General features: G+C 38.2%; 4 protein-coding genes across 7 annotated transcripts; 2 read left to right on the top strand and 2 right to left on the bottom strand.

Annotated features, from left to right (window-relative positions):
* Positions 1-18,591: 18,591 nt before the first annotated feature.
* Positions 18,592-32,840, top strand: LOC110724610 (two-component response regulator ORR9-like). Of its 3 annotated transcripts, none has more exons than XM_021904031.1 (5): positions 18,592-18,936; positions 19,068-19,288; positions 20,604-20,690; positions 21,186-21,253; positions 32,678-32,840. In XM_021904031.1, the coding sequence occupies exons 1-5, from the start codon at positions 18,807-18,809 to the stop codon at positions 32,820-32,822; spliced, it is 651 nt and encodes a 216-aa protein (XP_021759723.1). In that variant the 5' UTR covers positions 18,592-18,806; the 3' UTR covers positions 32,823-32,840. The 3 variants fall into 3 exon arrangements, with proteins under 3 accessions (XP_021759723.1, XP_021759720.1, XP_021759722.1); XM_021904028.1 differs by lacking the exon at positions 32,678-32,840 and adding an exon at positions 23,365-24,090 and having other exon boundaries at positions 18,611-18,936; XM_021904030.1 differs by lacking the exon at positions 32,678-32,840 and adding an exon at positions 23,365-24,090 and having other exon boundaries at positions 18,617-18,936; positions 20,607-20,690.
* Positions 25,125-30,097, bottom strand: LOC110724609 (protein disulfide-isomerase-like). 2 transcript variants are annotated; one of them, XM_021904026.1, is made up of 11 exons: positions 29,775-30,091; positions 28,882-28,912; positions 28,437-28,721; positions 28,169-28,357; positions 27,952-28,077; positions 27,082-27,216; positions 26,871-26,990; positions 26,621-26,738; positions 26,425-26,537; positions 25,876-26,099; positions 25,125-25,476 (listed from the first exon to the last, which is right to left on the bottom strand). In XM_021904026.1, exons 1-10 carry the CDS (start codon positions 29,963-29,965, stop codon positions 25,881-25,883), a joined length of 1,527 nt encoding a protein of 508 aa, XP_021759718.1. In that variant the 5' UTR covers positions 29,966-30,091; the 3' UTR covers positions 25,125-25,476; positions 25,876-25,880. The 2 variants fall into 2 exon arrangements, with proteins under 2 accessions (XP_021759718.1, XP_021759719.1); XM_021904027.1 differs by lacking the exon at positions 25,125-25,476 and having other exon boundaries at positions 25,875-26,099; positions 29,775-30,097.
* Positions 32,841-32,872: 32 nt separating the features above from the next.
* On the bottom strand, positions 32,873-38,612 carry LOC110724608. Its single transcript, XM_021904025.1, has 4 exons — positions 36,019-38,612; positions 35,381-35,547; positions 34,631-34,854; positions 32,873-34,003 (listed from the first exon to the last, which is right to left on the bottom strand). The coding sequence occupies exons 1-4, from the start codon at positions 37,964-37,966 to the stop codon at positions 33,205-33,207; spliced, it is 3,138 nt and encodes a 1,045-aa protein (XP_021759717.1). The 5' UTR covers positions 37,967-38,612; the 3' UTR covers positions 32,873-33,204.
* Positions 38,613-53,222: 14,610 nt separating this feature from the next.
* Positions 53,223-54,623, top strand: LOC110724487. Its single transcript, XM_021903908.1, has one exon. It carries the CDS (start codon positions 53,223-53,225, stop codon positions 54,621-54,623), a length of 1,401 nt encoding a protein of 466 aa, XP_021759600.1.
* The last annotated feature ends 15,955 nt before the right edge of the window (positions 54,624-70,578 follow it).

Below are 70,578 nucleotides of genomic sequence, written 5' to 3'. Positions count from 1 at the left end.
GCCCATAGAAGTTTGATTTACCTCTACTGGCACGTCTTACAGGAAGCTAGTCCAGCTCCGCAGGCCAAGGCTTGAGAATAGAGGGGGGAAGTAATAAGAGAATCCCCTCACTACCAAGCAGATGTAGTTGATGGCCTGATGGGGCTCGAACTTGGTGAGTTCTCCACCAAGCTTTGCTTACGTAGATAAATTATGTGACTATACATTTATACAAGCATGTCACGTGTACAGTATATGTTATTAATTAGATTGCACAAGACAAGGTATTAATATATAGAACTAGAGTGGATATGTTGGAACGTCAACAATCGGAGAGATTGAATAAACCAATTAAGCATTACATGTTATGATTTGTGATATAATAATCCGTATGTCTTTAATTTCAACATAATCACCCATGCATGCATTGGCATGCTCTTGTCACCCAAGATATGAATGTTTTGCACGTCATGTTAACAGATCAGACTATCAGAGCAAGGTGAATCGATTATTCAATTCGTTTATAAGTTTAGAGTCCTTAATTTCCAATTCATAATGAAGAAAAAAAAAAGATTTCCTACACTTCATGTAAGAATGAATTGATAAGTTGCATCACCTAACTAATATGAACTACCGATTTACCAACCTCTGTTTGTGACGATATAACAATTATTTAATATGCACGTACTAATCTAAAATTTAATAAAATAATACACAACTTATTTATTTATTTATTTTGAAAGAAACTAAATACTTGTATAACCAATCATCTATCATGTCTTAAAAGTCTAAGTAAAAAATTAAAAAAAAAAATCCCTCTTACTTAGGCTTTTAAGACATAATAGACGAGACATTGGTGAAACATACCGAAGTATATGATATGAGATGGTGCAATATCTTATTGTACACTAATTCTCGTACACATGCATGACATAGCCGTACATTGAAACTTTTATAATTTCATGTGTCATATTTTTGAATTGGACCTTGGTCTAAGACCTCTAGGCTAGGCAACATGTCTAAGATCCTCTTAGCCTTTCTGGTCTTGGAGATAAGGTGATTGCAATTTACACGACTACACGAGGGTTAGATTTACATGTAGATGTAACACTGTACATATTGTTTGGCTTGTACGGACTACTCCCTATGCACGGATTTTTTTTATAAAATTATCCTATAATTTATTATATTAAGGCGTTCAGAAAAAGAATCACGATTTATACTTATAATATTCACTCTCTATGCAGGTGCGGAGTATCTTTTTGTTTTATAGCTACTATCTTATTCGTTTCAGCTCGTTATCAATTTAAGCTTCATTTCGGCTAGTGTTGTCAAATGACATTGCCTATAAAACATAAGTCTACCAAAAATTCAATTGTCTCACCATTAATTAAATTGATGACTGATTGACACCATACAAATATGAATTCTTGAGTTTTTATCACCTATTATTAACAAATATTAGTCATATCTAAATGATACCAACATGGCAACATATATATATATTAAAGCTTAGTTATTTCATAATTATAGTACTAGTTTGAAGACTTTAATATGATCACATGCATATGAATCAATTAGGAAAAGTGTAACAATCATTTAACCAAAACCAATTAATAAATCTTGGACTACTTGAGCTAGGTAGGTTATCTATCAAATGACAAAAATAACTACATAATGAAGTTCTAATTAATTAAAGACATTTATTAATCCTAGTATAGTATGGTCCCTCCATGAACAAGACACATTTTAGATTGTCCTAATCCTTAATTTGGTAATTGTAATCTTTTTGGTTTTATTCATGGGTCAATTCATAATCTTGATCAATTATTATCCAATCCCTAATTACTAACTCTAACTAATACTTCATATAATCTTGGCCAAATATATTTAATAAATCGTGCACTCAGCTTGTGCACAAACGTTTAGTCGAAGCAATAATGTCAGTATATCAAAAATAAAATAAAATAAAATTTATATACAAAGTACTTATAATACATAGTTTGATTTTGTTTTTGATTTTAATTTTAATTTGTTGTATGTAAAATTGAATATATGTCGGCTGAGTTACGGCATTCAAATTAATATTTGGGTAATTTATACATCCCCAGCTTTTGGCAGAAATGCATGTGATTTTGATAAATGTTAACTTCACTTCTTTACTGCATTTACATAGATTTGACATTACACACATTTAATTTATTTATTACTTGACTGATACAAAATCTTAAATTGGGTTGGAGTATGTAGCAACTACGGAGTATTGTTTAGTGATTTCAAGTTTGATTGTTGTCTAGGGGTACAAATGTTGTACGTATAGTATATTCAAATCAGATATCTGAGGACATCAATTACTTCAATTGATTGTGTATCAAGGTACTTGATCCAAGATCTGTTAACCTAGGACCTTTATATCACGCTGGCTCTTGAAACCATGTAATGAATCAATTCAACCAAAAGTTTTACATGGTGGTTAAAGCTCGTGATCAATTTATATACTTTATCACATCTTGTCAGCATTACATACTATTGGAAGTTGGAACATGACCTCTCATGGTAAATCAAGCCTTTAGTGAATTGGTACGTATTGAGGAAATTCCCAAGACCTTAGTCTCAATGGCAGTTCAATGTTTCCAAGTCACCAAAAACATTGATAGATCCAAATCAAGATGACCTATATATGTATCATGCATGAAATGACATATATTGTCAAGATAATCTCCCAGTGTTCCTCTTCTCATTCAGCCTCAATCAAATATATATACAATCATATAGAAAGCTACTCAACGTAGGATTCTAATATATCTAGCTTAGGGAAAGATCTATCCTACTAAAAGATAATATACTAAAAGATAATTTATTCCCTAAATATACTATCTTATCTCAACATCCCCCCTCAAGTTGGAGCATAAAGATCTCGAATGCCCAACTTGGCAAGTAGTGTCTCGAACTGAGCCTTCCCCAAGGCTTTGGTAAAAATGTCTGCTAGCTGCTCCTTCGTAGGCACATACGAAGGTGAAATCAGTCCCTCCTGAATTGCATCTCTTACAAAATGCAAACCAATTTCAATATGTTTCGTCCTCTCATGGAAAACTGGATTTTTAGCAATGTACAAAGCTGACTGACTATCACAATATAATTTCATACCCTGCGGATGTAGTACACCCAAAGCTCTTAGTAGTTGTTTCAATCACTTTAATTCACATGTCGCAGCCGCCATCGACTTGTATTCCGCATCCGCAGATGATGTAGCAACAGTGGGTTGTTTCTTGGTTTTCCAAGACACCGAGGAAAAACCAAGCAACACAAACCAACCTGTCAAAGACCTCCTAGACAAAGGGCAACTAGCCCAATCAGAGTCACACCAACCTTCAAGTTGCAATTCACTATCCGAGCGAAGAAGTATCCCTTGTCCTGGATTTTTCTTCAAATAACGCACCACTCGAAGTGCGGCCTCCCAATGTGCCTCCTTCGGACTCTGCATAAACTGAGATAAAATATGAACAAAATATGCTAGATCCGGTCTAGTTACAGACAAGTAAATTAGACGTCCAACAAGTCGTCTATATTTTTCCACATCTTCCAACACTCTGCCTTCTGCAAGAGCTAACTTATGATTTTGTTGCATCGGGAAATCTGCAGGCTTAGCTCTTAACAAACCAGTTTCAAAAATAATATCTAATGCATATTTTTGTTGGCAAATATAAATTCCTTGCTTACTTCTCGCAACCTCAAGTCCAAGGAAGTATTTTAATACTCCCAAATCCTTCATTTTGAAACAATCTCCTAAGTATGCCTTAAATTTTGATAAGGCTACTTTATTGTTCCCTGCAACAATCAAGTCATCAACATATATCAACGCATTCAACTGCAATTGTCCTTTGGTCAATGTGAACAAAGAATAATCTGAGTAGGATTGCTTAAACCCATATTTCTTCAAAGCTGCAGTCAATTTTGCAAACCAACATCTTGGAGCCTGTTTTAGACCATATAATGATTTTTTCATCCTGCACACATAATCAGAGTTATTTTTATTGAAACCCGGAGGAATTTTCATGTAAATTTTCTCCTCCAAGTCTCCATGTAAAAATGCATTATGCACATCCATCTGGTGTACCTCCTAATTTTTCACTGCTGCTACTGCCAGAAAAGTCCGAACTGTAGTCATCTTTGCAACCGGCGCAAATGTTTCATTGAAATCTAGTCCTTCAACTTGATGGTTACCCAGTATCACTAACCGGGCTTTCAATCTCAACAAATTCCCGTGCTCATCACGTTTCTCTGTAAAGACCCACTTACTACCCAAGGCTTTCTTCCCTGGCGGAAGTTTCTGAAGAACCCAAGTACCTTGCTCTTCTAAAGCTCTAATCTCTGCGGCCATTGCATCTCGCCAACCTGCATGTTTCATGGCCTCTTTGAAAGATCTAGGCTCATTCCCTGCTGTTATAGCTGCAATATACTTTTTTTGTTTCTCAGAGAAACGAGAACAATCAACAAAATATGTGAGAGGATAAGGAGTACCTGAGGGAGGTGATGTAGGAGTCGATGTACTTGAAGATGAATTGTATTTTCGTATTGTATGAGTCACAAAATCACGATATTTAACATTTGGAATTTTCGGCCTTTGTCCTCTCCCCAAGGTCTCGGCATTCCCCACTTCCTCTCGCTGTTCTTCACGCACATGAGCAGCACAATGTTGTTGCTCATCACGCACACCGCAACCAGCATCGTGCTGCTGGTCGTCTCCCCCACTGCTCCCCCCAACACCCGCTGGTATACACTTGGGCTGGGCAGATTGGTGCTGGGGGTTTGTGGCGCCACCTGCACCCACTGGCTGGGTCGTGGGTGGCTGTTGCTCCTGCCTTTGTGGCTCGGAAAATACTGCCAGCCACTCATCATCATCACTATAGCACACACTCCCACCTAATTGCTCGTGCCTCTCCATATTTTCCCTTACTGAATCCGTATTAAATGGAAAAATATTCTCAAAAAAACACACATCACATGACACAAATATTTCTTCGGTTTCTAAATCAAAGACTCTCCAACCCTTTTTCCCAAAGGGATATCCCAAAAAAATGCACCTTCTACTACGACTCGCAAATTTATCCCCCTTACTTCTTTGTTTGTGAGCATAACATAGGCAACCAAACACCTTAATATATTCATATGAAGGAGGTTTATTAAATAATATGTCGAAAGGTGTTTTGTTTTCAAGTAACGGAGTTGGAGTTCTATTTATTAAATGACATGCCGCTAAAACACACTCTCCCCAAAATTTTAACGGCAAATTCCCTTGAAACCTCAAAGCTCGTGCAACGTTTAAAATATGTTGATGTTTTCTCTCTACCCTTCCATTTTGTTGAGGTGTTCCCACACACGATGTTTCAAAAATTATGCCATTAGTATTAAAATAATCTTTCAAGGAATTAAATTCCGTGCCATTATCACTTCTAACAATTTTAATATCATGATTAAATTGTCGTTTCACCATAGCCACAAAATTTAAAAACATCAATTCAACATCGGTTTTATTTTGCAACAAATAAACCCAAACACCTCTAGAAAAATCATCAACAATTGTTAAAAAATAACGAGCACCACATGAAGAAGGTATTCGATATGGACCCCACAAATCTATATGCACATGTTCAAATATACGACTTGCTTTATTCTCACTTATAGGAAAACTAGACCTGGATTGTTTTGCACGAGGACAAACATCACAGACTTTAATAGTTCTTCTAAAATTACTACTCACAACTGGAATTAATCTCAAAACTGACTCTAAAGGATGCCCTAACCGTTGATGCCACAAGTCGAACGAAGAATCACCATCTACTGCTAGAATCTTCACTTGAGGGACTCCTCGGAAAAAATACAATCCATCCTCACGTTCACCCACACCAATCACCTTCCTCGTCTGCTGGTCCTGTATAACACATATTTTGTTAGTAAATTGTAAAATACAATGAGATTCATCACTTAACTGAGTGACAGAAATCAAATTGCAAGTCAACTGAGGTACATAAAGCACATTATCAAGTTGTAACCCTCCTGGCAAAATCACTGTGCCTAATTGATCCGCATTAGCCGACTTTCCGTCTGGCAAACCTACGGGACAATTTTGTATTCTCTTCACATTTTTGAGCAAGTTAAATTCACATGTAACATGGTTTGACGCTCCGGTATCTACAATCCAAGGAATTGTATTTGTCTTACCATGCAAGTGCCTGTTTTTGGGATTTAAAATCTCCAAAATTTGTTGAACTTGGGTAGCACTCACGCCTGCCAAGCTCGCTGCTGCATCTTCATTGGAGGTGGTGGCCTTTGCTTGCGACTGTGTAGCACCAGCAACCTTATTAGCTCTCACGGTTTGCTGTTGGGTTGAGGAATTTGCCGAGTTGCTGCCAGAATTGCGAGCCCCTCCACGGCCTGCTCCACGTCCTCCTCCACCTCGACCTCGTCCTCGTCCACCACGACCACGTTCCCCCCACCCCTCGGGGTAACCAATGATCTGATAGCACCCACTTTCGTCATGGCCTACTCGATTACAATGATTGCAAAACTTGTCACTATTATCCTCATATTTCTGTTTTGCCCGAGAATCCACCTTAAAAGCCACTGCATTCTCCACCTTTAATTGAGTCCTTATTGCAGCATAATGAGCATCTAACCCAATTAAAAAATAGTGTAAGTAATCTTCTTCTCTAATCTGCTCCACCTGTGTAACTATATTGCAGTCACACTTCCCGCACTTACACTTAGGGACCCTCGTATAATTGAGAAGCTCCTTCCAAATCTTCGATAGCCGACCAAAGTAATCAGCTATGGACTCCGTAGACGCCTGATGGCACGCACCCAACGCAGTCTTTAATTGGCACACACGCGTACCACTTACAACACAAAACCGATTCTTGAGATTCGTCCACAAAATACTCACATCATCATAGTCTCCAATCGTCGATCGTAATTTCTGATCAAGTGTATTGGATATCCACGAGACCAACATGGATTGTACAGCAATCCAATCTTCTAACTTCTTTTCATCCGTCGGCATCTTGATTGATCCATCTACGAAGCCAAATTTTCGTTTGGCCATTAACGAGCTTCGAATCGCTTGAGCCCACTCATCATAATTCTCACCACGCAATTGAATAGGCGTGATTAAATTTCCCGGAGCATCACTGGAACCAAGATAGTAAGTTAAATCTACTGGAGTTTTGTCACCCATCCCTCACAGTAAAGGTATGCTCTGTTTCACTTTGTGTTGTTTAGTTTTTGGAGTTTTTTTTTTTTTTTTTTTTTTTTTTTTTTTTTTTTAAAAAAAAAAAAATTCTCAGAGAAAAAAAATTAGAATGGAACCTTGGCTCATGATACGATGTCAAGATAATCTCCCAGTGTTCCTCTTCTCATTCAGCCTCAATCAAATATATATACAATCATATAGAAAGCTACTCAACGTAGGATTCTAATATATCTAGCTTAGGGAAAGATCTAGGGATTTGTTAAACATCGCCCACAAATTACTACATAAAGCCCACAAAATTCACTTGGTTTCCCAAAATTGCCCTTGACCTTGAAAAAAAAAAAACACTCACACTCTCATCACTCACACTCTCATCACTCACACTCTCATTGCTCATCTTCTTTCAACCTCTCTAAAAAAAAAAAAATTCAAAATAACGGCAATGTCGAGGCGGCAAGGCAAGGAAGTGGCGGCGGCGGCGGAGGGAAGGATGTCCCAAGGTGGAAAGGTATATTTTATTTAAAAAAAAAAAGGGGAAAACCGCCGTGAACGCGGTGGGGCGCCCTGGCTGGACGCCCAGCCGGCGGTGGTGGCGCCAGATGCAGACGCCGCCACCAGTTGGCTGGCGCCTGGGCTGGACGCCACCGCCACGGTTGTGGCGTTTAGTCTAAGCGCCGCAGCCGTAGCAGTGGCGTCCAGCCCAAACGCCAGCCAACTGGTGGCGGCGTCTGCATCTGGCGCCACCACCGCCGGCTGGGCGTCCAGCCAGGGCGCCCCCCCCATTTTTTTTTTTTTTATTTTTTTTTTTAATTTTTTTAAAAAATTGTTTTTAAATTTTTTTTTTTTTTTTTTTTTTTTTGTAATATAATTTTGAATTGTTTTTATATTTTGTTGTTTATTTTTATAAATTTTTTCAATTTCGTTGTATTTTTTCTACGTTTATATTTTGTTTACTATTATTTGTTTGTTTTTAGTGTATTTGATTTGCGATGATGATTATTTATCGTATAAATTTTTGTATGTTTATATATTTTAAAATTTTGTGTAGGGTGGTCATGGTGGGGGGAAGAATATAGAGCTTCTTAGTAGAAGTTATTCAGTGGAGAGGTCGGGGCATAGACATGTCAGATCCCGTGGTATTTCGGCCTCAGTTCGTAGAGAACGGATCCACCGTCGGGATGAGGATGACGATGACGATGATGATGCTGAGGAGGGTGACCAGGAGGAGGAGCAGGAGGAGGGCGCAGATGAGGATGAGGATGTGGACGATGGCAGTGGACCGTATGATGATTACGATCCATTCAGTCAGAGGGTTGATGACATGTACGAGACGCATATGGTGGAGGTGCGTAAGGGTAGGGGTGGTAGGTTTGTTAGTAGATCTGGCACATCATCTGCGTCCACTGTCTCTGGGGCAAGCAGGAAACGGTCGAGGGCGGGTAATGATTCTTGGGTTGTTAGGAGTGAGGTGCCCGGTGGGCCTGTTGACGGGAGTGTGATTCCTAGCTTTCTAGGACACATAGCTGCCCGTATTTGGGAGGACCAGGAGAGGCCTTCAGTTACGGGGTTGTTGAAATGTCATACCCGGGAAAAGACTTGTAGTTTTTTGCGTACATGGGCTGAGGCCTGGCCGGCGGAGAGCGAGATGTTCGAGCGACTGGAGGGCACTGGGGTGAAGCACGTTCCTGCCACCATGCACGATAAGATTGACAGTACGCTGATCACGGCTTTCATTGAGCGATGGCAGCCGGATACAAACTCTTTTCACCTTCCGTTCGGTGAGATGACGATCATGTTACATGACGTCGAGGCCATTCTGGGGATTCGTGTTGAGGGTAAACGACTTTGTGCTGTGGCTGATGCGGATCAGGCAGATTCGCTGGCGGAGTTGTTGGCGGTGGACAGGGCTGCACTGTACACCGAGGCGCTAGGTGTTTGGGAACACGGAGGTGTGAAGATCGCATCTGTGTTGCAGCGGTGTTTGTACCCGAGTGCACGTAAGAAAAACTAAAATGCAGCTAGGGTGTTCCATTCGTGGATCCGGTCATTATATAGCGCATCCCAACCCTCTACGCTCGCTGTGCGAATGTTGTACCACCGAGGTATAATCGGTGGCACCGGAAAATCGGTTGACATGTATAGTCGGATGAAATGTCTGTATGACGACCCAAGAAACGCAATAGCTAGCTCTCTGACCGGTGTGGTGACAGTCTCACGCGACCGCCAAGGGAGAACCGTGGTACAAGGATAATAAGCTTGACTATGCACTCCCAGGCCGAAATGCATGACTGCGCATTTGTAAATGTTTGCAACGGCAAACAGATCTAGGGGCGCGTCAAAATAATGATTTTCGCCGCAAGGTCCACCTCCCCACCGGATACGTCGGAGAGCGCCATCCAAGTCATCCTGGTACACATGACGATAAACATTTCGGTTAGAGGCAATTTCGCTGTACATCAACTCACGCACCAAACCGTAGTTGTCTTCGCCCATTTGAAAAACATCAGCCACGACCCGGAATCCGCAGTTACCATCTCCGATTACATCATTCCACCCTTCCACGTACGACATGATGATCGCAGGTATCCTTTCCTTGTACGGAAACTGATCAACATCGTTTCTTCCTATTCACCAAATAATTAATTATAGACAGTTAAGAAGACAGGAGTAACACTTTAAAACTATGTGCAATAAAAACAACCAAAACGTACCAGTTCTCAGGGGCATATTCACAGACGATGAAGATTGACTACGACTAGATGACGATGTCCGACCACGAGAACGACCACGACCATGACCACGGATATACTCAAACGCACTCCTGTTCCGCCGCTGTCGACCTCGAGGACGGTCAACTCCTTCGGGTTCCTCATAATCTAAGTTAGACGGGTGGAACATGTCATGAAGCACATGAGTAGCGTCACGAATAATAGAAGGATGGCTGGAGGACACTCGGTCGTACATCGAACGGAACTGCTCCAACTCTTCCTGTTCACGGTCGGCCGTTTGATTGTCTGCATGCTCACCAATAACAAGCGTCCTCCAGAATGAATGGACCTGATCAACATGTAACGACGCCCTTTCTTCTGTAATAACGCGATGAATGGTGCATGCGCAAGGTAATCCATGAGTTACTGAAATAGTACACCCACACCGAGTATACACTTCGTCAGCCAAGTCCCTCACCCTGTTCAGCTCAGTGAGAATCAACCCCAAGCAGTAGTGCGACACACGACCATGGAGAATCTTAAATATAAAATGGCTATACATCGTACCATGTCGTCGTCTGGAGTCCTCTAAAGAGTTCCTGATGTCGTTCTTCTGAGTTTCAATTGACTTGTTCAGTCTAGCGAATAGTGTATCCAAAGCAGCGGTCGATGAATCAATCCAGTCCTTGGTAGCTCTATGAGCGCTCTCAACTCTACATGTTGTAGTGTTCCCAAAATGAAGTACCTGGTTTGTCCAATATTTGACAAACTTTTCCCTATGAGGGACCCATTGATGCATCACATAGTCCACCAGTGCCGGACACCACTGGTACGAATCCCTGAAGTTAGCCAATGCTCGCTCATACGCTTCCTCTGTGGTAGCCTGTAGGATCTTCCGCCACTTACCATTCACCAATCTCTCTGCCATTTCCAAATTCTTGTTGAAAAGGTTGTAGGCTTTCACTTTCACGCAGTTGTTGATGTGCCATGTGCACAATAAGTGGTTCGATTCGGGAAACAGCTCTGCTATGGGGGCAAAGAGACCTCCCTCACAGTCGCTGACGATGGCTGCTGGATGAACATTAGGCCCGATGTAGTTTCTCAGCTTCTCCAAAACCCAATAATAACTTGGAGCCGTCTCATCCCTGATGATTGCATGACCAATCAGAAAGTTCTGGTTCGTTGGAGCCATCCCAACCATCTCAACCAGAGGGAACTTGTACTTGTTTGTCTTGTACGTTGAGTCGATCAAAATCACAAATGGCCAAGACTTGATCATATCAGCACAATCAGGATGCACAAGGAAAAGATGAGTCACCTCCGCTGTATCTTCATCAGAATCAAACCAGAACAGGTAACCACGTGATTGTGCCTGGTGTAGCAGCTGCTGTATAGGGTTCCTTCCCTCTGACCGTTCAAACCTGAGTTGCTGTCTGACGTTGTAGATGTGTCTTCGGTTTGGATGGTCTTCTGGAAATTTCTCTAACACAGATGCTAATATTTTAGCAGGCTTCACTTGAGCATCACTCATTTCTTTCACAACTAGTTTCGCAGCAGGACTTAAGCCGCTCAGTTGTCGATGACCCTCTTCATATACTATCATCTCATGGTTGTGATACCCCCATTTAGAGTAACCTATCACTTCCCAACCGTCACGACTCCGTAGTTGTCGAACCTTTACTCTGAACTCACACCCACAACCTTTCCGCTTTGTGTCAAACCGAGTGGCTGTACGAAAATCTCTTTCTTCTCTTTTGCGATAACGGTCACATCTCAAAATGCGATCCATTCTACCATCCCGTTGAGATTTATGAGTTGCTACTACCAAGCAAAATCCAGCTGCAATTGCAACCTGTTTTGCCCAATCAATCGCCTGTTGAGCTTCTTCGAATGGACCATCATGTCCAAATATCTCACTGTAATCATTTCCGTCTCCACCATATTCCTGCATCAATTATATATTACAATAAATACATTTAACGGATAATACATTTAATTTCTATATTTCCACATAATTAACACAAAAAAAACATAATTATATATAATCAAACTTAATTTTTATAAAAACCCAATTCGAATTTTCAAACTAAATTTAAAAATATACCATTTCGAATTTTCAAATTTAATTTTAAAAAAACCTATTTCGAATTTTCAAATTTAATTTACAAAAAACCCATTTCGAATTTTTTTAAAAAATCATTTTCGATTTTTTATTTTCACAAAAAAATTAAATAAAAAACAACAACAAAATCAAAAAGGAAAAAATAAAATTTAATTATTAAAGGTGGCGTCTGCCAGGGCTGCCACACCCACTGGACTGGCGCCTGGCAGGGCCGCCTCACCCAGTGGAGTGGCGTCTGCCCAGGACGCCAGTCTGGTGGTCTGGGCGTCTGGGCTGGACGCCACTCTGGTGGTCTGGGCGTCTAGCCTGGACGCCACTCTGGTGGTTCTGGCGTCCGGCTTGGACGTCTAGGCTACGGTTTGGGCGTCCACCCTAGGCGCCGTAGCCACTACGACGGTAAACCGTGAATTTTAGCGGTCACTTACCTCGTTTTCCGTCGACGACGACGTACCTCCGGCGTCCCCCGCATCTCCGGCCTGCCATCCGGTCTCCCCCGACGAGCCAATACGGCTCCACATTTTTTACACCGAGATTATCTCAATTTTAGCAAAAGGGCATAATGGTCAAATCATAAAATATTTGTGGGCTTTATATGGTAATTTGTGGGCGATGTTTAGCGTTTCACAAGATCTATCCTACTAAAAGATAATATACTAAAAGATAATTTATTCCCTAAATATACTATCTTATCTCAACATATATTGATATATACATAGCGGAGCATAGTGATAGTCCTATCGGTAACATCAATATTTTTATTAAAGGAGATAAATTACTTATTGTTAATGTATGCGAAAATTTTATATTATCTGCTTATGGACAAGCAATTGCTAGGGAACGGAACATGAGATAGGAGGTTGGAGTAGTTGGTTAAATTCTCTCACTTCCTAGTGTGAGGTTAGGAGTTGAAAATCATCAAACACGTTCTAGGAGAGATTTTTTTTTAATTTACATCTTCCCCTTTTTAAAATGGGTATTCTCCTTACCAAAAAAAAAAAAAAACATGGTCGGACAGTGGGTAATCTCACAAAGATTGATTCTTGTCATATTTTCTAATTTATTACACAAAAATATGTTACAAAGTAATTACATCATCATATAAATCAAGTCCATCAAGATATTGATGATCCATTATTTATATAGAAAGATTTCTAATCTTCTTTCTTCAAACAAAAACTAGGGTTTAATCTCTTTGTGAAGCTTTAAAAAAAAATACATTATGAAATACATATTATGAAATTTCTTTATCCAACATACTTTGTGAAAAATAGACACCCTGAAAGGAGACAGATAGATTAACCGTAGTGTTGTCGAAATATGATCGAGTAAGGTCACATAATTTTCAAAATATTTTGAGTGGGTCCTTTTTTTACCAATCTTTACTCATTTCATGTCTCCTTCACAGTTGCTAGCTAAATTGCAAATTGTTCGATTCCCTGAATATTTCATTTTCTTTTTACGTGGTCCCAAATTACCTTTCTTTCTATAAAGCCCTTAATTTCGAGTGTTATTATTCTGCCTCTCAACGTGTGAACCTTGTCTCAAGTACATTTTTTATTCTTGTTTTTATAGAACCAAATTAATAATATTTGCTCTTTTTTTTTAGATTAGTGGTGGTGTAATTTGTTGTAATTAATTTAATTAATTTTATAAGGCTAATAATAATTATAAAGCAATATATCTATAACTAACATGAAGGGACTTGACAATTTTAAGACTTGACCATTTAATACCTTGTACAACGTATTTATAATTTTTATATTTAAGAATTTCATAGTTCATATCCATGTTTAAGTGTTGATGAGTATATATAAAACACACAATCGAGTATAAAAATTAAGACTGAAAGTCTGAAATGATGAGTCGAAGTACAATAGCACGCAAAACCAATTAATTAAGGGTCTGTTCTGATTGATCGACTAAACTCAGTTGAACTAAACTTAACTTATTGAAGCTGAACTGAACTGGACTTATTGGAGCTGAACTGCACTGAATATTTTATGAGAGAAGAAGATTAAGAAATGAAGTGAAAATAATCTGAAGAAAACAAACCCTAATGTTATGTGAACGTGTGATAGAGAGTAGATAATATGCATGTCGTAGTTATAGACTTCTAGGCTTCTAGCTATATGACTTAGCTAGCTTGCTAGTGGACATGATACGATATACTTTGCAAGTGATACACTAGTAATAACGTACACTACGTACTTATTTTCCACCCTGTAGAATGTAGATTAACAATCAAATTAGGACTTTACAACTTGAGCAACCATCTCCTATATATCCCTTAAAACAATAGAAAAAGTCTTATGTTGGAGTAAGAATGAAAAAGAAGATAAGAATTTTCTTATTCATGTGACACGCCAAATCTAAGTGGACCCTTGCAATTGAAAATTATGTTTAAGAGAAGTACGAACAACAAAATAAAATAAATAAAAAGATAATATACTCGTACCAAATCTCAAGTCTCAAGATATATGGTTCATTTACATTCCAAAAAAAACAATAATAGGAGTAAAACTAAACATTTAATTTATCAAAATAAATAAAAATAAACAAATAAAGACATTCAACTTTTTTTTTTTCTTTTTTTTTTTGACGATATAAAGACATACAAATAAAAAATAAAAAATAAATAAAAAATAAATAAAAAGAAAGTAGAGTATTACAAATGGCTAGGAATGTTAGGTCGGTTAGAGATAGGTCACAAAAATAAAATTCATACCATCATGCAATTTAAATTATACTTCGTACTTTACTATACATTTGGGTGCACCATGTAAAAACTTTTGTGTTCTTTCAACTTTTGTATTGTGCAATGTTCTTTTAAATTTCTACTTTAAATTTATTTTGTGTTCTATCTACTTATTCGTAGTATTCCATTTATTACTTATACTTCCTCTATTTCTACTTAAGTGATCTATTTTAACTAGACACATATATACCAATTATCAATAAAGTATAAATGATAAGAATTGAATATTACGGAGTAATAAATTATCCATTGAGACGATTTCAACAAATACTCACAAGATTATATTTTATTTATGTATAAATCAAAATATTGGTTAAAATGGGTCAGATGAATAGTGCAAAAAGTCATAATAAAACACTTTAAAAACGGAGTGGTATGTATGTATGCAATATTTGATCTTTTTTACGTGTCTGCAATGTCATTTTAATTATTACAAACATTGTAATTGTTTTATTTATTAATTTTGAATATCATATCATTTAGTAACTATTCGAAAGCAAAATCATGAAGGTTAATGACAATGTTCTTTTGGGAACTCCTCTATTGATGTTTAATTTGATATCCATATCTAAATAACATTCATAATATTAGTGTAGAATATAAAGTAATTTGAATTTATTTAAACTCATTTAAGTTGCACTTTGAATTTGAATAGTCTTAATTATCAACCCTTATTAGAACTTATCTTTCCAGAAATTATCTTATATGAACTTACTTATATATTCTAAAAGAAGAAAAATAAGCCGAGTAGAATAGCCTTATTCAACATCATTGCATTTATGATTTTATACTTAAATTTGAACCTTGTTTGCATCAACACGACAACACCACATCTATTAAATAATGTACACTTAATAACACCTCCGTCTCATACTAGTTGCAATGATTTAAACATAGAGTGTATAGTACGTGAGTAAAAAAATGTATAATCGTGCAAAAAAATGAAAATATATAAAATGAAGGTACAGTAGTATAAAGGATGCGAGCGAATTTTTAGGGTAACACTCTTAAGTCTTAACTTAAAATTTAAATCTTTTATCTACATCATTCCATGTATAGCCTTCTTTATTTTAAAATATCTTCAAATTTTATGCGATTTTATATATCTTTATTGATTCCTCAAAAATCAATTATATATATGAATACATCTCTATCAAAAATAATTTATTTATTTGTTTCATTTTTAATGTAACCTTAAATTTTATCGACCATTAGAAAATGAGAATAAAACTAAAAATCAACTTGCATCATTGTTTGACATGCACTCCTTCGATCTATAAGGGTAAAAACAATTACCATGATTTGAAATCGACTTCCACGATCAAATTTACCATATAAAGACCAACACTTAGTAGTGGCTACTATGCATAGGATCCATTAATTATGATTTTTTTTTCCCTTAGTATAGAAGTATGTAACATGCATATATTATCTCGAATCTCTTTCAAAATTAAAATTGATGTTGGACTGTTCATCTTTAGATTGTACAACTAATTAATTGCATGTTAATAGTTAGATTTATCTTAATTACACCATGTTATATCTCACCAAAAATAAACACAAAATATGGATAAATATGGCTAAAATAGATATGGGGCTAATAATAAAATGAAATGAATGTATGTATTAGTAGGCCTCAACTACCCAAGATTTTATATCTTTAAGATATACATATCCTTTGACGAAACATTTGTGGTCCTTCAAAATCTTGGACGCATGATATGATATCCATTTGGAATGGCACGCAATATCTCAATCTTCATTGCATCTTTTTTTTCCCCCTCTAATTATATGTACACATCTCTATCCATTTTATTGATAATATATTATTTGTATGCTATAGGAGATTGAGATCGAAATGGGATATGTACATCCGATCTTAAGGATCTTCGCATAGCTGTATTGGTGAAACTTGATTTACATTAATAAAATTTACAGCTCGACTTTAACCTTCATAAATTGATGGTGTGAGAAACATCTAGATGAAACTAGTGCATGTTAACCTTTTATTCACCATACAACTGGTTGTACTTGATGCAAAACAATTACCCAATTTGCTCATTTTTGTATGAATGACTGAATGAACAAAGCGGCTAACTATATATTTAATATTATTTTACTTTACCATTTATGCTTCTATACATCTATAATTTTTTTTTACTTGATCATCAATTATTGTTTAATAAATTAAATTATAATTACCGTTAAATTTTACTATGATAATGGATAAATCTAAGCATCTAGCCATTAATACAAAAATGAAAATAAATTTATAATTTCTTTTTAAAAAAGAAGAATAATTAAGAAGCAATAGGATACATGAAAGCATTTGTGTTGATTAGCTCGGATACTACTGCAAAGGAGAAAGGGTAAAAATAAAGCACATGTGAAGAAAATCTAGACAAACAGTAAAAATAAAAAAGATAAAGAAGGGTGATATAGCACGAGTAACATGATTACACTTTGATACCATACTACTATCTTTCTTTGACTTGAAGATCTTCTTTACAATTTTTACTGTTCATTTTAATCTATACTTTACTATAAGTCATCAACGTAATCCTACCCTAAATCAACTCTGGGATCCTTAATGATCAACATTAATTATATTATATTGTCTCTAGAATCTATTATTCTCACGATTTTTACAAGGTGTAATATTTTATTCATGTATCCCAAATCAACTTTACCATATATATGTACATAACCTAATGTTTAACCACAAAAGATTTTTTGTGTACATATGTGTATTTTATAAATGATATGATATAGTGATGCGTCTATTGGTTATTACATTGCTGAAATTCTGGACGTTGAATTATATATACATAGGGCTTGTTCACATTTAATGAACTAAACTGATTGTAGTTAAACTGAACTGATTAGAGCTGAACTGAGTAGAAATCGAGCTGAAATGAATAGTTTAATTATGAGAGAAGGAAAGTAGGAGCTGAACTGATTGGAGATGAACTGAACTGAATAGAGCTGAAATGAATAGTTTATGAGAGAAGGAAATTAAGAGTTGAACTGAACTGAACTGATTAGACATAAACTGAAATTAAGCTGAAGTGAACAAGCCCATAGTCAATCTGTTAAGAAAGACTAATTTACATACTTTTTTTATGCTCGGATCTTGACTATTAGATATAACCTATTGGGTTATTTTACATTGATGTGTCAACAAAAGCTAATCTTTACATTGTTATCTACAGTCCAACCCACATACTTTACGAGTTGAGTTCGCGCCATTTAAGTATCTAACTAGTTGTTATTTGTATAATTAGGTAGCTTTCTTCAAACGTCAAGTCTCTACCTCAGCAACCACTTCGACACATCTTCCCGTCTCGCCATCAAACATACACACACAAGTACACAACCCCTCCATTCTCATACCTCATGCCCAACCCTACCTCAATCATACTATGTTGCATCATGTCATACCTCACCCCCATTCTACGATCCAATTCACCCGATCCATTGCCATCTCTACCCAAACACGAAACAAACATTTACTACTAGGTTAATCAAAAGTAATTGTGTATAGTAAAAGAAAGTTAAAAAAATTGCATGCCACTGCACACATATAATTAGAAAATGGTAATGAGAGAGAGACAATATGAAAGTGGACCCAATTGACCCCACTAAACTCAGTGAGTTGTACCGACGTGTGAACGGCAGAATCTATTCACAGATCTTCCCAACTCTTTCTCTTACTCCCTTTAGTATCACCTACGGCAAACATTTTTCTTTTTTTTTTTTTAAATTTTCTATAGTAATTTAAACTTAATTTAAATTTTTTTTTTTTTTTTTACCTTCCTTTTTTTTGTTTCTCTTTGTACTATATATATACAAGTGGACAAACCCGAGTTTTACAATTCTCATTCTTCATTACAACATTATATATTTTGGATCTCTATATTATCATTTCAATATTTCTCTACCTAAAAAATTTATTCTATTGTTCCTTTATTTTTCCCATTTTTATTAAGAAAAATGGAAGCAAAAACCCAAATTATAATTCCGAAAAATGAAGAAAATAAGCATTTTCATGTATTAGCCGTTGATGATAGTATCATCGAACGTAAAATGTTAGAAAAGCTCCTTACCATCTCTTCCTACCATGGTATGTATTAATATCCTTTTTTCTCATAAACCTCGTTCTGTCTGGAATTAGTTGTCATATTTCGAATTACTCTATCAACGTGACTATTAATTTCGGGATTCTGAATGATTATTATTTTGTTAAATGGGTAGTGACTTGCGTTGAATCTGGGGATAAGGCTTTGGAGTATTTGGGCTTAGTGAATTGTCATAATCCAGTTATTAATGATGATGGTCATGTTCTTCATGATGATGATGATCATCATGATCATGTTAATGATGATCATGATGATGGTAATGATGATGATGATGTTGAAGTTTCCATGATTTGTCCTTCTCTTCCATTACCTGATAATGTTCATCACCACCACCAAGTGAGTTTTCTCTTCCTCATAGTTTTCCTTTTTTTTTTCGAGGCCGGCCGGCCATAGTGTGTACCGCCGTACAGGGCGGAACACAAGGCCAGCCAGAGTCTCATATTATATCGTATCATATCATATCATACAGTATCATATTATTTATTTAGTGACTGAAATATAGAGGGCAAGAATATATTTTCTTACAAAAGTGTTTATTTGGATTGCTTTTGATTTTAAACAAAGATCTGTTAAGTGATTTTATATTATTTTGATTCTAAAGAATTAAAAAAAAAAGGAGAGAAAGTTGGCACCAAAAGCTTCTTGTACTACTAGATCTGAACAACTTCAATTTGGTTTCAAAAGTGATAATAATGCATGCACCTAATTCACTAATTATAAATTAAAACTAAAGAGATCATTAATGTTACTCGTCGGTGATTAATTTCTACATACTAGTCCGGAGTTGATATATACGAAATTTATAGTCATGTTGATAATTCTATAATTTAAACTAATAGTAATATTGTAATTTAAACTAATAATCGATTTGATTAGCCTTTTATATACTCCGTATTACTTAAATGTATTGGTAAAAATATTTATTTCCAAGTTAATAAATCGTGAAGGTAGAACAATTAATTTGAGTGCATTTATATAAGCACATAACTGCAAGCTATCACCAATTATACTTTCATAAATTAAGGTACTATGTCAACTGTTGTTCTAACTTACGAAGTAATTTATTTCTCATATTTTGGACCTCATTAACTTATACGAGTAAATATTTAGTAAAAATAATTTGGAAGGAAGATTATGGTTAACCAAAGATTTAAGCATCTTTGTGTTGTGTTTATCTCCTTAATTATTACGAATGTAATGTCATAATAATATATGATGAAGACTTCATTATCAAGTTTCTAATTGTAGTAATAACACATTTTGACGTAGTGAGATGCTATTTCCTTAAATGAACAAGTTTATACTTCTATATGGTTACTAATTGTTTGAAAAAAGATCATTAGTAGGGTAAGAATCTATAATATACATTTTATGAAACTTCTAATACATGAAAAATAAGTTTTACTTGGGTAGTAATTGACTGTATATATATCTAACCTAAAATCGAGAAAAAACATTGTAAGTTAATGTTGTTAGACTTAATGAACTGTTTGTACCTTGTGCATGATCGTACTAAAGCTTTTTGTTTATGTATTTGGTTATTTGGGGAAGCTTCATTACCTAAGATATCCTATTTTCGAAGATTACTACATGTTTAACAAATTCGTCAAATTAATTGCTTGTTTTAATATGATATCCTCAATTTCTTAAGCAGGGACAAGGAACAAGAGTGAACTTGATAATGACAGACTATTCCATGCCAGGAATAGCTGGTTATGATCTACTAAAAAGAGTCAAGGTTTTACTCTAAACTCAATATATATTTCCCTAGCAACTTTGTGTTTTTTTATTTTTTTTTTATTTTTTTAACTATAAAATATCACTGATTTGTTAGTACTATTATTATGGCTCATTTGTTAAGTAGTACTGGTAACAATTACTACAAGAATATAAACTTGTTAAAAAGAAATCATTGATCATTCACATGAAAATGTTAGTTCACCTCAAATTATCTCTTTTTCTTCCACAATTTGTCATTACCATTTATTACCGCTTAAGGGGTTTGGATGGTAATGAATATTTATGAAGAAAACAAAAGGATTTGTTGATGCGTGACTATTTACTTTATACCTTACTTTTACTGTCAGATTACATTTAAATTTATTACCATCGGGCAATACCACGTTTTATAACCAGCTACTCGTACCAATTTGGTTGTCATTACTACCTTACCATTTTAATAAAAACAAAAAAAAAGGCTAATAATTCCGGGAAATTTCATTCAAATTGGCAGGAATCCTCCTGGAAAGATGTACCAGTGGTTGTGATGTCTTCTGAGAATGTTCCTTCAAGAATTCACATGTAAGCTCATCTCCTTTTCTCACCTTTTTCTAAAAATGGACTATTCTCTTTTTCTTTTTTTAGAAAAATATATTATTCTTTCTAAAATAACTTAATTAAAGTAAATATTTTTATAATTTTGCGTTGAAAATTAATACTTAGACGTTAACTAAATAACATAATTGAGATCCCAAGTTATCTTTATATGATATGAGAAAATCTTAAAGAATCTTGGTGCATATTTTGTCCCCCTTGAAAATATTAAGTCAAAATGTGATGCTACATTATTATTATTGGTTTGATTGAAAAGATGCAATTCGTGTGAGCTGTAGGATCTTTGATTATTATCTAATGGCCCAACCTTGTTCCCATTTATTTGTATATTGCAATCTCATAAACTATATTATTTTATTCACTTCATTAGATTTACTTTTTTTTGGGGTGAATCTACCTAATAACAACTTTTAAATTTTCAATGTAATGATACAAGTATGTGATATGAAGTCTTAAAAGTGTGCCCGAGATTTCGGAATTAAATATGGTCTACATTATTGTTGTACGTGATTGTAAATTACACAATTTGTTTTGTAAAAAATTTTAAGGTATATGTCTTAAGAAATAGACCATTTAAAATGTCATAATAGTAGTAGTATGATACTATATCTAATGTGTATTCCATTCCAATCTATACCGACCATTGTATATTTAGTTATGTTAAGTAATCCCTTTTAAAAATTGCATTTGATATAAAAAAATAATAAATAAAAAAAGTAGCAACACAATTATTCCTAATATCCAAATATAATACGACTAGATATATGTAATTAGATATCAAGGATTCATTCGAAAATGATGCTTTACCAAGAATTTTATATTTAATAGCATTATAGAGTATATAAAAATTAAAGATATCTTTATAGTACTACTCTAGTGATTTAGACTTTTCTTAGTATCTAGGTGATGCTTATTTGATTGCTACAATTAGTATTCGTTTTACATGGTGTCCTTGGTAGTATTTCATTATGACTTTTCTTATACTAAAAATAGCCTAATTAATGACTTAATTTTGTTTAATTAATCTCTTTTCGTCTATATCAAGTTTCGTTTCTCAAAGTTCGTTAGTTATCTTTCAAAACAATGTACATTTGAACATTTCATTATTGATGATCATAGTGGCTATTAAAAATTGTAACAAAATCTAGAGGATTACAAGGGAAAGATTAGAAAGTAATAGTTATATTTGATTTATAAAGATATGTCAAAATTAAAAAAATTAAAATTAGCAAAAGATTCCCATCCACATGGATGGTGATTAATATATCCCCCGTAGTATAAGGGCACCGTATGATCTGAATTTGTAAGAAAATCTTGTCCACTATACAAATAATTCACTTACTCTTAGTCATTGATTAATGAATAAGGGCCCACTTAGAGTCTGTTCACATTTACTGTACTGAATTGATTGAAGCTAAACTGAACTGAACAATAGAGCTGAAATGAATTTTATAAGAGAACGAAAGAAATTAGGAGTTGAACTGAACTGAAACTGAAATTAAGCTGAATTGAACAAACCTTTAGCTTCATAATTATCTCAAGTGGCTAGAGCTTTCCTCCCGATTTCAGGAAATCCTGAGGTTGATTCTCACCCGCCCTTATGGCTCTCTAAAATAAATAAAATAAAAAATAAAAAAATCAGCTTAAATTAATACGGAGTATAAAATAAAAATCGAAATAGGGCCTAACATGGTTTAATTAGACTCCGAGAGGGTAAGGATTTTTGTTTTTAATCTCTTCTGCGTAGTAATAAAATAGGTAAAAAGTAGGTTATATTGGGAAGACCAGGAGAAAAAAAAAATTAGTGAAATTTAGTGAAATTTTGAATAAATAAAAAATTACTTGTATAGAAGGATTCTTGTTACTTAATCAAGTATTCCTATAAATGAAACTTATAAAATTCAATATAATATTTTTATAATTACTCATATCATACATCATTGACGTTGTGCAACATATTAATTTTAACTATTCCGTATTTAATTAGTTTTGCGAAATAGAGACCATTTGTCTATGTGTCACATGTACGAACAAAGTACTCCGTAATAATTAAAATTGTTGCAATGAACTTTGAATAGGTGTCTAGAAGGAGCAGAGGAATTCTTGCTAAAACCAGTAAGATTATCGGATTTGAAGAAGTTGCAACCACGTGTCTTCAAAGCTACACCAAGTACAAGTTCTGAAAATGAAGAAAATAATAAAAAGACCAACTTTTTAGCACCAAATGACAATAAAATTTCCAAGGAAGAAATTATAAAAATTATTGCTGATCATCGTGAAGATTACACCACCAATTCCATTGAAGATGAAACCAATAAAATTAGCTATGAAATAGAGAAATTTGTTGAAATATCCAAGATGAACTTGTAATGTGAATAAATCTATCTTAATTTAGGCATAGTTTATGAAATTAAAGAAATGTTGCACCCTCTTAGCCAGTTTGATATAGATGAACCTAACGAAAACTTTGTTTAAATAGATGATTTCGAATCTTCTTACCCTCTTTTTTGATTAGCAATCTTATACTTGACAATATGAATTGAATAGCGAGATCAGTCATTGGCTACATTTTCTGTAAAGTCGAGTCATAAATCCTTAATTCCCTATGGTACAAGTGCACGAATTAGAGTTAGATGATTTTTTTCCCCTCGAATATATGCTTGTATGAGCCTTGGACCTCTAGAGATTGTCTTCTTGTTGTAGCTTGTAAGTAGTTTGGAGTGTTAAAATCATGCTGTTAAGAATTCAAGCAATGTAGTGTATATTTCTAAGAAATTTTGACTTACATATTTTGATGGATCTTAGTAATGGACTAATGGTACATGCATATGACCAAATGTAAAGTTTTAAGCTTTTTAGCCATCATATCCATCAACATTTACATCAAATAAATTAGATGACAAGTGATATATTCTGTTATTTTGATGTAAACAATCAACCATTATGTATCAGACTCTCATGGCAAAATGTTTTTTCAAAGATTTAGTTCAAAATTCAAATCAGGATCAATTTCCATCATACGTGTATAATCCCATGTATATACTACAGTACTTTATATATACTCTTGAGTCATGTTCACCAAAAACAAATTCTTTGAGTCATTGGCAATTTTTGTGAATTTAAAATATTCATTTGTGAACTAATAAGAAAAAGTGAATATATACGAAATACTAGATAAATGGTACACCTGAGTGTAAAGTGAACACAAAACCCACAAGACGATAAGTCGAGAAAAGAATAGCTAGAAAATTGTCGCAAGGAGTTAAAGGACCTCAAATGAGCATAAATCAAGGAACTCAAAACTTTGTACTCAGTTGATCAGTTTCAGTTTAAGTCTCGTACATTTGTAGTTTTGTACTATAAGCTGATTTCATTATTTCAAGACTATTTCAAGCAGGTTTTAATTTTGAAGTCGATTATACAAGTCAGTCTTTTAACCCAAACCCATTTATGCTGAATGGTTTGATTAGGCGTCGTTTATAAATATGGTCACTCTTTTACATTGGTTCTTGGGTGTTGGGAACACATCACCTCAAGTTCATTCTACAATTGTTCTTTGGTATTGGAAAAAGGATATGGGTTCGGACACATGACCTCAAAATCACAAGGTAAAGCCCCTAATTGTAACTATAACGCTGCAAATTATGGTCTGTGACAGCAATGTTAACTCTTGAGCTAATGTTTCTCTACTAAAAGAGAAGCATAAACATTCTATTCTTCCTTCAACAAGCCTTGAGATATTGAAAATCCACAATTAGACTTGTTAAAAGCAAGGCTAGAATCTTTAGCAGAACATGTTAATCAAGTGACTTAAGATCGAGAACTCTCGGAGTGAGAATGGGCCAGCAAAATGAAGTTAACTAACATAACATAAACATTCTTCCAATCAAAAATCCATGGCAACTTTAGATCTCGACGATACACCTTGACTAATTAAACTACCTCCAAAATCGTAAGATCTAAAAAGCCACAAAGCAAGGCCTTAAATTTATTACAGAAAAGAGAGAGAGAAAGAGAGTGCATGATACAAAGTAACGAGAAAGACAAGGATAATCAGGAAGATGGCAAAAGCCGGGGCAGACCACCATGCTAGCTTATGTCGCGAATCTAACATATAGCTAATCAATGGACGTCCTGTGGTATAAATTAAGTTCCTGTCCATGAATTCCACCATCTTAAGATCCTTTTTCCTGTAGAAAAGAAATCCAAAAGCTTCTTAGTATCTGGCGGTTTACCATGTCCATAAAAATGCATATGGAAACAATGTATATACAAAAAATCATTCTGATGCAAAATTAACCTCAAAACTTTAAAGGAGTACTGTCGTAAAATAATTTGACTTTTGAGGTTAAAAAGCTCATTCCACATAATAATATTTGCCAAAATGAGTTTCAACTACTAAATATATGAAAACATTCCTATTAAATCAATTTTTATAGTGATACACAAATTTTCTATCCTTAATAAAATTAAAAAGGCGATTATCTTTGAATATAGTGGAAGTTGATAGCATAACTAGTGTCTCTGCATTCATTTGTAAACTTTTCCCACCATTTATTGAAATCAAAATGAGACAGTAAAATTTTTACCTAAATTACAACTCGTCCTTAGATGTAGTTTGCTCAGATGAAGTTTCCTCAATAGAAGATTGCTTAGCAGCTGGGTCCCTGTTCTTTTGAATAAAATCAATGATTTCTTCCTTGGTTCTGTCTCCATCATATGATAGAACATTCCCGCTTGCTGTTCTAAAATACAAAGTTGGGTAACCTTTGACATCAAAGGTGTCATCTGGGAGATCATTTGCAGTTGCATCCTGCATTCATCAGGCTCGAATTAGCTTGAACTACTCTAAGATATTCTCTAAGACTCGTAAATATGACAACACTTGCCAATTACAAAGTAGATTATTGTAAAATCAAAAGTTTAGGAGGCACAAAAATGGCTCATGTCAAACTAGAATAAGCCATCATCTGGTAGTGATTAGTGAATAAAGCCTTATTACTAGAATGTATATGCAAATTACACATTCAAAACACCATAGACATGAATTTAATAATGATTGTAAAGTTTAGAACAGAAATAAGTTTTCCGAAAACGCAACAGGGAAAGTTCTTTAAGTGACAAGGAGAGATTCTTACAAGCTTGGCAATGACAATATCTTTATCATTTTCAAAAGAAACAGCAACTTCATCCAAGATCGGAGCCAACTTTTGGCAATGTCCACACCAGGGTGCATAGAACTCCAAAAAAACTGTAGTAATTAAAAAATGATAAATACATGTAAGAATGAATATGGGCCTCAATAAGATAACAAAGGACACCAAATATCCTTACCATTTTTGCCGGAGTTGAAAACTATATCTTGAAGAGTGTCAGCAACAACCACCTTAACAGGTTCATCGTTGCTTTCAGGGATGGGTTCTGACTTCCTGTGTGCAGCCACCTTGCCTTCCTGAAATATCACACAATTGTCCAGTTAATTAGCTTATTCAGGCATATATAACTTTTACTAGTAAAACCTCAACTATGGCAAAAAAAAAAGAAAAAAAAAAGAAATTGAAAATGCTAATAAAAAATAAATTACACTGTAATCCTGGATCCATGATGCAATTTGATCAGCCTCCACTTTATCTTTAACATATTTCTTCCCATCGTTGGTCTGGACAATAATGAGAGGTACTTGGTCCTCTTTAAGTCCAAAATACTGAACAAAAACATTGATACCAGTTAATTCATAGTGTTAATGACAATGACAGCACAAAATTAGCTAGAATATACAGAAAAAATTAATCTACCTGTAGTGCTCCAGAACTCGCTTCAAGGTCTCCCAACAAAAAGCTAATACCCTTTGATTTGTATTCTTTGGCAACTTGTTCATACTTTGACTTGTATGTATCGTAATCAATGCTGAAGTTCATGAACAACAAGGCCTGATACAATTGAAAACAACCTTGTTAAGCCATAGAACAATGAGGAGAATCAACAGAAGGTGAAGTCGTGAAAATAACAGGATAACAGTAGCATAGAAGAAAAATTAGTCAGAATTTCAACATGGTAAACATTTAGTCTGCATGCACAAATCAAGTGCACTTGCGGCACTGACCATGAGGAGACGAGTGGTGATGGAAAAGATACCCCCAGTTAGACTACAATTCTGGTAGAGAGATTATACATAAGCAAAACTAAAATGTCATTCAGTAAGCAATTAAATGACGAATCTGACACTAGAATGACATAAACAACTACTAAGAAACCTCAATTACATGATATCTCCACACAGCTTAAGACGAGAATTAAAAATAAAGCAACAGAAAATCCAGACATACAATACATAAGCATCAAGTTTAAACAGAGGAGACAGTGCCTAACAGCAGATAAAGATCCAACTCGGTGCATACTTTATATATTTAACTTTAAAAAAAAAAAAAGGGTTTCCTACTTAAATTTTCTGTTGTTAGCCAAATTACTGGTGTTTAAATGCAATCAGGTATTTATGCAAAATTGCACACTCCACATGTGCATATTAGAATCAAAATGTTCTATGTGCTACTTAAAATGGTCACAGCCATCAGAAAGTTTAGTTATGACCAAACATGTGGTGACTCATTACCAAACTAGTCAAGGACAACTCCATCAAGTTTGTACAGAAGATAAAACATATATACCTTGGCATTGGGAGAGTTAAAAAACTTAATAACATAGGGATGGTGTGCTGGGTCCTTGCTGAAGAGAGTCACAGTAGGAATACTGGATTCTTCAACAAACTTCTCCAGAGCTTCCTCATTAAAATCCTACATATTATCACAAAGTTACATCAGCTCACGAAACTACTGTAAAAAACTGCTATGTTGCAAGAAATTTGAAATGAGTAACTTGCTATACCTGAGAGTCAACCACAAGCTCGTCAAAAGGCTTGAACAACCTAAGGGTGGGCTTCTTCACAGATGACTCACCCCTTGGTAGGAGCTTTGCATCAGTAGTGTGACCAAACTCATAGTCAGAGCGCAACTTCTCAGCCAAGGCTTGGAAGCTTTTGTACTCCTCACCAGAGAGTTCTGGGAATATCCCAACCTGAAGTAGACGATATATATGAATAGCTAAACGCAAAAACAAAATCAGAAATTAGAACATAAGGGGAAGAACGACTCACAATAACAACTTTTTCCCCAATGAGAGTGGTAGCATCATCAGCAGATTTAATCTCAACAGATGCAGGACCGCTTTGTTTTTTCAAATACTCAACAATTCCTTCAGCTTCCCTTGGACCCTTGTACTCCTGAATGTGTTTCCCACCATTCCTCACAATCTTCAATGTAGGGTAACCCTTAACATCATATTCAGAAGCAAGTTCCTTGTTCGAGTCCTCATTGGCATCAACCTTCGCCAAAACAATTGGAGGGTCGTGACTGCTCAACAAGGATGCAGCCTTCTCATACTACAAGTTTGATGAAAAATAAATAAAAAATTCACAAGTCAGCCAAAGAATACACAATTCAAACGACATTGTTCGATCATGCATTGCAATTAGATAACTATACAATTGAAAACCATATATCGCCTCTATTGTTAAAATCAAAACAAGGAACCACAATTACCTCAGGAGCTAGACTCTTACAATGTCCACACCTGTAAGAAAGAGATCATGATCAAATTAGCCATAAGAGGAAATTCGAGACTAGATACGTAACTAAACGAAAAACGTAATCAGCCATTCAAGTCGTAAAGGAAATGCAAATGATGAAAATGGATAAACTATAAACCGGAAGGTGTCATTGAAGATACATTCCCTTAATTCCCCGACATCAGTAATGTCTTGCAAACAAAAAGTTCCATTCTATTATAATTAATGAAACAGATCATATGACTCCAAACAGGACAACAGTTATATTGCATCAAAATATTTGCAATCTAGTCAACTTCTTAAACTTGACTTTTTACTATTTCATAAACCTTAAAAAATAAATCCTAAAAATTTTAACTTTTAACACTTCATATGCAATTTTGACCTTGATTTCTTCGCCTAAATTTCAATAAACTAAAATTGTATTGAACATTTTTTATTTTCACCATTAAAAACTAGATCAACATCAATCTTTACCAATTTAAAGTAGTAACAAATTCATCGGACAAAATAATAATGCTACCTTCACAATAACACATTATAGATCTAACATTCAGAAAATTACACATTAAATTCAAAAAAATCCTAAAACAATTATTTTATAACAGATCTCAATGCAATCACTGATGATTAAACCTTCCAAATCAATAATTAACACTCAAAATCACAATCCGATCACGCAAATTTCTCCATATTCCTCACAAAAAACAATCAAATCACAGAAACAATAAAACTCAACATCACTTCCAGAATCTACACAAAAATCATCAACAAATCGCAAATCACAAAGCAGCAAATCATCAAAAACAATAAACAATTGTAACAACAAATTAACAAAAATCATAAAATTAAGATCAAATATCATACCATGGAGCGTAGAATTCAACGACAATGAAATCATGTTTAGCGACAGTTTCAGAGAAATTAGTGTGATCGAGAGTAAGAACAAACTCCTTAGCATCAGAAGATGCAGATGAATCGGTAGATTCAGAAGCAGGGATCGAAGCGAACAAAGCTAAGAGAGAAACAAGGAAGAATGAAACCCTAGAAATCGCCATTTTTTTCCCCCAATTTTTTTTCTCTCCTAAGAAAAACTCTTCTCTTTCTAAGTTGTGAGTTCAGTGTGAGTAGTATTTGCAGGTTTATAATAAGAGAGAGAAATAGAAGTGGAGGAGAGAGAAAGTAGGACAAAATATTAGAATCACGTGTTAACTTTCTGTTGAGAGAGAAACTTTATTTTTTTATTATTATTTTATTATTTATTTGTTTTTATTTTTTGCATTTTTGTGCGTGTAACTTGGTTTCTTAGAGGTCAGAATTTTGACGTGGCATGTTTTGATTGGGTAGTGCTTCGTGGAGAATTTTTATTTATTTTTAGAATTATCTACGCTTTAATGTATTTGTACGTATAGGATTATGGATGTACTTTGTATTAATTAATTGTGATAAACTATGACGAGGTTTGTCCAATCGTTATTTGCCACGTAGCAAGGTTTAGTGTATTTTTCTTGTATTTACTTTTTTGTTTTAATTGTCAAAAATGTTACGGAGTACTGTAAGTATTTTTTTCAAGTTTGAGATTTTTTGGGGGAGATTTCTTGTTAAGATCTTGTATAAATATATAAAATCCTCTAATTTCCAATTTAATGAAATATCAAAAATATACTTTCATTTTATATATGAAGTGTGATTTTCAAAAATTAGAAAAAGGATTCAGTATTTGACTAGTTAATTGATTCCAAATCTCAAGGGATTTATATACTTGTACCATTTATTTTTAGCAATTTATAAACATAGAAAGTCCGGCCTACTTTCTTCACCTTATGTTTTACTACCAAACTTAAAATATTTTTATTTACTTTAATTTTTTTTTATATAATTTTTCCTTAAAGGCTATAATTTTATTTACATTGAATTGTTATTGAACTTTTTTTAGGATTTTAAATTTTTTAATTGATTAAATATTACTTCCTCCGGTTCTTTTTAGTTGTTACGTTTCTTTAATCACATTCGTTACTTATTGAAAAGTTGATATTTTGAAAGCTTTTAACGTGATGAATATAACAAAAATTATGAATTTTATATAATTTTTCTTTAATTATCAATAAGCAATAATATGAAAAGTTGATATTTTGAAAGCATATAATGTGATGAATATAACAAGATCTCACATGACTATTTTTTATTACGTATGCAGCATAAAACACAGTCAAAGAAAGTATATGAATAGTGCTAAACTCAAAACGTATCAACTAAAAAAATGGAGGTAGTAGGTTTGTTCCTTGAAGTTTATGATATGTACAAACTGAAACTTATTTTTATGACATTCTTTTGTTTTTACTAAGCTTAATTAACTAATTTTACTAGATAAAAAAATTGTTATGGATAATTTTACTAACACAGTCACAAAGAGTATCAAATATGTCAACTAATGGTTGAGAAATGACACATGTTTGGTAGAAATTAGTGAAATAAAGGGCTTGGAATCTATTGAGGCTAGACTCTAGAGTACAATTATGTACATAATTCTCTTTAGAAGTATCCATATGATTAGGGTATGCTATAGTCTATTGTTGGTGTAGTATTACTAGTATATATGGAATATGGAGGCTCTAGTATAGGAGTTTTTGGTAACACCTTGGTGAAAGATGCAATATTATAATGTGTGAAAGGGTAAACGATGTGCTAGTTTAGGAGAGACGAATTATTAACTCAAAGTTGGATCAATGACTTCAAAGATAAATTAATTGATGTATATTTTGCTATGAAAAAACACGAGGAAAGATTTGTTTCAAATGTTTTTTAATAAAGGACCAACAGAACAACATATTTTTGTCTTTCTTATCCGTTTAAGGTTGTCCCAAAATTAGGTGTTGGTAATTTTAGAAACATGGTTGAGATATGTAGCATATATACAACTATATGGGTAAGTGAATATTGTAAATTTGATGAAATTCACAATTCATGATCATGGACCTTAAGTAGAATAAGTTGTTAGCTTGGTAGTGAATGTCATCAATTTTGTGCCATTGTTTGTGGCTTTGGTTGAGAATGTATGAGGCGTGATTTGTCGCTATCAGATATGGACTATATCAATGGGTAAAAACAATATAAAATCAACAATAACAGTATTAAATCAACAACATCAGTACTCCCTCCATCTCTTAATACAATGCCTCCTTCTCTTTATTCCTTACCTTAAGGAATAAAGAGAAAGAGGCATTGTATTAAGGGACGGAGGGAGTATAATAAATACTACCTCCGTTACATATTATTTACAACGATTTGACATAAAGTAAAGATTAAAAATGTCTAATCGTTGCACATAATATGTAACGGAGGTAGTAATAGTCTCTTTCCGTTTTCCCTCTTTCTTCGTCGAAAATCTCGCTAGAACAAAATATATGCACTATACCAAGAATGGGCCTATACTTGCTCGAGAATATATGGTTTATTTAAGAAGGGTGGTTGTATCAGGCTGACAGCGTATATGTAAGAGTTTTGCTGGTGGGCATGATTAGCATGAACCAACTGTTAATCCCAAAAATATTTATTTTGGTTCAAATCATTAGCTGAATAGCATGAACAAACTGTTAAGCCCAAAATTATTTATTTTGGTTTTAATCATTAGCTGAATAATTCAAATGATTTTGTTGATATAATCGAATAGTTGATTGTTTTACAATTAATAAATTGTATATTTTTTTCTTGCCTGAATTTTCTAAAAATATTCAATTTTTAAACTATGATCATCAATGTCTCATCTACAGCACTCAACAAAAGAGAATTTTGGAAACATCAGGCCTGCCACCGCCTCCAACAGATGGCGCACCACCACCTCCGACAGATGGTGCACCACCAACAGATGCTTACAAGAGCAAACAAAGCTGCTGCCGCAACATAAGTAAAAAGTAGATGTGAGATGCATACTGTACTTTGTAGTCTAATCTTAAATGGCTCAGATGGAAGATTAAACACTAATTAGACCATGGACCAATATAATGTTTACATATTTGACAATTGGCAAGCTAATATATTCCTTCACTGCTTCATATCTGACACTAGTTCTTCGATCTGAACGAATGAAATTAATAGACAAAATTCTGTACAAGTTGCTACTTCTAAGCTGTTGCAGAAGCAGATATCAGACTCACAACAAACTCCTGCAACTTCCGGAAACCTAGCAGTAATCAGTTGCTGTACTATCGATTTACTCCATTGCCTAAGGTCTATGTTCGTCTTTCTACTTCTAACCTAATCCGAACTATTTTAACTAAGGACAAAGGTACATGATTCCTCATGAACTACTGCCATGTTCTAACCTGACATCATCAAAAGCTTTTGAGGCTTCTGAAGTAAAACTCTCCAACGACTCAAAAATCGGAATCAAACCAGCTTGTATGGAGCGAGATACTGCATCATGGACTAGTTTAACAGCTTCCTTGTGGCCTGCTCTCTCTTCCCTTACTCTCTGTCTCATCGAGTCTAAATCCACCTTTAGATCATCGAGGGGGGAAATCCCACTTTCAGAAGCAATCATTGAGAGACTATTCTTGTCCGACAAGGCATCATTGTGATCATGTCCCCTTCTTTGCCTGTTCATTTTAATGCCTCGGATTTGTTTTTCAAAATCTTTGTACATGTTCTCTGCTTTCACCCTTCGACGTTGCTCTTCATCTTGCCGCTCCCACAATTCATGCAAGCTTGTAGCAAAATCGTTCATTGCTGTTTGTACCTCCGATCCTGATACTCTTTCCATAGCTTGTTTCCAGTCATGGCATATTACAAACACTGGTGGGGCACCAATACGGGAAGGAGAAAAAGGGATGACACCATCTGCGGTTACTTCGGGTTCATAATGAATACACTTTTCAAGCCAGCCATTCAAAGTCTCGGCGTAGGACCTTTGCATATCAACCCAGTTGTTAAATCGATGACACCATTTTAATAGTTCTGCTTCAAGCTGAATTGTAGCCCTCACACTTGAATCTTTTCTCAGTCCGGTATTTGCTTTTAGTGCTCGGGTTTTACTTTCTAGGATAGCTTGGAATTGCTTCTGGTGACACTTAAGCATCAGCTTCCACATCTTTCTCAATCTGTAGGAAAAGTAATTGGCTAATTATACTCCATACAGTGTTTAAGAACAATATGGAATTACAAGATTGACAAAAATCAACAAGGTAAATCAAATAAGTTCTAAAGCTTTGACCTGTTAACAATACAACATTCCTAGCCTACACAATAATATAATCTTTAGAAGTAAAACCTAAAGATTGCCACGAAAGCATGGGAAACAGTAGTCAATATTAAGTAAAATAATGATTGCATTTCCAAATTCCTATCAATATTAAAAAATATGACTAGCATTCTTCATCAAGAGTCCACTATCTTATAACGGATATAAATTCATGAACACAACCTACTCATATTAAGTGACACCAGCATTGGGAAAAATCATCTACAAAATTAAGAAAACATGACGTATTCATGATTTGCCTGTGTGTTGCTAAACCCCTTGGGACAGGGTAATAGGAAAATATAAAAAAATAAATAAAAAAGCAATAGAGAGACTGAATATCAAATTAAATATAACCAACCTCAGACTAACAAATACAATAATGTGAACATACACTAAAAGCACCATGCATGATGCATAATCAGTCACAATTCTCACAAACAACATGAATAGGTACAAAGTAAACATCAGAGAATAGAATTCGTACCCATAAATCAATTCCTTCATTCTAGGCTGTAATTCTTCATCCCTCAATTTGTGTATTCTGCGAGATACATAATCTACAGCTCTGACGCTGACATTAAGCCTGGTCAGCAGCTTTCTTATTGAAGCCTGTGTAGCTTCAATCTTACTAATCTCCGCACCTTGATCATCCAGAGTTTTCAGCTTTTTGCACTGCTTCTCATACAGAACCCTAAGCCTCTCCTCATCCTAAAACCAGCACAACGCCCTAAACAAATTGAGCAAGAATGTAACAAAAGTGTACTATAATTTCCAAATTACCGTGCACAGATTTCTCAAACAATAATGAAATAGGAGAAAATAGTGTAAATATTTGAAACACAATAGCATGAATTGAAACCTATTGAAGTACATGTTGCAAGGTAGACACGACTGATGTCCGACTAATTTAAGATACCATTACTAGTCAAAAACCCTACAGTAAATATTGGAAAAACTATGCAGAGTAATGAAACAGATGAAATTTGAGACAGGGCAGCAATTGTTAATAAATCTACATGGACTTTTGTCCAGCCTGACTAGTTATAATCTTCAAAACCAAAGAGTGAAATCCCAGTCAGTTTATAGAAACATTCTGGAAAAGTAAGAAATCCCTACTTATATTTTACAGTTTGTGTTTCCACCTGCTGTACGAAATGACAAATTAATTCATGCATGGATACACAGTTCTTAAAGACAGGGCAAGACAAGTAGAGAAGATACATCAAACAGATACCTTGACTTCCTTGTATAGTTTCTTCTCCCACATATATAGCTTTTCCAGAGTTGATGCCAGGCTGTGAGAGTCAAAATCCTCATCAGCATTCCCAGGATATCCTCCAGGCAGGGAAGATGGAGAATACGAAGATGACAGTGATGTAGAGCAGACCCTGGCCAAAATCACTGTAAATACAAGTATGTTTCCTTGTTAGCAGAGAAATAACCAATCCAATTGGATAATTTGCTAAAAAAAATATGGACATTGCATGTAAAGTGATCATATTCAGAAAAGTAAGTTCACTCCTGGCTCCCGACTAAGCTCACAATAACTGGGAAATTAACTTGTAAAGAGATGCGTATAGTGAGCACTAAATTTTTTTTGTGTGGTAGAACCAAACTGTACACATTTTATCAAATTTGGTCTTCGTAAATTCCTAGTAATCCAGCCCCAAGTAAATGCAAATGATTCTCTCCCTCTTAATTTTAAGTACTTGGGTCAAAGGGACCAGTGCAGAACACAATTGACAATTACAAGCCAAAAAACAAACAAAATGATAGCACAAGAACCCATAAACAAACCAAGTTGTTTGCATAGAGAATTAACAAGAGGCATTCTAACAGTAATGAGTAGAAAGAGTAATTGAGTTCTTATACCTTTCAAAAAGGAGGACCGAGACTTGTATGGCTCTTTTCCCACTTCAAGCAACACAGAGACCTCTTTCCCATAATCAGTAGCAGCCACAAATTCATCTTTGATTTCCCTTACGACTTCTCTAAGATCACGTGTGCCATTGGTTGACAACATTGTGGAGCTACTTGGCTTAGATGATTCAATATCAAAAGACGAAGGTCCTCCTCCACCTCCATTTCCACTCCCTCCAACATCAAAGCTCACCCCTCTCTTCTTAACAGACCCATCCTCTATACTTGTGGAAATGCTAGTCTCGGTTTCAGGACTACTAATGCTGCTTCTCCCCTTCGCATCCCTCATCTCAACTGTCTCCACCTCCTTGTCTACATCTACAGCTGCCTCTGGCTGCAGCTCCTCCCTTTGTGGATGCTGCAAAGGCACCCTCGCCCTCGCCCCCTTTGAAGTACCCTCACCAAAATTACCACTACTCTTCCCCTTCCCATCCTCAAATTGAACTGTTTTACTCTTACTTTTGGGAAAATTAAACTCTTCCTGCACTTTCTTCTTATCATAGTAATAAGGCTCCTTACTGACTTCACTCTCAGTTTCCTCTTCCAACTCTGGAATCCCTTCCCTTTCCCTTACCTCCCTCGAATCAGGACTACTGGAGTTCGACCCCAACCCATAACCCGGATTCTGACCAAAATAACCCAAATAACCCCCACCCTCCACAGTCTCAAACGGGTTAAAATAATCCCAGGCTGACACCTTAGGCGAAGGCGGTGTTGGAGGCCGCCGTGGCTGTGGCTGTGGCTGTTGTGGCACACTACTCCCCCTACTCTCCGAATTTGCACTAAACCCGAAATTCGAGTAATTTGTATAACTCGACTGACCACTATACTCAGAGTAAGCATACACCGGATTCTGCCTAGGTTCCTCGTAAATAACGGAAGGAATCCTAGTTGAAGATTTCTTCATATAGTAAGTAGTATATGACGTTGTTGTACCATATGAATTACTCCCACCATTATAATTATAATTTCCACCATTATAATCATAACTACTATAACCATTATCAGGGTAATATGAACTAACATTAGGATTTGTATAATAATAAGGTGGAATACCAGCATTATCAGCATTTTGAGGAGGTTGATAATAAGGATGATTATTACTACTATTAACATTACCATTAACATAAGAATAATCAAAAGGGTAAGGATAATTACTAGCAATACCAGAAAACTCAGAATCAGGAATGTAAGAAATCCCAGGTTGAGGAGATTCAACCCTCTTTCTCTCTCCTCCTTTTCCTCCTTTCTTCTTCATTTTCTCTCTCTTCAAATCATGTTCATGTTCATCTTCATCATCCTCTTCATCTTCCTCCTCATCATCAATATCCAAATGCCCAGAATTCGAATGCCGGTGATCGAAAGACGAACCCATATCATCCTTCTCAATACCATCATCATTATCATCGGAAGACAAATGCAAATGTGAATTCTGATCATTACCATCAACCCCTCTTAAATTATGAGAAATCGAGGTCGAAGAAGAAGACCCTTTCTTAGTTTTCACCTTCTTATTACCAGTATGAAACCCCTTCTTCGGCTTCTTCTTGGGTTCATCAGAAGGAAGCGTAAGAACAGGGGAAGAGAGAGAAGAAGGAGAAGAAGGTGAAGAAGATGAAGAGTTAAAAGCAGAGAGAATCAATTCTTCTTCAACAAATTTACAGAGAGAATCACCCACATCTTTCAATTGACGAAAATAAGCAATATGAGCAGCAGCAAGAGCAAAACGATGATTAGAAGCAGATTTAATCAAATCTTTTCTCTCTCTACAAAAACTTACCAATGGTAGATCTTCAGCTTTAGAAGTTCCACACCCCATTAAATTAAAAACCCTAATTTCCCAATTCAAATTAGAGTGAGAAAATTGCAGTGATAGTAGAAATACTACAATTTCAGTCATATCATCCAGCTGATTCAGGTGAAGGGTATTGCATCTCTGAATAAATAAATCAATTAATTATAGTTTGATTTTGATTTTGATTTGATATATTTAGGTCGTGGGAAAAAAATGGGGGATTGAATTGAATTTAATACAGCATGAAATTTAGAGAAAACAGAGAAATTAATGAGGAGAGAGAAAGAAGAAAGACTCGTTGCCGTCCATGGCGGAAGAGAGAGAAAATTAAGGGGGGATTTATGAAAATTGCAGAAATCAAGACAGAAAAATCAGAATTATTAAATATTTGGTGGGTAATTTAAGATGATAAACAAAGAGAAAATGCCAGGAAAATTAAACAAAGTTGGGATCTCTGCAGAAAAAGAGGTGGAGGAGAGAGAAACTCAAGAGTGGTGGTTTCTGGGAAGTTTTTTTTTTTTTTTTTTTTTTTTTTTGAATTATATGATGGAAAATTTTTGGTAATTTTTGGTATTTTTGGTAATTATGATGGTAAATTACTTACTCCATATTAATATTGACATAATTAAATTTGGTAATTATGATGGAAAATTATATGGTTATTATGGTATTTTTGGTAATTATGATGGTTTATTACTTACTCCATATTAATATTGACATAATTAAATTTGGTAATTAGAGTAATAGAGTTTACGGAGTACCATTTTTTATTTTTATGTATGTATTCTTGGTTTAATTGAAGATTAATTGGGAGATACGGTGTGAATTCTTTTTAATTATGGTAGAAGATCGCTGCGTGGGGAAGTGTTGCATCTGGGTAATTTATTTAAATCTCATATAGATATACTCGTAGATTATAACTTAGGGTATGTTCACTCCAGCTTAATTTCAATTTAATTCAGTTTAACTTCTAATTTCCTTCTCTCATAAAATATTCATTTCATCTCGGTTCAGTTCACTTCAGCTCCAATCAGTTCAGTTCAATAAATGTGAGCAGACCCTTAGAATTCCGAACACAATCTGCGTGGTACATGTGTTTAACTAATTTCCGGTGATACGCAATAGAGTGAATTTGTAAGTATTAAAACGAATTCGAATCTGTGTGGGAGTGTTGAATATACTTTACAATATTTGATTAGTTTTACCGAAGATTGTAAATGAGAATTTTGAACCTATATGTATGGTCATGATTTCAACTGTTTTCTCTACAACAAGCGATAAAGTAATTGAGTTGCCAAAACTACTATTGAAACCAATTCTTTTTAAATGAAATCTAGACGTTACGAATAATATTGAATAACATTTATTACCAAGTGTATATTTCTCAAATTACACTAGTTAACAATGATATTTTATGACCTAAAATTTTGTTTTAGAAAAAAATAATTTAAAATTCACAAGTAGATTGTAGAAATTATAGGTACAAACAAACAAAGTAGGTTATAATCAACAAGTAATATTAAACTTAAATGTTATGGAGTTATTAGGTGGACTATTGGACTAATGATATACTCCCTCCCTCCGTTTTTAAATACTTGCTCCATTTCTATTTTTTGCACCATTCATTTGTCCTACTTTGACTAATGTTTGTGATTTATACATAAGAAAAAAAATAGTCTTGTGGGTACTTGTTGGAATTATCTCAATGAATAAATTATTAATTTTCAATTGTTAGAATTTATACTTATCAATAATTAAAGATATTAGTGATCAAAGATTAGTATTGGCATGCTTGTCTAAGAGAAATGGAGCAAGTATTTAAAAACGGAGGGAGTATATTTTTGCAAAATTTAAATAACAATTATAGCGTACATAATTTGATCAATGCACCAAAATAAGGTTTAGATAATTCGACTAAAATATTTTTATTGGCTACCTAAACCAATACTCATTTAATCATTGTATGATGTAATACCAGTAAATTTTTGCAGTAAGTTTTATCTACAATTATAAATAGTAAAATTATTAATAACAATAATTATAAGAATTGGAGGAATTAATTTTCATAAGAAATAATAATTAATTAATACGGAGTAAAAATAAAAAATAAAAATAAAAATAAAACCGGGAAAGAGAGGGGGGTCATGGAATCTAGCACTAGAAGCGGAAGGTGGTCATCATTACCATTACCCACTCTTCCCTTTTCTGTTTTAAGCCCCAACTTTTTGTTATTTTTTAATTTAATTACTTTTCACTTCCAAAATTAATCTAATTAACTCATTTTTTATTGGTAAAAATACAACGTAGTTGATTTGCAGCATGTTACGAGGGGCGGGGCTGCTCTGCGCAGACGTTAGTGTGTGAATGTGCGTGTGGTCTGCGACAACATTTGAAATAGAAAGACTGAATAAAAAACAGGGCAGAGAGCTTGAGCCGAGTGTGTGAATGTTGCATGTTGTTCATTGACATGGACGACTTACATTTATAATTATCTTGTGAATTTGTCCCGTGTTTTATCATAGTGCGTTTTATTCACTTGACTTTTAGTACTCCGTATATTGTAAAATATAAAATAAGATGATCGAATGATTGATAAAAGTATGTTCTTAGTAATTTTCATAGTCTATATAAATGGGTCAAGGATGAAATTAGAGATTAGTGATCTGATTTGATAAATAAAAGTGATAGAGAGTAATAATTTTATTAAGTTATTAACATAAAATATGTATCGAATAAGTGTGTTGATAAAAGTTAATCTATAAGACGCGATCCTAATACTTGTGAGTTGTGAACTTGTGATATGATAGAATCATATGAGATTAAAATCTTGTTTATATAAATGTTTACGTTGACAGAAATCCAAAATCTCACAACCTATTAAAAACAATTATCTAATACCCCACGGAAGACCAAGACTGTCATTTAATAGTAGTTACGTATCCTACTTAAGGGTTTTAACTTAATGGAGTTGATCATCCGAAATACATGTCAGCATCAAATTGCCAAATTCCTACATAAAATAATGAAAATGTAGAAAAAGTGTTAGGTGAAGAAAAGTATCGAATGTTTTTGGTGAAAGAGACAATCAAGAAAAAGATTTTCAACTTTTTATTTTTCTTGCCCTTTTTTAAACTTCACCAATAAAGGAAAAAAAGTAGGAAGACTTTATTTGTCGCCAAAAAATTTTGAGAAAAGGAAATAAAATTTCGCTTTATTATAAAGTTTGTGAAAAATTAATTTTGGAAAAAATAGAATTTTAGATGGGGACTTTCATCCAATAAATTATAAGCTTAATTAAAGTTGTTTGTCTACTTTAAATTTGGAATCGAAATATATAACCTTTTTCTTTTTAATTGATTGAAGTGGGCCGGTTTAATCCAACTACTTCAGATCCAATGGGCCCACTTATGTTGATTAGACTTTGACCTCACCATTCCTTCTTATCTAGAAATCACAAGTAGATGTTTCTTAAATTACAAGGAAAACAATTTATTAATGAGTCATACTTCGTATGATAGACTTATTTAATTTTTGTTTAATCATATTTAGTAGTAATCGAATCTTAGACTTTATTTGGACCTTTGTCTAAAGAACAAATCTTAAACTTGTTAACTCATTAGAGACAACTAAACAAGGGAGATGGAGTTGAAAGTCTTGAGACGACGAAGAAGGGAGCACCCATGAGAAAACAAGTGAATTTTTTATTGGATTGAGACCCCCCTAGCTGGTCTCCTTTTAAATAGATTACGCTTATTACGATCATTTAGGCCCTAAATTCATCAGATTATTTTCAGTTTAGTTCAGTTTAGCTCTTAATTTCCTTCTTTCATAAAATAATCATTTTAGCTCAGTTCAGTTCAAGTCTAATAAGGGCATGTTCTCATTGACTGAACTGAACTGAACTGAAATGAATATTTTATAAGAAAAGGAAATTAGGAGCTGAACTGAACTGAATTTCAACGTATGAGAACAGACCCTAAGTTAAGTTAAGTTCAGTTCAGTCAATAAGAACATGCCCTAATTTCCGTGACGATGGCATTTTGAGATTGCTTGATTATAAGTATTAAGATAGAGGTTTCTTCCCTAATTGGAGGGAGGTCAATCACCCCAATTTTAAGTATTTTTTTTTTCTAATTAAGAAGGAAGAAAAATCCCTTGTTTACATGTTTTTTTTTTTTTTTTTTTTTATATAATTTTAAAGAGCTTACATCAATCATGTCCTATATTATTCTTATTTTTTTAAAAAAAGTAGAAAAATTGTTTACTTGCACAATTTGTTTTTATATTCATTTGTCATTTTCACTATATCCAAGTTGCTTTCATGTTATAAAGAATTCGTAACAAAACAAAATAAAAAAAAAACAAGGATACCATAATAGAATAATACTGGGTATTGAATTTTGAGAGTATTTAATTTAATTAATTTAATTAGCAAGTGTCACTTTTTCTACATTCTTAAACTTTGACCCTTTTTATGGACATTTATATGACTTTGAATTTTTCATGCATGCATATTGCAGCTACGTATACGACCCGCCAAATTACAACAACAAAAAAAAAAAAAAAAAAAAAAAAAAAAAGGTGGTGATAACAGCTGTAGATAGTTGAACCTACCTACTTAATCTAAACAAGAAATTCAATACCAAAGGATAATTAATTAAATTGATCAAAATTGTCTATATGTATACCTTTTTCCGTTCAACTATTTCACTTGTACTTAATCTAAACAAGATTCAATACCAAAGAACAAAAATTGGTAAAGAATAAAGATTGTTGATGTTTCGGTTGAAAACAATGGGACCTTGCCGAAGGTCCGTTGAAATGGAGAAGACTGGATTCGATCCAAGTTGTGTTGGGCCGAAGGTTTCCTGCACAGTGAACACACGTAAACTAGCCTCGGGGGTGTTTCCGAGGAAGGCCCCTCCGATGCTAAAGTCAGTATAATGTGTAAAAGGAAGACACTATGCAAGAGAGTTTGTAGCTTGAGGCTTTTGTGGAATATTTCTGAATGCAAGAATGAGCATACGAATTGGAATATGACTGATCATATGTGATGTCCTTTTGAATGTGTTAATATGATGGCTTTTATACCTCATCATACTTGGAGAGGTTGGGCTTTAGCCCAATTGGCTTACTTTGTGGGCTGACTTTTGACTTTTGAGCAATTGGAGAGTTGAACCTTGACCTTGGGCTTTTAATTGGATCATTTAGTGCTCAGGCCCAACTTTGACTAAATTGGACCCAAACAACTTGCCCCCCAGACCCGATTTGGAAGAATGACGGGTCGGGTTTTATTTAACTCAAAAAAGGAGGGAAGTAAATGATTTAATTGATCCAAAAATTTGAATTTAAACCGTAATTAATGAGATAACAACGGTTAATGATTTGCGGAAGTTGGACGGATAATGGGCAGTTTAATCACAAGACATGTGTTTAATGGTTACTTAGTGGGTACTTAAGAGAAATTAAAGCACAGACTCTTCGTATCCCGTACCTGGAGATATAAACAGAGGCGCGTCATTCTCCTCACTTATTCACCAACACAAACCCAGAATTCTTCGAGAGAGAAACCAAGAACCCGCATCAAAACTTCGCAAATTCCCCCGAGCATTGAGCTTAGAAACTGAGACTTGCCACTACGAACTCGTAAATCGGCAACTTTCGCTTCAGATTAAGGTAAATTCCTTTGATTTCAGTTTATTTTTCTTCGAATTCGAACTCCTTCCCCTTTTCTTTCGACTTTTCTCTTCGAAATAATCCATGGCAAGAGGAGTTAGAGGTAGAGCCCGTGCTCCAAGAAGAGCAAGGCCGATTCCCGATCCTAGGAATAGGATTGGGACCTGGAATGGTCAAAGGCCGGAGTCTGACCCTGCTGAAGGGATTAGGGCGACTCCCCTTTCCTCGGCTCCTCCTCAAAGAACGGATGAGCCGAGTGCTTCTGGACGGGACGATGAAATTCCCGCTGTCCTTTGGGATATCCTCCCTGGGTTTTCAGAGTGGGAGAATGCCGAAGTCGCTTCGGCCATGATAAAGAACCGCCCCTACTCATGGTGGGTAGAGAACGCCGATCAATATCGATTTGCTGAGCAAATTGAGTTGCACTACGGCATTTTTGAAGCTGATGGATATTGGTGCCGAATGCCCTCAGCATCCGATAGAATCCATCGTCCACCCCCGGGGTATGTGGGGGTGTACACGAGACAGCTTCAGTATGGGCTGAGGTTCCCTTTGGACGTTTTCGTCCGAGACTTGCTGATCCATTACAACATTTCCCTATGTCAGCTAACCCCCACCAGCATCCGAAGGGTGATGACATACTTATGGGTCTGCAAGTTCTTCAAATACGTGCCGAACCTGCACTGCTTCAGAAAGCTCCATCGGCTAGTGCCAAATATTCAGAGTGGGCACGGAAGCCATGGTTCTGGGTGGTATCGGATTGAGTCCCGGCCCCAATACTTGACCATGTGGCCAAATGACTCTTCAGACAAGGACTGGAGAGGTCAATGGATTTGGGTTAGGGCACCCATAGATCCGGGCCACCCTTGCGTCTTCAGCGCTCCCCGGTACTTAGCTGAGCCTGATCCCGAAATGGGAAGTCTAGGTCCCCCCGCAGATAACGGGGCGGATCCGAACCTGGATCAGCAACATATCTTCGGCAAGCTGCCGAACCCGGGGGGGAGTGGTCGAATGCAGCATATCCCGGAGACTTGGCTCCCCGATACGCATTACGTTTTCCAAGAGAATATGCTAGCAGCTGTTGGCCTCAGCCGAAAGTTTAAGGATGGTAAGCTTCTTCGGCTGGGGCCGAGGCTTTTAACTACCTCTTTTTCTTCTCTCGCTTTGCTTTTTTATGCTGTGCCAACATATCTGAGCTAAACTTTTTCCCTTTCCCTTTTTTCAGAGCGGGACGAGACCAACGTTGGTATTAACTACGCTCGTCTTGGTGTTAACCGAGAGCGAGTTGTAACTGAACGGGCCCCGTCTATCACTGAGCCGAGGCATAGGGAAGTTCATCTGGATTCTTCCCACTTCCAAATTGAGGCTGTTGCTCTGTATCAGAGGCAGAAGCCTTGGTGGAAGAAGAGAGACCCTTGGTTTCAGCTGCTGAACGAAGAAGCTGAAGCTGCCCGCACAGCCGAAGAGGTTGCACGGGTACTTGAGGCTTGCGAAGGAGGAGAAGGGTCCTCCAGAGCTGCTGAGGCCGAAGCTGCAGCTAGAGCAGCTGAAGAAGACGAGGCTTTGCTGAAAACCTCGGTGAGCTTCAGACAACTTTTTTCTTTTCATTTTCATTTTCATTTTTTTTTTTTTTTTTTTTTATTCACTCTTCTTCCCCCCTGTCTGTTACAGTCTGAAGAGAGTAACAGACACAGAGAAGGCAAAGCTCCTGTTCGTCCCGAAGATCAAATACAAGAGTCTTCAGACTCAGATATGGACGAGCAGCCCCTTCTGAAAAGGCGCCGAAGGATGGCCATCATCGGCCCTCATGATTTTCAGCAGAGGCCGATGACCATCGGCGTCGCAATAAGGGAACCTGAGGAAGGCAATGGATCGCCGAGGGTTCCCCAGCCAACACCCCAATCTCCTCAAAAGACCCCTCCGCCACCTCCTGAGATGGAGGTGGATCAGAGAACTCCCGAACCTAAGGGAGGGGTCCAAGAAGAAATCAAGAAGAGTGCTGCTGAGCACGAAAATAAAGATGCCGTGATGTCCAGTGCTGAGGGCTTCACGGCAGATATCGCCAGAGAGGTTGAGGCTTTCGTCCTCACCCCTGAAGAAGAGGAGGTCATAGTACTTGACTCCTCTGAGAAGGATGATGCTGAGACAACCAAAGCTAATCAAGCTCCATCGTCGTCCTTCCCTTCTTTCCAGACTCTGCATTCTGGAGAAATGGGTTTCTCGGCCCCCCGAATTCCAATCCCAGATCACATCTGGGACCTCATATGGGGTCAAAACCGAGAAGGAGCTGAAGCCTACTTCGGCAGTTTTGCTGGCATGTCCGAAGTAGACAGGGCAAGGATCTGGTCGCTGAAGGCCACTGCTGGGATGGGCGAATCCAGTAGATCAGTTCCTGACCCAGCCAGGTCTAACCAACTGCTGATGATGCAGGTAATTTTCCTTCATTTCCTCCGAAATTCAGCTCTATTTTTTTCTTATTACTTATTTTTTTTTTTGTCTTCCTGTTTTCAGTTCGTGCACAATCAGACTCTCACTGTAGAGCTGATTGATACCCTACAAGATAGGGTAGACGCTGTTGTGCACGAAAGGAAGGTGGCTGAAGAGGAAGTTAAGCTTGCTAAGCTGAAGCAAGCAGCAGCTGAAGAGAAGCAGCAGGAGGTTGAGGAGTACGGTAAAAAAGCTGCCGAAGCTCTGAAAACCTTCTGCAATGCTATGGAGATGGAGGTTTTTCCCCCACTGATGGAAGGGGAAAAATTCCTCCAGGAGCATATGGGAGTGGACGTCTCCAAATTCAAGGCTGCTATTGAGAGCCGAATTCAAGAAGGAACTGCTGCACAAGCTGAAGTACAGCAGCGTCTAGAGGCTCTTGAAGCCAGCCGAATGGCTGCTGAAGAGTTGCTCCTGGCCAAAGACGTCCAACTCTCAGAGGCTGCTGCTGCTGCTGGAGCTCAAAGAGCTAAGTTCCAAAAGGCTGAGGATCAACTGCTGATCCAGAAAGTTGAAGTGGCCCAGGCTCAGACAAAGGCTTCCCAAATTCAGCAAGAGCTGAATGAGCTGAAAGGCTCCTCCTCCCAAGTCGCTGATGAGCTGAAGAAATCCAAGGAAGACTTGGAGGAGACCCAGAAGAAGCTGGCTGATGCTGAGGCTTTACTCAAAGTCCGTGTCTATACCCAAGAGGAATATGAGATGGGTTTCAGAAACGGATTCCGAGTATGCCGAAGAGTCTGCCTTCATGCTGAGCCGAAGCTGGACTGGTCTAAATGTGCTGAGTGGGTCCAGAATCCCGAAGACCCTCACATGAAGTTTGCAACTCCAGCTGAAGCTGAAATTCTTAAGGCTGAGGAAGCCGAAGAGGAAGCTGAAAGACTGGAGTTGGAAGCTGAGCAGAGGGAAAGGGAGGCTCGGCAAAGTGCAAAGCCCGCCTCTTCTGCTGCTGGGGCTGAGGCCACCATGGGACTCAACGCTGATCAGTCTGATCCGCCGGCTGAAGCATAGGAACTCGGGCAGTCGTCTTCAGAATCTTGCGGTTCATCATGTGCTTAACTTTAGACTTGCCGCTTTCTGAGTTTTTTGCCTTGTTTTTTGCTTCAGCTTGCCTTGTCGTACAACAGTTTTATTTTTTTGCTTATGTACGTATTTCGGCAGCTGTTATTTTCCGCTTGTGGGCGGCTGCCGATACTGAATTATTGAACTTGTAGCTCAATTTTTTTCTTCAGTTGCTTTATTTTTGAATGCTTTACTGTTTCTTTTCTTCAACTCTGCCGAACATAGCTGCACTGCGTGCTTCTTGCCCCCACAGAAATTGAAGTATGACTTTAGTTGAATAAGCAATTTCTGAACTTCTTCAAAATGGATATCCGAAACACAGGGCCAACTGAAGGCAATGCTTCTGGGATACAAGTCTTACTGAAGATTGACTGTCTGAAAGTTGGATATCCGAAACACAGGGCCAACTGAAGGCAATGCTTGGGATATTAGCTTTCTGGGACTAACCTCTTTAGAACAAGTCTTACTGAAATTTGACTTCAGCTGAAAGACCAGCGTGCTTAAAGAAGACGCATATCCGAAACACAGGGCCAACTTAAGGCAATGTTTCGGATAATGGCTCTCTGGGATACAAGGCTCAGTTAAGGCAATATCCCAGAATTGTCCATGGACTCATGTCTTTGGAGAACAGGTCTTACTGATGTTTGATTTCAGCTGAAAGACCAGTGTTCTTTAAAAAGACTGAGTTTTGTAAGCCATCTGAAACCCAGTTACCCGAAGGCGAAGGTTTCAGACGAGGCTGATTTAAAAAGGCTGTTATCCTTGATTTTCTGTCTATCTTTGAAAAATGGATACCCAAAACACAGGGCCAACTTAAGGCAATGTTTCGGATAATGGCTCTCTGGGATACAAGGCTCAGTTAAGGCAATATCCCAGAATTGTCCATGGACTCATGTCTTTGGAGAACAAGTCTTACTGAAGTTTGACTTCAGCTGAAAGACCGGTGTTCTTTAAAAAGACAGGTTTTGTCAGCAATCTGAAACCCAGTTACCCGAAGGCGAAGGCTTCAGACGAGGCTGAATAAAAAACCCTCAAAGAGTAGATAGAACAAAGAAAATTTTGAAAGGATAAAAAGTTGTAAATTTTATATAAATGGCGGCTCCAAGGCCTGTCATTAGTTCAAAATGTACTTACAAAGATTGTTCTGCCCCGAAGGGTTTACACATGGCATTTTTTCAGTACATCAGCATTCCAGTGATTCTTCAACTCAGTTCCATCCAACTGCCGAAGTCGGTATGTCCCTGGCTGAAGCTCATCATAAATTTCATAAGGTCCCTCCCATGTAGCTGAGAGCTTCCCATGGATTCGGCCTTTCTGAACTGCAGCAGCATTCCGAAGGACAAGATCCCCAATTTTGAGAGGCCTTGCATGGACCCTTCGGTTATGGGAGATGAGGTCTGAACTTATCCCGGGCATATCAGCTGCCGAGAAAGCAAACACATCTCTGTTATCCCGCAGGAGCTGAATAAGTTCACAACGGGTGTTAGGATCAAGGTCCATCCCGATTGTTACACATTTCTCAGCATCTCCTTCGGCCAACTCTGCTGTTTCAGTCTGTTGGTCCATGTCCATTGCCGATGGACTGGACTCTTCAGAATCTGGTCTGCTGCCAATGTCAGCAGGTGTCCCAGTCTTTGTGTTCTTCGGCTGGCTCTCTGAGTCTTTCGGCTCAGATGAAGAGTCAACCTTTTCCCTTTCGGGACCTTTTTCTCTGGGCACTGATCCTTGGGCCGAAGCACTTAGGCCTTTCGGCTTTTTTGTGCTTGGCTCTCTTTCTTTTTCTTTCTCCTCCTCATCCTTGTCGTTATCTGGGCGACTACTGGATGGCTTGAGGTAGTTGCACCTTCGGGCGTCCTTCTGGTTGCCCTGTATCCTTTCGGGGAAGCCGGCGTCTGAGACATAAATCATCAGCTGATGATAAGTTGAGACGACCCCTTGGATCTCGTGAATTATGGGTCTCCCCAAAATCACGTTGTACACTGAAGGAGCGTCGATGACCAAAAACTCAATCATGACGTTCCGGGCTGCCTCATCGCAACCGATGGTGACAGGAAGTGTCACCTTCCCATCTGGATAAGTTGAAGCCCCATTGAACCCGGATACCGGATAGGGTACCGGCGTAAGGTGCTTGGGCTTCAGCTTAATTTGGTTGTAGGCCTTTCGGAACAGAATGTTTGCTCCGCTGCCACCGTCAACAAGGACCTTACTGACGTCGTGGTTGGCCACCGTGGCGATGATCACCAACGGATCCTCGTGAGGAAACGTAATCCCCCGGCAGTCGGCGGCTGTGAACGTCATGTTCGGCACCGGCGACTGGGGAGATTGAATGTCAGCGTTGTTCACCTGGTGAGTCAAAGCTCTAAGGTGACGCTTGTGCTCCCTCCGAGAGTATATTCCTCCCGAGATAACATTGATCGGAGGGAATTTCCCCTCCGGTTTTTTACTGTTTTTCCGAGGGAAATCAAGGTCCTGCCGAGGGTCCTTTGCTAACCTTTCGGATTCTTTTTTCTCGCGGTGATCCGCGATGTATTTTTTCAAGTATCCCTTCCGGACCATGTCTTCTATCTGGTCCTTCAGCTGGATACACTCCTCAGTGTTGTGGCCCGAAGAATCGTGGAACTCACACCACTGATTTTTATTTTTTCGCTGATACCACTCTGGGAGTGGTCTCGGCTTTCGGTAACTCTGCTCCTCCTTCGTCACACTGTAAATTTTGGCGCGTGGAAGAGAGAGCGGAGTGTAGGACTCATATCTGCCTGTGTATGAGGCAAACCTGTCCTTCTTTAGGTCGCTGGCCGAAGATGGCTCCGAGGCCTTTGATTTTCCCTTTGCCTTATGGCCTTGGCCTTCAGACAAGGGTATTTGCCTCTGTTTCCCTCCCCCGGATTGAGGTTGGGTTTTTGCTTTATTCCATTCTTCGGCTCGGATGAACTTATCCGAAGCACTAAGAGCTTTCTCCAAGGTCTGCGGGGTATGCATGACCATAAAGTCTAGGAATTTTCCTGGCTGAAGGCCATTCTGCATTGCAAAAACAGCTAGCCCCTGGTCCAGCTGGGAGACGCTTGATGACTCGTTACTGAAACGGGTCAGGTAGTCTCGGAGGCTTTCAGTTTCCCCCTGTTGCAGACCCATGAGCTCTGCGGTAGTCTTCTCTCGGCGGTTTGCCGTGGAAAACTTGCTCCTGAACTTGGAGGACAGATCATCCCAACCTGTTATGGAGCCTTGCCTTACTCCCTTGGAGATCCACGCTTGCGCGACCCCCTTGAGAGTGGTTGGGAAATATTTGCACCAAGTCGCCTCGGATCTGGGGCAAAGATGCATATGAGTCTCATACGAGGCCACGTGGTCCTTCGGATCCGTGGTCCCGTCATATGTGATATGCGACGGTATTTTAACCGTGGGTACGCGCTCTTCCAGTATCCATTGCTCGAATGGTGAACTAGCGGGAAGCATAATGGCCTTGCCCTTGTTCCTGGCCGAAGGGACCGCGCTCCGCCCTCTTAGAGAGGTAGGAGTGGTTTTCGTCCCTGGCTGGGAAGTCTGGGCCTCGGCTGCAGGGAACGAGAGGCGACTACGCACGCTCGGTTCCTGGCCGCCGAGTCGGTCAAGGACGCTTCTGCGAGCAGTCTCGGGTTCCCGGCGAGTAGATTCTGGCCGAGAAGCTGAGCTGCTGCTCTTATGCGCTGCTGGTCTTGAGGATGAGGATCCTTTAAATAATTGAGAGTTCTTCTTCCTCTGTTTTTCATTTTTCCAAGAATCCTCCTCCCACTCTTCCAGTTCCCGGAAGGAAGGAAGCTTCCCACCGTCATGGTCTAACTTCCTCCGCTGATGCCGGGTATGCGGAGGAGTTCGATCACGAGGCGGTGGCATATTCTGTGCCCTCATTGCCTCCATGAGTACTGCCAGCGCTCTTGCCACCTCTTCCGAACTGGGCCCCGTCAAAGGGGTCCCCGGCCGAGTGTGGGCATGAGGCCGTGCAGCCGATGGTTGGCTTCGGGACACTGAATATGTCCTATGATCAGACTGACCCCTGCTAGACCGAGAGTGGTCCGGCCTATATTGAGAGTCATGCATTATAGGAGATAGGGAATCCTCCTTGTGTGATCCTCCCCCCGAGCCGGCACCCTTGGGAGAGTTCCGGTCCGGCGAGGGCGATGGTGTAGGGGTTTTAGGCTTTTCGCCCGCTCCTTGACGGAGGCTTTTGCTCTTGCGGTTCTTAGCCATGGCTGCTAAGATAATTGCAAGATGATCTTGGTTAGGAATTTGGCTTAAAGATTTTTGAAAGTCTTCCCCACAGACGGCGCCAAATTGTTTCGGTTGAAAACAATGGGACCTTGCCGAAGGTCCGTTGAAATGGAGAAGACTGGATTCGATCCAAGTTGTGTTGGGCCGAAGGTTTCCTGCACAGTGAACACACGTAAACTAGCCTCGGGGGTGTTTCCGAGGAAGGCCCCTCCGATGCTAAAGTCAGTATAATGTGTAAAAGGAAGACACTATGCAAGAGAGTTTGTAGCTTGAGGCTTTTGTGGAATATTTCTGAATGCAAGAATGAGCATACGAATTGGAATATGACTGATCATATGTGATGTCCTTTTGAATGTGTTAATATGATGGCTTTTATACCTCATCATACTTGGAGAGGTTGGGCTTTAGCCCAATTGGCTTACTTTGTGGGCTGACTTTTGACTTTTGAGCAATTGGAGAGTTGAACCTTGACCTTGGGCTTTTAATTGGATCATTTAGTGCTCAGGCCCAACTTTGACTAAATTGGACCCAAACAGTTGATAAATTAAACTACATAATATTATAGTACGTAGTACGTACTAGACAAGAAGATGCTGCGAATGAATAAGCATTTATAGAAAATGAAGATACATACTTCATATATTCAATTCCAACAATTTAATGACATTATGAAACTTAAAGCCTTTCCAACATCATTAATGTACAATATTCGTCATCATCGACCATCTACTGTAGTAATAGTAAGCCAGCAACCTTGCTATTAAATGATGTTGTAATAACTGTACGGGATATACCGGTAGAATCTATAATATGCCGGTAAAAGAGTGTCGTGCAGTTTAAACACCTCGTTAATCATTAAATAAATCATGTCCTTACCGGCACCACTCTCTGCCACGTGGAGAGCTGCTTCTCGGAACGTGGCATATCCCTCTGGCACGTGGAGAGTTGCTTGGTGCCGCGTAGGCACCTGCTATTTACAAGGTCGGTGTGCCACCTATCTGTATAGGTGGCACCTGCTTGGTTGTGTTTCTATAAATACCCAAGCAAATCCTCATTTCAAAGGTAGAATCTCTCTCTCTCTCTAAAACACTTTCTCTCTCTTCTTTCACTTTCTTCTCACAAAGGTACTGACTTTAGCATCGGAGTGGTTATTCCCGGATAACCCCCGGGCTAGCTAATCTGTATTGGCTGTGTAGGTGAGCAATTGGACGGTAAACCATTACCAGCCCTCGGACATCAACGGAAGCAGAATTCAGCAGGAACAATTGGCGCTAGAAGGAGGGGATAGTAATAACTTCTATCGTCCAACAGAACCTCTCACAATTATGGAAGGAAGTAAGGAAACTACAGTACCGGTACCGGAGGTTAATAACCGGAAATATGATAACAATATCTTTAATGCTAACGCGAATAAAACTGTAAACAGCCTACCAGAAATCGTGGTCGAGGATGAAACTCATCTCCTTCACGGCAACACAACGAACATGCCCCTAACGCCTGATCGTAATAGAGCAGTGACCCCAGATCCCTTGGAAGGGTTTACCCCAGAGGAGCTAGAGATAACGTCTAAGGTCATGCGGGCTATGTCTAAGAAAAGAAAGGAAGTCGAGTTAGCGGCAGGGGAGATACTGGCTGATGTACCGACAAAGCCGCTAATAGTGAACTTGGAGAGTCAGTTCAATCAGGCGGGACAACAACTACCGTCAAGGAGCCGGGGCCGAGAGACCATACCGGCTGAGCACCGAATCACACGAGGCGCCCAAGTGGGGATTCAGGTTCTTATCGGCATGAGGTTTCCAGTGGATTGGAAAGGCGGACAGCCAGGGCGATCATCAGGCCCAGGATATCTCCGTTTACACAAGAGGTACTTGACCAACAAATGGAGAAAATAAAGATGTCGTCCTGTACTTATGACGGTAAGGGGGACCCTAAGCGGTATGTAGCTTCTTTTGAGAGTCACATGTTGCTATATACCGACACCGATGCTGTGTGGTGTAAAGTTTTCCCTACGAGTCTTACCGGGGCAGCTTCGGATAGGTTCTCCAATTTAGAGCCGGGGTCAATTGACTGCTTTGAGACCCTGGTGGAGTTGTTCACGGGTCAGTACATAAGTAATAGTGCAAGACAAAGGACATCTAGCGAGCTCATGGCTATTCAGCAACGAAAAGAGGAATCGCTCAGAGACTTCATTAGGCGCTTCAATAACGAGGCTAATACCATACCGAAATTGCAGCAAGAAATTGCCGTGATGGCATTGATGAATGGGCTGGGTGACAACGATTTCAAAAAATATATGTCGCGGAAGTCTTTCCCAAACTTAGGGGTAGCATTTGCCAAGGCTCATGAATACATAAAAAGTGAGGAACTGCTGAAAACGAGCCGTCAGATATCGTCAGCAGAACCCTCCAGGAGGCAAAATGATAATAGCCCAAACGCCCAGATGGGTGGGGTAAGCAGGTTACAACCACAAGGCCAACAGAGATCTGGAAGGCCGGCAAAGGGATTGGGCCGTTATAGCAGCTATACGCAGTTAAATACCCCGAGAGCGGCAATTTATTCAGTAAACCAGAATAGAGAAGATTGGAGCCGGTCGGCGCCGATGATAATGAAGGGCCGGGACGTGAAAAAATATTGCATGTTTCATAGAGATGTTGGTCATTACACCGAAGAATGTGTTCAATTAAAAGAGAACATTGAAGATCTCATAAGGAAAGGGCGATTGTCTCAATATCGTACTCAACAAGGTCCCAGCTGGCAGCAAAATGCACAGCCCAGGCAAACCGAGTACCGAAAGCAGGGTGATCCATCAATGCAAAATGACGCCTACAGGCAGAATCATACGGAAACATCCAGACAGGGAGGTAATCCGACAGGACGCAAAATAACAATCGATGTTATTTCGGGAGGACCAGTATACGGGGGTTCTGTAAGTGGGGCGAAGAAAAGTTTGTCGGAATACCGGCATATAGTGAACGCATTGAGCGTAGAGGAACGACCTCGACCTTCTCCCATGTTTTCTATATCTTTTTCGGAGGAAGATGCTAAGGGAATAGTCTTCCCTCATGATGATCCGTTGGTGCTGATATTGACGGTAAATGGAGCAGATATCAAGCGGGCACTCGTTGATGGCGGGAGTTCCGCCAATATCCTATTTGCTAGAGCTTTTGACGCCATGAGAATTGGCCGAAAATACTTAACGCCAGTTTCTTATCCCGTGATAGGTTTCAACGGATCAACGGTAAGACCTGAGGGTAGTATAGTTCTTCAGGTTCGATGGGAGAGGGGCCGGCAGTAAGAGATGTTATGGCGGAGTTTTTGGTGATTGATGTGCCATCCGCTTACAACGTCATTGTCGGTAGACCTTTAATTCATGACATGCAAGCTGTGGTCTCGACGTACCACTTAACAATGGTATATATGTCCAACGCGGGAACGACAGAGCGCGTACGAGATAGTCAAACTATGGCAAGAGAGTGTTATGTTTCAGCACTAAAACAGTCTAGCCGACAGCCAACTTGTGAACAGACACCATCCAAGCAAGAACGAGTTCCCTCCACACACGATTTGGCCATGAAAAATTTCGATACTCGGCCGGTAACTGCGCCACGTCCTTCCCCAGAAGGCGAGACCGTAGAGATCGAATTGCAGCCCGGGGTTCCCGGGAGGGTAGTGCGTGTCGGATCCGATATGGATGTCGACACGCGCTGCCATTTGGTGGAATTGTTACGAGAAAGTGCTGATGTGTTTGCTTTCTCGGCAGACGAGATGCCTGGGATACATCCCGACGTTATAGTACATAAGCTGAATGTTGACAGGAGAGCAAGACCCGTTCGACAGAAGAAAAGGAACTTCTCAACAGAGAAAATCGAGGCTATTCAATCGGAGGTAAATAAATTGCTAGCGGCGGGTTTTATCGAACCCTGCACGTATCCAGAATGGTTAGCAAATGTGGTTATGGTTAAGAAGCCGTCAGGGAAATGGAGAATGTGCGTGGATTTTACGGACTTGAACAGAGCCTGCCCGAAAGATTGCTATCCCTTGCCGAGGATAGATAGATTGGTAGATTCCACTTCCGGTCACGCACTGTTGAGTTTCATGGACGCTTTTTCCGGGTATCATCAGTTCAGCTTATATGAGCCAGATCGAACCAAGGCGGCGTTCATTACCGATTCCGGTGTTTTCTCTTACCGGGCTATGCCGTTTTGATTAAGAAATGCAGGGGCTACGTATCAGAAGCTGGTCGACAAGGTATTCGCGAACCAGAAAGGAAGGAATGTAGAGGTGTATGTGGATGATTCAATTGTGAAGAGTCGTTTGGCTACAGATCACGTTGCCGATTTGAGAGAAACTTTTGAAACTCTTCGGCGTTACCGGATGAAGTTGAATCCAGAGAAGTGTGTGTTCGACGTTCGGTCAGGAAAGTTTCTCGGGTTCATGGTGAGCGAAAGAGGGATAGACGCTAACCCCGATAAGATCGAGGCAATTCTTAGTTTACCGGAACCAAAGTGCATAAAAGATGTGCAAAGGCTCACTGGTCAAATGGCTGCGTTGACGAGATTCATCAGCAAGTCAGCCGACGAAGCCTTACCGTTCTTCGTGATCTTGCGCCAGAACAAGCTGTTCGTATGGGGGAAGGAGCAATCCAAGGCGTTCCAGGCTGTGAAAAATCACTTGAGGTACTTACCCACTGTCGCAAGGCCGGAACAAGGAGAAATATTACAGCTTTATATCTCCACGTCAGCAAAGACGGTAGCAGCGGTGCTCCTAGTAGAACGACAAAAAACCCAACTGCCAATTTACTTTGTGAACCACGTTTTAAATGCTGCCGAGGGACGGTACCCGTTAGTAGAGAAGATTGCGTACGCAGTAGTTGTGGCCGCGCGAAAGTTGCGTCCTTACTTTGATGCACATGCAATTGATATCTTAACGAATCAGCCGTTAGAGAAGTCTTTGCAGAAGATGGAAACGTCTGGCCGCCTGCTTAAATGGGCGATTGAATTGTCTGAATATGTTATTACGTATAAACCAAGGGTATCCATCAAAGCCCAAGCCTTGTCTGACTTCATTGTAGAATCGTCTTATTATGAAGAGGAGGAGGGTGCCGGCACATGGAAGGTATCAATTGACGGCTCGTCTGCTTCAACCGGCTCAGGGGCTGGAGTAATTATGATCTCTCCCCAGGGAGATGTGTTCGAATATGCTGTCAAGTTCAAGTTCAAAGCCTCGAATAATGAGGCAGAGTATGAAGCAGCGTTGGCAGGGATACAACTATGCATATCTGCGGAAGCAAAGCGTATTGAGATGACAACTGACTCGTAACTAGTGGCAAATCAGTTCAATGGCACTTATGAAACTCGAGAGCCGACCATGACGGCATATCTGGCAAAACTCAAGAGTATAACATCCAATCTGGAATATTTGGAAATTAAATTGGTTCCTCGAGCAATGAACACGCAGGCAGACGCGCTGGCTAAACTTGCAAGTTCAAGCTTTAATGATTTAGAGAGGACGGTAATGGTAGAAATTTTGAAAGAAAAGAGTATTGATGAACAGCCCCCTAAGGATGTACATTGTATAAGTGAAGGTCGAGAATGGTATGATGAAATCTTAGCTTACAAAGTACACAACGTCCTGCCCACCGATAAGATGGAGGCAAGAAAGATCAAGAAAGACAACGTCTGGTTTATTATGTTTCGGGGCACATTGTATAAACAGGAGTTTTCTCTACCATTGCGAAGGTGTATAACAGCGTATGAATCGGCAAGGCTGATAGAAGAAATGCACGAGGGTGATTACGGTAATCATGCGGGGGGTCGGTCAATGTCCTTGGAGGCAATGAAACGGGGCTACTATTGGCCGACAATGAATGCAGATACCATGGAGTACGTCAAAAAATGTGATAAATGCCAGAAGTATGGGCCGGTGATTAATCAACCTCCAAATGATTTAACACCCATTCTTAACCCAATTCCGTTCGCTCAGTGGGGAATGGACATTATCGGGCCGTTCACGTCGGCAACAGGTGGCCGTAAGTTTTTGATTGTAGGGATAGACTACTTCACCAAGTGGATAGAAGCTGAACCGGTAGCAAAGATTACAGCGAATGAGGTAAAAAAGTTCATCTGGAAGAGCATCTTTACACGATTCGGATTGCCGACAGCAATGGTGTTTGATCACGGATCACAATTTGACTGTAGCCCGGTAAAGAACTTTATAAGCATATACAAAGTGAAGTTTGCGTATGCGGCGGTATGTCACCCGCAGTCAAACGGCCAGGCTGAGGCCGCTAACAAGCAGATACTAGGGGCAGTTAAGAAGAAAGTAGAAGACGCCAAAGGCTTGTGAGCGGATCTGATACCTGAGATTTTGTGGGCGAACCGTACGAAAACAAGAGAAACTACGGGGGAATCACCTTTCAACCTTGCTTTCGGCTCAGAAGCAGTGGTTCCGGCGGAAGTGGGACTACCTACTTTCCGGGTACAGCACTTCTGCGAAAGTCAAAATGATTTGTTGCTTCGACAACAATTGGATTTTCTACCGGAAGTGAGGCTGACGGCCACCATAATATCTGCGGCATACAAAAACCGAATGAGCCACGCTTATAATCGGCGCGTCAATTATCGGCCCATGGAAGATGGTGATTTAACTCTGCGTAGAACGGCTGCAACCGACAAAGGGAACGCAGAGGGTAAATTTACTGCAACCTGGGAAGGGCCTTACCAAATATATGAAACACTTCGACAAGGGTCTTATCGGCTAATGACCCTAGAAGGAGTACCCCTGAAGAATGTTTGGAACGCTAGTGTGTTAAAGAGGTATTTCATGTGAAGTTTAAATGTATTTCTATTCTGTGTAGTATAAATTTTGATGACATGTTGTCATACGTATGTTTATGGTATTTTCTAGCATTGTAAATTGTTTTAATACCTATGAAATACAATAACTCTACCTACTTTCGACACGATCTGATCACAGCCTAGCTAGCTGACTCGGTCGTTCAAGTGAGTGAAAAAGATTGAAATGGAATAATGGACCTCAAGGGGAGTTGAAAGTGCGGTCTGATCCACTGCCTTTGCTCGGCCTGACAAAGGTTGGATATGTAATCTCGGTATGTTTCACATCCAATATTTAGTACAGGCATTACAGAGTTTTCCCAAAAATTTATTTACGAATAAATTTTGCCGAAAAACTCGGGGAGTATTATTGGTAAGGTGTAACTTGAAAATACCGATAACAGAGTTGAATGCAGGCATTATTTGGTTTTCCTAAATTTTATTCACAAATAAAATACCGAAAGGCGTAACTTTAAAATGCTGATAACGTAAATTTGTGTTAAAAACCGAGAGAATAATTAAAAAAACGATTCAAGGTATAGAATCATCAAGTGTTAGTTAAAAGGTAAGTAACGATCATAGTATAAACAAAATACGCATGCTAGTAAGAATTATGGTAAAGAAACAAATAAACTAACTACTCAGAGATAATTGTTTTAAGTACAGACGTACACAGATAATACAGACAAATATAATTGTTTGAAGCACAGAAAACAGATACAAGCAAATATAAAAACCTAATGATGACTGCCCTCCTTGTTAATTCTTGTCGGCCTCTGTTGTTGTTTCAGCCGCGTTAACAGGCTCTTTCACAACTTCATTGTTGGAGGGACCGGCAGACCCATCTTTATCAGCATGAGTGGTAATAGGGCTACTGATAAGGGCGTCATCAAACTCCACTTCTGGCAGTTCGCGTGGGTCTAAGTTTGTTATCACCGCATGTGGTGGGAGCTCGTCAAAATATTCACTCTCATAGCTGGTAGGAGTGGTTCATTTCTTCATTAAAAGCCTTCTCGACGGCCTGCCATTTCGTCGAGTCCCACCCCTCAGCTTTGCACACGCAGCGATGCGCAGAGACCCAACCGGCAGTATACCGGTCAACTAGCAAGTTGGCATAAAGGTCGGTCTGCAGGAACCGATTAACGGCTCGGCGCCTGATTCCCGGCTTATCACGCTCCATTTCCTCAACTCTGCCGGCCAGCTTCGCCTTAGCCTCCCTCTCGTCCTTTAGACTCTGCTCGAGGCTGGCTACCTTCTTTTGCAACTGCTCCTGGTCCGTCAGCTTCTTGTTCAGATCAGACACTTGCTTTTGCAAGGTCTTGATGTCGGACTTAACCTTATCGCGCTCCTTGATGACGAGCTTACAAGCGTCATCAGCCTTCTTCAGCTTGGTCTCGGCTTTATCAGCGGCGCGCTGATAATGCTGGTACATGTGTACCACCTCAACAGCAGAGTTGACGGTCTAGTTGACGATAAACAGAAATTGCCGTTAGTAAAAAAAAAAATACGTGTAAATAACACAAAGAATATAAAAATAGAAATAAATACGTATCTATAAAATAATGTTACAGGTAAGAAAGTTGTCTTACCCAGAGCATATTGTTCATCAATTGACCGCAGGGAACAGCAACGCGATTGGCAGGCCTGTCGGCTGGCGTCGCCAAATCCTTGAGCATCCTCCACCCCATGCTCCCGCCAGTGCTAGGGTCGTCACTGAGAACGGACTCCCCACGATTCGGACTCCCCACGATTAACGTTAATCCGGGGATGCCATGGGTCACCAGCAGCACCAAAAGGTACAGCCAACTCCTCAGCGACTTCTTCCGGGATTCTAACACGAGGAATCTCGATAAAGTCACCGACGAGAGCCGAGACGAAAACATTCTTGTTGGGGCCGCCAGTGCGTCCCGAGACGACTGTTGTCTCCTTGCTTGGAGGCTTTTCAATGCTGGCCATCTGGCCGGTTCTGACCTCGCTGCTGACCCGAAGACCTTTTGGATCTCTTAAAGTGACCGTCAGCTTTTTCGCAGGATGGGGATCGGTCTCGTCCTCCAGATTGACGACTCCTTCCGGCCAAGTCTTCTGTGCCTCCTGATAAAGAGGGGCCGCATCGCCATCGTGTTTTTTCTGCTTCTTCTGTGGCTTTCGGTCGGAGGACTCAGACGTCCTCTTAGACGCATTCCCGCCACCCCTTTTCACAGCTAGGGTGCGGGGTTTGGTAACGCGTTCGGTAGGAGCCATATCTTGTTGTCTCGTTCTTTTTCTTTTAGAGGCTCTGGTGGCGAAAACGGGAAGGGTGTCGTATGACTTCTTTGGCCGATCTGGGCACTGTTGCTTCACTCGCCCGTCAGAATGCAACCCTAGTCGGTTGAAGTCAAGTTTGTCAATACCTGGCGGTAGAAACACCCGATAAGAAACATCAAAAACGGACATCATAAAGGTAAACACAAGAGTTAAATAAAAAAATAAATAAAAAAATAAATAAAAAAACAAGTTTAAGTAAGATATACGTAGGCAGGTAAGAGAATCAGCAGGCAAAGCACTTATCAATTTATTTCCAAATGCAAAGTGCAAGTACAGTAAAGATAAATATAAATAAATGTATATAATTTAATAACATTTCCATACCAAATGCATCGGTATGGCAGAGACCGACATGAGATAGAGGGGCGTTGCCCAGTATATAATTACAATGGGGCAGCCACACCCCCGGAACAACTTTATTCTTCTTACCAGCACTAACATATGTACAGTTAAACCACTTAAAAGCTTTTTTCTCCATTTTTCCTAATGCTCTCGACCGTATGGTCTCGAACATACTGTGAGGGTGGTGAAATCTCCTACGGATGGTAAAATCTTCGGGAACACTCATTAAATAAAATTCTGTCTTCCAGTTCTTGCAACTGGTCAACTTTGGCCACACAGTGCACTTCCCGGGAGCAGTAAACAGAGACCACCACCCAGGTGATTGGCTATCTCTCTTTATCCAGTGCAACCTCCTAAAAAGGTTCAAGGTGAGGGGAAAGTCCATAAATATCATAACCCAGACAAGATAGACTATATTTCGGATGGTTGGAGGCGTTAACTGTGAAATGGATACATTCCAAGCCCGAAATATTTTTTCAATATAGTGATGAAGTGGAAACCGTAAACCAAATTCAAAATGTTTGGCATATACAACAATGTGGCCGGGAGGACAGTCCAAGGTCGTTTGACCTTCACCTGGTAATCTGAGTTCATAGCCGTCAGGTAGACGGTAGAAGCGTTTACCGTGCTGGCAGTAGTCTTTCTCAGTCGCTGTCTGCAACCATACCGGATCCACAACACATTCATTTATCTCATAACTGTTAGGGATTTCTTGGGGTTCTAGGTATTTCGGATCATCCTGATCTGAATCATATTCCTCGTCGAGACGTTTTTCTTCTGCGATCTGAGCAGCAAGATTGAAGTTTGCAGCAATTTCCTCGTCGGTCTCGTCGTCTTCTTCCTCATCATCTTCTCCCTCCCCAAGCTTTTCTGATCCCTCTGCATCGTCTTCATTACCGATGCTTTCACCCCCACTTTCTTGCCGTTCTAGGCTATGCTCAACTGACTGGATATCTTCTTCTCGGATATCCGAAGCTTCATGCCCAGGGTCAACAACTTCTTCATCAACAGAGGGTTTACTGCTCTCGCCAACCTCACGTTGGTAACTGGTATGTTTGGTTCTCGGCATCCTGTCAATATTAATGTCGTATTGATTAAACAAATCCAAGTTTGATCTCAAATGATATTGAACGCTAATAGGCTCAACGTCGGCAATCTCTGTGTCCTCTGGGATATCGGGGTTGGTAGGACGCAAAGCCTTCTCGGTGTCAGCTAGAAACTTATGCCGGTAATAAGCTTCTCTTTCTTCTATAGAATTTAAGGGTGTACAGAGTTTAGCCTCATTGGCTTTACCCGTATTCGCATGCATTCCAAACCCAGACATTTACAAATAATGAAATAAACGCAAATCTACTTAACCACAAACCAGTGAGAAATCGAAAAGAAAGTTAGGGTTTGTTACCTCTTTTGAACTCAACTCCTGAAAGCGTAACTCCGGAATTAAATGTCCTCCGTTTACAAACACTGGTCACAACACAGCTGAGCAAACCTTCGACAATTCGACCCCTGAATCGCAGAAATATGTGCGAAATACGAGCGCAGTGAAGTGGAAATTTTTCGAAATTTTTTCGCAAAGAAGATGAAAAGTTAAAAGTACGAAATCAGCTATTTATACTGTCCAAATGAAGCGGTTGATGTGACATTTACTGCATGCAATCCAACGGCTGTAATAAAACGCCTTTTCAAAAACATCCTGCTTCGATGACTGACACGTGCCCCATTACTTTATTACATTTTCCCGCCAAATCTTGGGAAAAAATTTTCAAATAAGTGTGAAATCGTTTTCACTACTATTTTCGGTTTTCGTATTTAATTGAGCAAAGTCCTATCGGCATTTTGCTCACTTGGGGGGCAAATCGTAGATTTTTCGTCTTTAATTGAGCAAAGTACTATCGTCAATTTGCTCACTTGGGGGGCAAATCGTAGATTTTTTCGTCTTTAATTGTGCCAAATCCTATCGGCATTTTGCTCACTTGGGGGGCAAATCGTAGATTTTTCCGTATTTAATTGAGCAAAGTACTATCGTCAATTTGCTCACTTGGGGGGCAAATCGTAGATTTTTTCGTCTTTAATTGTGCCAAATTCTATCGGCATTTTGCAAACTTGGGGAGCAAATCGTAGATTTTTTCGTATTTAATTGAGCAAAGTACTATCGTCAATTTGCTCACTTGGGGGGAAAATCGTAGATTTTTTCGTCTTTAATTGTGCCAAATCCTATCGGCATTTTGCTCACTTGGGGGGCAAATCGTGGATTTTTTCGTTTTCTCATCATTCTTGTATGGCATATTATGAAAGTGAGCACATCAGTTTTACTAACGACCTCACTTGGGGGGCTAGTTGTACGGGATATACCGGTAGAATCTATAATATGCCGGTAAAAGAGTGTCGTGCAGTTTAAACCCCTCGTTAATCATTGAATAAATCATGTCCTTACCGGCACCACTCTCTGCCACGTGGAGAGCTGCTTCTCGGAACGTGGCATATCCCTCTGGCACGTGGAGAGTTGCTTGGTGCCGCGTAGGCACCTGCTATTTACAAGGTCGATGTGCCACTTATCTGTATAGGTGGCACCTGCTTGGTTGTGTTTCTATAAATACCCAAGCAAATCCTCATTTCAAAGGTAGAATCTCTCTCTCTCTAAAACACTTTCTCTCTCTTCTTTCACTTTCTTCTCACAAAGGTACTGACTTTAGCATCGGAGTGGTTATTCCCGGATAACCCCCGGGCTAGCTAATCTGTATTGGCTGTGTAGGTGAGCAATTGGACGGTAAACCATTACCAGCCCTCGGACATCAACGGAAGCAGAATTCAGAAGGAACAATAACAACATCGAATCATCGATCATACATAGTATAATTTATTACTCATATGAAACACCAATAATAATCTTCCATACCTAGCTTACTATTTTTTTTTCTTGAGCAAAGAATGTACATGCAATTTAACTAACTAGGCCGAATTGCTCTATGAGAATTTATTTCCACACATTGTAGGATAGTTTTCTTACCTGTCGAAATTAAATGGATTATTTTATTGGTTAAAGCTAAAGAATGTTACAGATGCGTTGGATAAGACAACTAAAAGTTGTTATATTGAATTAAAATAAACATTAATTACACCGATCAACACATGATTTTTTTTTCCGTGTATTCTCGTATTTTAAAAGTTTACCTAACGTCTCATTTGTTTGCAAGATCCTACTTCGTATTATTTGCATGATTATGCTTTATGTATCATAATTGAAGGCTTGGCGCCCCCTTAACTCCTTAAGTTCATTTGATAAAATATAATGAATAATTCTCTCTGTATTTCTCATTCAACATAAACGGCCACATACAAGTATATATAGAATAGGAAACTTGGAGGGCAAGACCAAATAACCTAAAAGATATGCACAATATATTCTAAGATATATATCCCAAATATCCCAAATATTATCTTTCCTAATACCCCCCCTCAAGTTGGAGAGTACGGATCCCGGACGCCCAACTTGCGCAATAAAAACTGGAATTTAGCTTTTCCCAAAGCTTTTGTAAAAATGTCGGCCAACTGAACCGTCGTAGGAACATACGAGGGTATTATCGTCCCATCTGTAATCGCATCACGAACAAAGTGACAATCTGACTCAATATGCTTTGTTCGTTCATGAAACACTAGCCTCTGCGCAATATATAACGCAGACTGACTATCACAATAAAGATGTGGTAGGCGGTCGCACACCTAACAAAAATAATAAAAACCTAACTAAACCTCCTAATATGTAGTAGGGTAAGTCAGGGTCGATCCCACAGAGAAGGTTGGACTAAACAATGGTTTCTATGAATTACAATAGCCGAATCAAGATAAAATAATGAGTTGAATAATATATACTATGAACTAACAAAATAAATCTAATAATAATAAAGACTCTAGAATTAAGTATTACCGCTAATATAATCAATACAAGATAAATTCCTACCCCAATCAATTAATTATATGCTCACAAGGAAAAGTAATCCCTAAATTATACCAAGGACCTCTCTCGAGTATCAATGGCTTCTCTAACCCACAATCAAGCCTATTCTCATGGAATCATGCAAATTAGAGACATTAAGCACATTACTCTAACTTCCTAATTATCCATTCAACTACTCTCGTGATGAATATCAAACCCTTAATTGATCTATTCAAATCCGTTAAAACCCAACTCTCGCTGCGATTAAAACAATGGAATAATAACAATACTAATTATCTCTAATCTAGTATTGGCATAAGCGCAATCAATTAAGCATGAACAATATAAATAATTAATTGAGAATTTAAAAGAATAAATCAAGTATTAACCATATTAGGGTTCAACCTAAATCTAGAACAACAATCTACTCTAACATATTAACAAAAAAAAAAAAAAAAACAAGAACAATAAATAATAAAGAAAACATGAATAAATAAAGAGATTAAAAGAAAATACCGAATCTTGAATTGAATTGAAGGTAGAAAGCTTGAATCTTGAATTACAAAAGTAAAGGAAATAAAAATAGAGAACTAGTTCTTAATAATAGGAATTGAAAAATAAAATAAACTTAATTAATCCTCAAGAAAAACAAAGCTAAAGAATATATATACAAGCCCAAAAAGATAAGAAACCGGCCAAGCCTTGGCGCACAAGGATCCCAGGAGGCACGGACGTGCCTAGTGTGAGGCACGGACGTGCCTCTCTAAAAATAAAAACGTTGTTGAGTCTGTCTTCCAGGCACGGACGTGCCTAGTTCTGGGCACGGACGTGCCTCTCCTGCTGCGCGTATCACTCATCTTAAATCAGCCATAACTTCATATCCGGAGCTCCGTTTGAGGCGTGTAATATATTTTTGGAAAGGTCTTCAAGTCTGCTTTCCAATGCAATTTGAATCACTCCATTATCATTTGTATATCAAAAGTTATGAGCATAATAGTGAACAGGTGTCATATTTGTCAAGTATTTCATCAACGTTTTGCTTCATTTTCACTCAAGTTCGTCTCGAACACATGATTTAATATTCGTGGGCCTCGGCATAGCTTCGTAACTTCGTAAAATCTCCAAATTAGCTCCGCTAATCCTGAAATACATCAAAAACAACGAAACTACCCATAAAATCATTGAATCATTGAAACTAAACCAAATTACACCAAAATGGACTAAAACACTCGACTAAGCTAATAAAATCGACTAAAAATAAGCTAACAAATATGCACAAAACACGACTTATCAAGATGCATCCCATTCTCATGTCGAACACCTACATCACCAAGTAATCGCTTCAACCACTTTAATTCACAAGTCGTTGCATTCATACAACGATATTCGGCTTCCGATGAAGAAAGGGCCACAGTAGGCTGCTTCTTGGTTTTCCATGATACTGGAGACAAACCAAGAAGCACAAACCAACCACTCAAGGACCGTCTAGAGAGAGGACAACCTGCCCAAGCTGAATCACACCAACCTTCCAACTGTAAAGCACTATCAGATCTCAATAAAATGCCCTGTCCCGGACTCTTCTTCAAATATCTAACAACTCGCAGAGCTGCTTCCCAATGGTCAATCCTGGGTTTTTGCATAAACTGTGATAAAATGTGTACAAAATATGCTAAATCGGGTCTCGTAACAGACAAATAAATCAGACAACCTATGAGGCGACGATATTTCTCAATATCATGAAAATACTCTCCCTGAGATAAAGCTAACTTGTGATTTTGTTCCATAGGGAACTCTGCAGGTTTAGCATTAAGCAAACCAGCTTCAGTAATAATATCCAGTGCATACTTCCTCTGACAAATAAAAATTCCCTGTTAATTCCGGGCTACCTCTAGCCCCAGAAAATATTTCAACACTCCAAGATCTTTCATCTTGAAACAATCTCCCAGATACGATTTAAAATTGAGCATAACATTTTTATCATTGCCTGCAACAATTAAATCATCAACATATACTAACACATTAAGCTGCATTTTACCTTTTGTCAGAGTAAATAAAGAATAATCATAGTATGACTGTTTAAAGCCATAATTTTTCAAAGCTGTAGCAAGCTTTGCAAACCAGCATCGAGGAGCTTGTTTAAGCCCGTACAATGATTTCAGCATCCTGCAAACTTTGTCAGAATTGTCTTTCTCAAAACCAGGAGGGATTTTCATATATACCTCTTCTTCCAAATCACCATGAAGAAAAGCGTTATGAACGTCCATTTGATGAACTTCCCAATTTTTCACCGCCGCTACTGCAAGAAAAGTTCGAACAGTCACCATCTTCGCAACCGGAGCAAATGTCTCATTGTAGTCTAACCCTTCAACCTGATGATTACCGAAGATGACTAATCTTGCTTTTAATCTCTGCAAATTCCCATGCTCATCATATTTTTCTTTGTAAACCCATTTGCTTACAAGTGCCTTTTTGCCCGGTGGAAGTTTCTTTAGCACCCAAGTGCCTTGCTCTTCTAGAGCCTGGATCTCATCCGCCATTGCTTTCCTCCAACCCTCGTGTTTCATGGCCTCCCTGAAACTTTTGGGTTCATTTCCACCTGTAATAGCAGCAATATATGTTCTATGCTTCACAGAAAACCGGTGAGAATCAATAAAATGTGTTATAGGGTAAACAGTACCTGAGGAAAGTAATGTCGCGGGTGAACGCTGAGATGATGTAGATGGACTTTTATTTCTTATTGTGTGTGTCACAAAGTCACGGTGCTTCACATTCGGAAATTTCTGTCTCATGCCTTTACCCAAGGCTTCGGTCTCACTTGAGATGTTACTTTGATCACCCTGCTGCACAACATTCTGCTCACTTAGAGCAGTTTGCTCACTGCCATTCTGCTTCCCAGCATGCTCTTCTGTGCTGCTGCACTCATCTGCCGCACCAGAGCGCACGGAAGAGGGGCTGGCAGGCTCCTCCGCAGCCTGGTCGCGGCCTGTGGGCTCCTGTCGCAGCCCAGCCGTGGTTCCCCCTGCTGTCCCCGCAACACCATCAGCTTTCAAACCTCCCTCGTGCTCCATATCATTACCCTCACCATTCGCATTCTCTGCCACACACCACTCATCATCACTCACACTCCCAACATCACAGTTCCCAACATCACGAGTCAACGAGGCATTCATCAAATCTTTGTTCATACTAGAAGCAATGAACGGGAATTCACTCTCATTAAAAATCACATCCCTTGAAACAAAAATTTCCTGGGTCTCTAAGTCATAAACCTTCCACCCCTTTTTCCCGAAAGGATATCCTATAAATACACACTTTCGGCTTTGACTCGCAAACTTATCACCCTTAGTTTTTAGATTGTGCGCATAACACAAACACCCAAACACCCGAATATACTCATATGAAGGTGGTTTGCCAAATAACACATCACAAGGGGTTTTATAATCAAGCAATCGAGAAGGAGTTCTATTAATTAAATGACATGCCGCTTGCACACACTCCCCCCAAAATTTTAAAGGTAAATTTGCTTGAAAACGTAAGGCTCTAGCAACATTCAAAATATGTTGATGTTTTCTCTCAACACGCCCATTTTGTTGAGGCGTGCCCACACATGAGGTCTCAAAATAAATCCCATTGTCAAAAAAATACTCTTTCAAGGAATTGAATTCCGTACCATTATCACTACGGACCACTTTAATTTCTTGAGAAAATTGACGACGAACAATCGCAACAAAATTAAGAAACATATACTCAACTTCCGTTTTATTTCTTAACAAATAAGTCCACACACCCCTAGAGTAATCATCTACTATAGTCAAAAAATAATGAGCACCACAAGAAGATGGAGTCTTGTAAGGCCCCCATAAATCTAAGTGAACAAGCTCAAAAATTCGACTTGCTTTATTTTGACTCAAAGGGAAACTACTCCTATGTTGTTTTGCCCGAGGACACACATCACATGATTTAAATTTAGTACTACTACGACTCACAAATGGAAGCTGTTGAAGTACTTTACCCAAAGGATGCCCCAATCGTTTATGCCACAACTCTGTGGAATGATCCCCGTCTATCTTCATCGCCTTCACCATAGGAACACCCCGAAAATAATAAAGTCCATCTACTCGTTCACCTGCTCCAATCACGTTCCTCGTTGTGAGGTCCTGTATAACACAAAGTTTGTTAGTAAATTGCATAATACAATTAGATTCGTCACTCAATTGAGTCACCGAAATTAAATTGCAATTTAATTGGGGTACATAAAGAACATTGTCGATTTTTAAACCCCCTTGCAATATCACCGATCCATTTTTTGATGCGTTAGCATTTTTTCCATCCGGCAATCCCACCGGACAATGGCTCACATTGGTCACATTGGTCAAAAGAGACAAATCACATGTCACATGATTCGAGGCCCCTGTATCTATTATCCAACCCAAATCATTTTTATTATGAAACTTGGATTTAATGGATGTCAAGTAGTCCAACAACTGTTGAACTTGAATCGAAGTCACTCCTGCAAGACCACCCACATCAACGTGTGCGGCCTTCACCAAATTCTGATCACCATCCATCAATGGAATCACAAATAATAGTCACTCACAGGTGCTTTGAGAAGAAAAAAAAATTAAATGATGTTTGTGAACTCTCACAATCTCTCAAGGTTATGCGTAATAATGAATATTACGTATAATTGCAATCTCTAGTAAATTATTGTTGGATCAAACCTAAGCTCTTGATACCATGATAAAATATAATGAATAATTCTCTCTGTATTTCTCATTCAACATAAACGGCCACATACAAGTATATATAGAATAGGAAACTTGGAGGGCAAGAATAAATAACCTGAAAGATATGCACAATATATTCTAAGATATATATCCCAAATATTCACAATATTATCTTTCCTAATATCATTATTTTTCCAAAAGCAAATACATATTTTAAAATTACGATCTAGCGTTTATGGTACGAATAAAATTTTCTAGTTTCTTGGAAATTTATTGTAGTTGTGCCGATTTGAAATTTATGAAGTTAGCCCTAGCTGACCATGGAATTGAAGGGTTTTTTTTTATTTTTTTTTTAACGAGTAATAGTACAAATAGTAGTAGCAGTAGTATGATTGAAAACCCCTGTATGAGTTCTCACGTGTTCCCAAAAAGGGATGCATGATATGATTATGTAAATATTTTTGGTTTACAATAAATTCACATTTATACAAATCTTAGGCCTACATTTATGTCCTCCATTATTTGCCATAGACTTGTCGTTTGGTTGGCATGTGTATCATGCATGTTGTATAGCATGGCCACACTTTGTATTTTTCAATTTGGTGCGTCTTTTTTTCTTCCTATAAAGTAGAGTGCTATATGCCTATATATAGTAAGCTCTTAGTGCTCTTCGAGCACGAGTTTGGTGATCCAATTTGAAAAGGTAAATACTTTCTCCTTTTCAATTTGATTTGTCTAGTTTTCATCATCGTTTGTCTCGAATTAGTCAATGAATTAGCTAACAATCTATAATCCAAGTTATTTTCAAAGCAAATAAAGGCGTGGTTAGATAAAATAATACGAAGTATAAGATAAGTAAAATAAAAATGAATAAAGAGTATTTGTTCACTTAATTTACCGTTTTTGTAAAAACTCGATTTAAGAATGGAATTGGAAAATGGACAAATAAATAAGAATTACATGACATTTACTCTCCACTACCCTCTCTTTGCTTTAGCTAATTTAATTATTCTTTTCCAATCTTATTTAAACACATATTAAAGTATGCAATTTGGATTAGAGAATTACATCGATTTAGTGATCAAATCAATGATAGGTAACCTACAAATC

The sequence above is a fragment of the Chenopodium quinoa genome, unplaced genomic scaffold, assembly GCF_001683475.1.
Source record: "Chenopodium quinoa cultivar QQ74 unplaced genomic scaffold, ASM168347v1, whole genome shotgun sequence".
Classification (NCBI taxonomy): Eukaryota; Viridiplantae; Streptophyta; class Magnoliopsida; order Caryophyllales; family Amaranthaceae; genus Chenopodium; species Chenopodium quinoa.
Note: the sequence above shows the minus strand (reverse complement) of the source record. Positions and strands in the feature narration are given on the sequence as shown.

Bases quoted from the DNA above. Each gene is read 5' to 3' on its own strand.
- LOC110724487 (XM_021903908.1), top strand. From the start codon at position 53,223: ATGTCGTCCTGTACTTATGACGGTAAGGGGGACCCTAAGCGGTATGTA.
- LOC110724608 (XM_021904025.1), bottom strand. From the start codon at position 37,966: ATGACTGAAATTGTAGTATTTCTACTATCACTGCAATTTTCTCACTCT. The intron at 35,548-36,018 runs GTATAAGAACTC...TTGTATTTACAG, and splicing joins TCGGTCCTCCTTTTTGAAAG to TGATTTTGGCCAGGGTCTGC. The intron at 34,004-34,630 runs GTACGAATTCTA...CTTTTCCTACAG, and splicing joins ATGAAGGAATTGATTTATGG to ATTGAGAAAGATGTGGAAGC.
- LOC110724610 (XM_021904028.1), top strand. From the start codon at position 18,807: ATGGAAGCAAAAACCCAAATTATAATTCCGAAAAATGAAGAAAATAAG. The intron at 20,691-21,185 runs GTTTTACTCTAA...TCAAATTGGCAG, and splicing joins ATCTACTAAAAAGAGTCAAG to GAATCCTCCTGGAAAGATGT. The intron at 21,254-23,364 runs GTAAGCTCATCT...AACTTTGAATAG, and splicing joins GTTCCTTCAAGAATTCACAT to GTGTCTAGAAGGAGCAGAGG.
- LOC110724609 (XM_021904027.1), bottom strand. From the start codon at position 29,965: ATGGCGATTTCTAGGGTTTCATTCTTCCTTGTTTCTCTCTTAGCTTTG. The intron at 28,913-29,774 runs GTATGATATTTG...TCTTTCTTACAG, and splicing joins GTTGAATTCTACGCTCCATG to GTGTGGACATTGTAAGAGTC. The intron at 28,078-28,168 runs GTATAGCAAGTT...GATAATATGTAG, and splicing joins AGCTTGTGGTTGACTCTCAG to GATTTTAATGAGGAAGCTCT.